Raw genomic sequence first — 71,922 nt, forward strand, 5'->3', positions numbered from 1 at the left:
AAACTACTGCAGTATAAATACTGGAGGCTGAGACAGGAGGGATCAGAAGACACTGTGGCCCCACCCGATGATACCCCGGACAGGGCCAAACAGGCAGGATATAACCCCACCCACTTTGCCAAAGCACAGCCCCCACACCACTAGAGGGATGTCTCCAACCACCAACTTACCGTCCTAAGACAAGGCCGAGTATAGCCCACAACGATCTCCGCCATGGCACAACCCAAGGGGGGGGCGCCAACCCAGACAGGAAGACCACGTCAGTGACTCAACCCACTCAAGTGACGCACCCCTCCCATGGACGGCATTGAAGAACACCAGTAGGCCAGTGACTCAGCCCCTGTAAAAGGGTTAGAGGCAGAGAATCCCAGTGGAAAGAGGGGAACCGGCAAGGCAGAGACAGCAAGGGCGGTTCGTTGCTCCAGCCTTTCCGTTCACCTTCACACTCCTGGGCCAGACTATACTTAATCATAGGACCTACTGAAGAGATAAGTCTTCAGTAAAGACTTAAAGGTTGAGACTGAGTCTGCGTCTCTCACATTGGTAGGCAGACCATTCCATAAAAATGGAGCTCTATAGGAGAAAGCCCTACCTCCAGCCGTTTGCTTAGAAATTCTAGGGACAATTAGGAGGCCTGCGTCTTGTGACCGTAGCGTACGTGTAGGTATGTAGGGCAGGACCAAATCGGAAAGATAAGTAGGAGCAAGCCCATGTAATGCTTTGTAGGTTAGCAGTAAAACCTTGAAATCAGCCCTTGCCTTAACAGGAAGCCAGTGTAGGGAGGCTAGCACTGGAGTAATATGATCAAATTTTTTGGTTCTAGTCAGGATTCTAGCAGCCGTATTTAGCACTAACTGAAGTTTATTTAGTGCTTTATCCGGGTAGCCAGAAAGTAGAGCATTGCAGTAGTCCAGCCTAGAAGTAACAAAAGCAAGGATTAATTTTTCTTCGTCATTTTTGGACAGAAAATTTCTGATTTTTGCAATGTTACGTAGATGGAAAAAAGCTGTCCTTGAAACAGTCTTGATATGTTCTTCAAAAGAGAGATCAGGGTCCAGAGTAACGCCGAGGTCCTTCACAGTTTTATTTGAGACGACTGTACAACCATCCAGATTAATTGTCAGATTCAACAGAAGATCTCTTTGTTTCTTGGGACCTAGAACAAGCATCTCTGTTTTGTCCGAGTTTAAAAGTAGAAAGTTTGCAGCCATCCACTTCTTTATGTCTGAAACACAGGCTTCTAGCGAGGACAATTTTGGGGCTTCACCATGTTTCATTGAAATGTACAGCTGTGTGTCGTCCGCATAGCAGTGAAATTTAACATTATGTTTTCGAATGACATCCCCAAGAGGTAAAATATATAGTGAAAACAATAGTGGTCCTAAAACGGAACCTTGAGGAACACCGAAATTTACAATTGATTTGTCAGAAGACAAACCATTCACAGAGACAAACTGATATCTTTCCGACAGATAAGATCTAAACCAGGCCAGAACTTGTCCATGTAGACCAATTTGGGTTTCCAATCTCTCCAAAAGAATGTGGTGATCGATGGTATCAAAAGCGGCACTAAGATCTAGGAGCACGAGGACAGATGCAGAGCCTCGGTCTGACGTCATTAAAAGGTCATTTACCACCTTCACAAGTGCAGTCTCAGAGCTATGATGGGGTCTAAAACCAGACTGAAGCGTTTCGTATACATTGTTTGTCTTCAGGAAGGCAGTGAGTTGCTGTGCAACAGCTTTTTCTAACATTTTTGAGAGGAATGGAAGATTCGATATAGGTCGATAGTTTTTTATAATTTCTGGATCAAGATTCGGCTTTTTCAAGAGAGGCTTTATTACTGCCACTTTTAGTGAGCTTGGTACACATCCGGTGGATAGAGAGCCGTTTATTATGTTCAACATAGGAGGGCCAAGCACAGGAAGCAGCTCTTTCAGTAGTTTAGTTGGAATAGGGTCCAGTATGCAGCTTGAGGGTTTGGAGGCCATGATTATTTTCATCATTGCGTCAAGAGATATAGTCCTAAAACACTTTAGTATCTCCCTTGATCCTAGGTCCTGGCAGAGTTGTGTAGACTCAGGACAATGGAGCTTTGGAGGAATACCCAGATTTAAAGAGGAGTCTGTAATTTGCTTTCTAATGATCATGATCTTTTCCTCAAAGAAGTTCATAAATGTATTACTGCTGAAGTGAAAGCCATCCTCCATTTGCGAAGGCTGCTTTTTAGTTAGCTTTGCAACAGTATCAAAAATAAATTTCGGATTGTTCTTATTTTCCTCAATTAAGTTGGAAAAATAGGATGATCGAGCAGCAGTGAGGGCTCTTCGATACTGCACGGTACTGTCCTTCCAAGCTAGTCGGAAGACCTCCAGTTTGGTGCGGCGCCATTTCCGTTCCAATTTTCTGGAAGCTTGCTTCAGAGCTCGTGTATTTTCTGTATACCAGGGAGCTAGTTTCTTATGACAGATGTTTTTAGTTTTTAGGGGTGCAACTGCATCTAGGGTATTGCGCAAGGTTAAATTGAGTTCCTCGGTTAGGTGGTTAACTGATTTTTGTCCTCTGACGTCCTTGGGTAGGCAGAGGCAGTCTGGAAGGGCATCAAGGAATCTTTGGGTTGTCTGAGAATTAATAGCACGACTTTTAATGCTCCTTGGTTGGGGTCTGAGCAGATTATTTGTTGCAATTGCAAACGTAATAAAATGGTGGTCCGATAGTCCAGGATTATGAGGAAAAACATTTAGATGCACACCATTTATTCCATGGGACAAAACTAGGTCCAGAGTATGACTGTGGCGGTGAGTAGGTCCAGAGACATGTTGGACAAAACCCACTGAGTCGATGATTGGAGTGGGTCTGTGGACTTTTCCATGTGAATGTTAAAGTCACCAAAAATTTGAATATTATCTGCTATGACTACAAGATCCGATAAGAATTCAGGGAACTCAGTGAGGAACACTGCATATGGCCCAGGAGGCCTGTAAACAGTAGCTATAAAAAGTGAGTGAGTAGGCTGCATAGATTTCATGACTAGAAGCTCAAAAGACGAAAACGTCATTGTTTTTTTTTTTGTAAATTGAAATTTGCTATCGTAAATGTTAGCAACACCTCCGCCTTTGCCGGATGCACGGGGGTATGGTCACTAGTGTAACCAGGGGGTGAGGCCTCATTTAACACAGTAAATTCATCAGGCTTAAGCCATGTTTCAGTCAGGCCAATCACATCAAGATTATTATCAGTGATTAGTTCATTGACTATAACTGCCTTGGAAGTGAGGGATCTAACATTAAGTAACCCAATTTTGAGATGTGAGGTATCACAATCTCTTTCAATAATGGCAGGAATGGAGGTCTTTATACTAGTGAGATTGCTAAAGCGAACACCGCCATTTTTAATTTTGCCCAACCTAGATCGAGGCACAGACACGGTCTCAATGGGGAAAGCTGAGCTGACTACGCTGACTGTGCTAGTGGCAGACTCCACTAAGCTGGCAGGCTGGCTAACAGCCTGCTGCCTGGCCTGCACCCTATTTCATTGTGGAGCTAGAGGAGTTAGAGCCCTGTCTATGTTCGTAGATAAGATGAGAGCACCCCTCCAGCTAGGATGGAGTGCGTCACTCCTCAACAGGCCAGGCTTGGTCCTGTTTGTGGGTGAGTCCCAGAAAGAGGGCCAATTATCTACAAATTCTATCTTTTGGGAGGGGCAGAAAACAGTTTTCAACCAGCGATTGAGTTGTGAGACTCTGCTGTAGAGCTCATCACTCCCCCTAATTGATGAAACCTGAGCTGGAATGTGAAGCTAACTGAAGCTGGTTAGCTTTAGAAAACCCTGAGTTGATTTAGCTTGCTTCGTAGTATACCACTCAGACGTTAAGAACCTAATCCTGATTTACAGTCACCTTTGACCCCACAATACACACCATATATGACATCCCCTTACGGTCAGTCCAGGAAAGGTCAGTCATGTCTGGTTCAGTTAAGCATGGTCCCGTTTGGCTGTAATACAGTGTGTCTGTTTCAATGTGTAGTATTAATGGGTAACAGTGTTGATTCATTTAACATTATAACGTCATAGGTCTGTGAAGAATGATTTCAAATGACTAACAAGTTTTACATACAACAGAGATGGTGTGATGGGGATCATATCTCAAACAGTGCCATCTAGGGGGAGAAAGAAGAAGTGTCATCACTGAGTTAATTAGCAGTGCCACTGTCAGAGAAGAAGGCACTTGTCACATGACCTGAAAAGTTTGTATTTTCCTCTAAAGCCTTGGAGAGTGTTGAGACTAGAAACCTCATTCTGTGACCTGTATCTTTCCTTCCAGACAGATGTAAAGTAGCTCGGCCCTCCATGTAGACCAGAGAGTAGCAGAGAGCACTGTGGAGAGAAACAGCAGGTTACCAATAGAATAGATCAGAGACCAGAGGAACTTTAATCCTGAAGCATGGAGAGCAGATCCCTAGGAGAGGTATCATCGTATCGTCCTCCAACAACCAATAGATGTGAGTCTATGAGCGTGTACTCAGAGTATTGTCCCCATCCTGCCTTTTTATTCTCATCTTATGACTAAATAGTTCTTTGTCCAAATTTTATGTTTTCTTTCAGTTTTCATGATTGTGGATGTTTTTCACATGGATCAGTAAGTTAGACTTTCGAGTGAAGCTTTCACCACACACATCACAGCTCGCCTGTGTGAGTCCGTATATGCGCCGTTAGGGTCCCCTTCTGGCTGAAGCTTTTCCCACAGTCTCCACAGCTAAATGATTTCTCTCATGTGTGAGTATGTATATGCTTCCTAAGTTTCCCCTTCAAATTGAAGCTTTTCCCGCAGTCAGCACAGTTAAATGTTTTTTCTCCTGTGTGAATCTGTATATGCGTGGCTAGGGCCCACTTGCGATTAAAGCTCTTCCCACAGTCGCCACCACAATAAAATTTCTCCCCTGTGTGAATCTTCATGTGCTTGGACAGCTCCACTTTGAGTTTGACAGTCTTGCCACAAACAGGGCAGGTGTTGGGTTTCCCACTGTGACAGAGGCGGATATGGGCCTTAAGTTTACAGGTGGAGTTGTAGCGTATTCTGCAGAAGCTGCATTCACTGAGTCTCTTCTTGTAGAGAGTCACATGCCTCTGCAGGTCAGCTTTCAGAGCAAACAATTCACCACAGTCATGGCAGCGGTGAGTTTTTCGAGACGTGGTGCTGGGTTTGAAACAGTGTTCCACCACTGATGGACTTGGATCCAATGGTGGGCTGGGATCCAATGGTGGGCTGAGATCCAATGGTGGGCTGAGATCCAATGGTGGGCTGCAGTCAAGTGCCACTGGGTCGCTACTTACGGCTGAGCTTTGGCTGGAGGGATTGTTCTGATTATCTGGAGGGTCACAGGGAATGTAGAGACCCTTAAGGTGGGTCACAGTAACAAAAGGTGTGAGATCCAGTTGTTTGGGGTCACTCTCTCTGTTCTGCACAGTCTGGGTTTGGGGTAGAGTCAAGGACTGAAGTGGGTCCTCCTGATCACATTCACTTTTCACACAGGAATGAGTAAATTTGATATCAGCCTCCAGCCCTTGAAGCTGCTCTTCCTCCTGACTGGTCCTGAGGTCCTCCTGTTCCTCTTTAATCTGTGGAAGCTCTGGGTTCTCCTGCCCCAGACTAGGGCTCCACTCCTGCTCACAGTGCTGCTGCTCACGGAGAACCTCCTCTTCAGAGACAGTGAAAGAGAGCTGCAGGGAGTCTGGAGGAAAGGAGAGAGGAACAGAGGTTCTCTATACAGCTTTTAGACATCAGGGTTGGGGTCAATTCAAAGTTAAAACTAGAATCCTTAGTTGCTACATAAAATGTTTTGATGGTCAGTCCTTGCAGCCATAGCTCGGTCTATTGACAGTGGTTTCATTTCTCCAGGCTCATCTTCACCTTTTTACCAAAACAGAGGCGGGGTAACCCTGCTTTATTATTGTTTCAATTAAGGACTCTAGCTTTAAGTAGATTCATGAAGTAAACAAAAATTCCAATTCAATAATTGAACAATTAGAATCTACAATCAATTACTTCTCAATAAACTGAAGATAATATGCTACTTATTTCAAAAGTTTATAATCTTTTAAATTTATGAATTCAAAATCACTTCCTGGTTTTTGTGACAATGTTTGTTTCCATGTACGGTATTAGCAAAGATGGTTTGGTATGAAGAGATGTAGAAACCGCTTCTCCAAAAGAAATCCCCGATCACGCCTGTAGGCGATGTCATGGCGACGTTAGCTAGCTAAGTGCAGAAACACGTCATCGGGTCTAACCAGGGCTACGTTCAGTACATTAAAACATAATAGACCGCTCAATTGAACAAAAACGTCACCATACTGAGCGACCAGTTGAAAAACGGGGATGGGTTGGGTTGTGGGTTCAAAATGTACCGCTGCCCTTTAAATACATCACTCATTGCTTCAAGCCACACCCTGGCACACCCACCGAACGGAAGTAAAGTATCTCAAAGCCAGTCAAGAACGTACAAGAAAGTTTTGGGAAAACCAGTCGTTTAGTATAAACCGTTCCGCAACGTAGCACATGAACTGAACGCACCCCAGGGGAGAACGACTGCACATTGAAGCCATGGAAGTTCAAGGCCAACCACGGTAGTGCAGGCATTGTTAGCAGAACAGGATCCCACATTAAAGTGAATAGAATAATGGCGATTTTCATGGTCAATCTTTGTGTAAATAAAAAATGTTTTTAAGACAATCATTGTACCAATAATTGCTTTTAATACACCAGATGTGTGTCCTTAAACCAATTATTATTAAATCGCACGCAAAAAAAAATTAAGTAGCCTGCAGTACCTATTTACTCAATGAGAGGCAGCACTAAGCTAGCCTGCAACGTCACTTCCTGGAGTAGCTTAAACTGCTCATGTTATGTCTCCATGAGACTAAATCTTAAACTACTTTTTTGGCTTCATATGCGCTGTTGAGTATTCACATAGGAATGAATGATGTTACGTGATCAATGGTTTTGTCCATTCATATATACAGTTGAAGTTGGAAGTTTACATACACCTTAGCCAAATACATTTAAACTCCGTTTTTCACAATGCCTGACATTTAATCCTAATAAAGATTCCCTGTCTTAGGTCAGTTAGGATCACCAGTTTATTTTAAGAATGTGAAATGTCAGAATAATAGTAGAGATAATTATTTATTTCAGCTTTTATTTCTTTCAACACATTCCCAGTGGGTCAGAAGTTTACAAACACTCAATTAGTATTTGGTAGCATTGCCTTTAGATGGTTTAACTTGGGTCAAACATTTCGGGTAGCCTTCCACAAGCTTCCCACAATAAGTTGGGTGAATTTTGGCCCATTCCTCCTGACAGAGCTGGTGTAACTGAGTCAGGTTTGTAGGCCTCCTTGCTCGCACAAGCTTTTTCAGTTCTACCCACAAATGTTCTATAGGATTAAGGTCAGGGCTTGGTGATGGCCACACCAATACCTTGACTTTGTTGTCCTTAAGCCATTTTGCCGCAACTTTGGAAGTATGCTTGAGGTCATTGTCCATTTGGAAGACCCATTTGCGACCAAGCTTTAATAAAACATATTGAAATGCAGATCGCTTAAAACCTAAACAGTTTATTTATTGCGTTATCTACCTAGCCATCACTACATCTACATACGAACCTATCCTACATAGTTGTATTTCCGGTGTGATCCGCAGCAGTCTCCGTAGCCGATCATTCTCCTCGTGGTACTCTGCTACCGTTTGCTCAACTGCACCCAAAATATCCACAGCAACCGCCGTTAAACGCTCATTTAAAAACACACGAAACGACTGTAGTTTAGACATGTTTCAGTCGACTGAGAGTTGAAGAAAGAACGATGGTGACAAACACACTTCGTTTTATTTCCGTATTTTATTTTTCTGTTTTTAGAAGCGGGTGGAGAGCCCATAAACACAACACAGCGCCACAATGTGGGTGGGGGGTTTTAATACAAGTTACAGACCAATTATAATGGAAATAGATAACTACGTTAGGAAAGTTTGAGTAATAGTGTTATTATTAGTGTATGCTTGGGACTAAACCAGAGAATGCCATTATCAAGAGCAATTATAAAGACATGCGATTGAAATGGGGCTGACAAAACACTGTAATCTACTTAACACAGAGTTTGCAGGTATAGAAAATGCACTTATCTGGAGTCGACTGAATATCATTGCTTGAGCAGCATTAGATCAAAATGGATGAGAAATACTCTTGGACAAATGGAAGGATATACACTGCTCAAAAAAATAAAGGGAACACTTAAACAACACAATGTAACTCCAAGTCAATCACACTTCTGTGAAATCAAACTGTCCACTTAGGAAGCAACACTGATTGACAATAAATTTCACATGCTGTTGTGCAAATGGAATAGACAACAGGTGGAAATTATAGGCAATTAGCAAGACACCCCCAATAAAGGAGTGGTTCTGCAGGCAGGGACCACAGACCACTTCTCAGTTCCTATGCTTCCTGGCTGATGTTTTGGTCACTTTTGAATGCTGGCGGTGCTTTCACTCTAGTGGTAGCATGAGACGGAGTCTACAACCCACACAAGTGGCTCAGGTAGTGCAGCTCATCCAGGATGGCACATCAATGCGAGCTGTGGCAAGAAGGTTTGCTGTGTCTGTCAGCGTAGTGTCCAGAGCATGGAGGCGCTACCAGGAGACAGGCCAGTACATCAGGAGACGTGGAGGAGGCCGTAGGAGGGCAACAACCCAGCAGCAGGACCGCTACCTCCGCCTTTGTGCAAGGAGGAGCAGGAGAAGCACTGCCAGAGCCCTGCAAAATGACCTCCAGCAGGCCACAAATGTGCATGTGTCTGCTCAAATGGTCAGAAACAGACTCCATGAGGGTGGTATGAGGGCCCGACATCCACAGGTGGGGGTTGGGCTTACAGCCCAACACCGTGCAGGACGTTTGGCATTTGCCAGAGAACACCAAGATTGGCAAATTCGCCACTGGCGCCCTGTGCTCTTCACAGATGAAAGCAGGTTCACATTGAGCACGTGACAGACGTGACAGAGTCTGGAGACGCCGTGGAGAACGTTCTGCTGCCTGCAACATCCTCCAGCATGACCGGTTTGGCGGTGGGTCAGTCATGGTGTGGGGTGGCATTTCTTTGGGGGGCCGCACAGCCCTCCATGTGCTCGCCAAAGGTAGCCTGACTGCCATTAGGTACCGAGATGAGATCCTCAGACCCCTTGTGAGACCATATGCTGGTGTGGTTGGCCCTGGGTTCCTCCTAATGCAAGACAATGCTAGACCTCATGTGGCTGGAGTGTGTCAGCAGTTCCTGCAAGAGGAAGGCATTGATGCTTTGGACTGGCCCGCCCGTTCCCCAGACTTGAATCCAATTGAGCACATCTGGGACATCATGTCTCGCTCCATCCACCAACGCCACGTTGCACCACAGACTGTCCAGGAGTTGGCGGATGCTTTAGTCCAGGTCTGGGAGGAGATCCCTCAGGAGACCATCCGCCACCTCATCAGGAGCATGCCCAGGTGTTGTAGGGAGGTCATACAGGCACAATACAATACATCAAAGTTGGATCAGCCTGTAGTGTGGTTTTCCACTTTAATTTTGAGTGTGACTCCAAATCCAGACCTCCATGGGTTGATAAATTGGATTTCCATTGATTATTTTGGTGTGATTTTGTTGCCAGCACATTCAACTATGTAAAGAAAAAAGTATTTAATAAGATTATTTCTTTCATTCAGATCTAGGATGTGTAAGTGTTCCCTTTATTTTTTTGAGCAGTATATTATAAAATTCCCCTACATTGTTTTACTCAAATAATGCAGGAAAATACACATTTTTCAACTACAAAAATAAAGTTTCCTGCTGGACAAGAATTGTTCCGACTTTCAAGAATCCCTGAGCTGTCCACCTTGATTTTGGCTAGCTTTATCACACATCTGTGCATTCCAAAAGGGATTTATTCACTTTACCTTCCAAAAGGAACCTGACTTTGCCCCCAAGACAGTCACACTCACGGACAGGACGGGCTAGCGTGCGAGAGAGAGAGAGAGAATACTGTTACCAGAACACTGACTTCCGTTTCACTCCACAGGATACTAGGAGATCTAGTAGAGAGAGAAACAGGAGAGTGTTGTGACTATCTCTCTATAATGTCCTGTTGTGCTGCTTTGTCCTGTTGTGCGAATGTCTGGCAACATATTGTCATCATTACTTCAGTGACATACAGAACATACTGTATGTCACTGATTTAGTTTACTAGGGTGACTGGGGAACAAATTGCATGCTTAAAGGTAACCTTTATAGATTAAACCAATGAAAAAGAAAGTTGAGTCATGTCTGATGGGTCTGGCTGAGAGTGAGAGACACACACACACACACACACACACACAGGGAAGGAAAGAGGGATGAAATATACAATAGACATTCTCACTTCTCATGTTGTTGTAGCCTACTGGAAGGATCCTTGTTAGTGTAATAGATCCACCTCATTGGCCAGCTAGCCGATTTCCTTTTGCTGTAGTAGGATGTCATGCAGACACCTCTTAATCAGAGGGACACTGAGGAGCAAACATGTGTTTAGTTTTATTTACTCAACATTCATTAGTCTAGAAGCCTGTATGTATAGAATGAAAGATGTCCTCCTTTTTAGGAACATTTAAGCAGATACCCAGTCTACACCTCTTTCTATTGTAGTAGACTAATGCATACAGTTAAAGTCCCACTCCTCCACATTGTGGTCAATCTGGATAACACACACCTGTTTAGTTTGACTCTCCTGGTGTTGTGAACCTAATCCTGATTTACAGTCACCTCTGGCCCCACAATACACAACATCTATAACATATTCCCTCATTCCCATGGACAGTCATGTCTGGTTCAGCTTAGCATGGTCCTGTTTGGCATTAATACAGTGTGTGTGTTTTAATGTGTTTAGTAATTGGTAAGAGTCAGGGGCATCATGCACCCATTATTTTAGAGGGGGCACGAAGTACGTGAGGTTCGAGGGGGCATGGTCCAGAGAATGAAGCATGTTTTTAACACCTGAAACTGCCTTTTCCTGCAAGCTAGAGTCATAATCATTACGGCAATATGTATATTTTTCTGCGTAGGTTATCTAAGCAGAACTCGTTGCCTGTTCAATGGTCATTGATTCTTTAAGAACTTGTAGGCCTTGGGAGTTTAGTACAACTGCTACATTGGTATATAGTATCTTATAAACCGAGTAGTTTGGGTCCTGGATAGTGATTGGCTGAAAGCTGTGGTGTATCAGACATTATAAACCGGGTGGTTCGAGTCCTGAATTCTGATTGGCTGAAAGCCATGGTATATCAGACCGTATACAATGGGTATGACAAAAAACGACTATTAACTGGTCTTATTACATTGGTAACCAGTTCATAATAGCAACAAGTCACCTTGGGAGTTTGTGGTATATGGCCAATCTACCACGGCTTAGGGCGGTATCCAGACACCGCGTTGCATCGTGCTTAAGAACAAATCTTATCCATGGTATATTGGCCATATAACTCATCCCCTCGGGCCTTATTGCTTAAATAACCTAATAATTAAAGCTATTTTAGTAATTTCTAAAGTCTAGCAACCTTGCCAGCCGCCATGCTAAACAAAAATATAAACGCAACATGCAACAATTTCAACGATTTTAGTTACAGTTCATATAAGGAATTCAATCAATTGAAATAAATTAATTAGGCCATATTCTATGGATTTCACATGACTGGGCATGGGTGCAGCCATGGGTGGGCCTTTGAGGGCATAGGCCAACCCCCTTGGCAGACAGGCCCACCCACTGGGGAGCCAGGCCCAGCCAATTAGTTTTTCCACCCAAAAGGGCTTTATTACAGACAGAAATACTCCTCAATACCCACCCACCCCAGACGATCCTGTAGGGGAAGAAGCCGGATGTGGAGGTCCTGGGCTGGCGTGGTTACACGTGGTCTGCGGTTGTGAGGCCGGTTGGACGTACTGCCAAATTCTCTAAACCGACATTGGAGGCAGCTTATGGTAGAGAAATTAACATGAAATTATTTGGCAACAGCTCTGGTGGACACTCCTGCAATCAGCATGCCAGTGGCACGCTCCCTCAAAACTTGAGACATCTGTGGCATTGTGTTGTGTGACAAAAATGCACATTTTAGAGTGGCCTTTTATTGTCCCCAGCACAAAGTGCACCTGTGTAATGATGATGCCATTTAATCAGCTTCTTGATGTGCCACACCTGTCAGATGGATGGATTATCTTGGCAAAGGAGAAATGCTCACTAACAGGGACTATGACTACTACAGGTTTAGATAACTAGCCGCTAGACTAATTTACCAGTCTAAAAAATGTTAGCTGACATGGGCTAAATGAGTGACTATCAGTGACGGAGATAACAACAGAAAAACTGTTGATGCTCAACCAAACTACAGAATGGCATCTTGTGTTTTGTACTATTCTAACTCGCCACTTGAGTTAACTTGAGACCCCGACAATTAAAACAAAAAATGGGGGGGGAGTTGAGGGCCTTCAAAAGGAGGGCCAATCCCTGCGCTAGACTATCTAGCATGTCTTTGCTCCGTGGTGCACCTTGGAAGGAACCACTTACTAGGGAGAATTGGAGGGTAGGGGGGGTACTCTTGATCCAGTCAGTGTTCCCCCGTCGCAAAATACCGCTGACACATCTTCTCTATCAATACAGTGAGGGAAAAAAGTATTTGATCCCCTGCTAATTTTGTACATTTGCCCACTGACAAAGAAATGATCAGTCTATAATTTTAATGGTAGATTTATATGAACAGTGAGAGACAGAATAACAGAAAAAAATACAGAAAAACACATGTCAAAAATGTTATAATTTGATTTGCATTTTAATGAGGGAAATAAGTATTTGACCCCCTCTCTATCAGAAAGATTTCTGGCTCCCAGGTGTCTTTTATACAGGTAACGAGCTGAGATTAGGAGCACACTCTTAAAGGGAGTGCTCCTAATCTCAGTTTGTTACCTGTATAAATGACACCTGTCCACAGAAGCAATCAATCAATCAGATTCCAAACTCTCCACCATGGCCAAGACCAAAGAGCTCTCCAAGGATGTCAGGGACAAGATTGTAGACCTACACAAGGCTGGAATGGGCTACAAGACCATCGCCAAGCAGCTTGGTGAGAAGGTGACAACAGTTGGTGCGATTATTCGCAAACGGAAGAAACACAAAAGAACTGTCAATCTCCCTCGGCCTGGGGCTCCATGCAAGATCTCACCTCGTGGAGTTGCAATGATCATGAGAACGGTGAGGAATCAGCCCAGAGCTACACGGGAGGATCTTGTCAATGATCTCAAGGCAGCTTGAGATCATTTATTCTGTCTCTAACTGTTCAAATAAACCTACCATTAAAATTATAGACTGATCATTTTTGTCAGTGGGCAAACGTACAAAATCAGCAGGGGATCAAATACTTTTTTCCCTCACTGTAATTATGATAAAACGTGGGTTAATAAATTAAGTTCAGTAATTAATGGAACAATGGTAAATGAAATAACACTGGTAAATGTAATACATGTTCTATTTGTAATAACTTAACGTTTTTATGTGTTAAACCTGGTTAATGTAATAACTTGCCAGTAAACGTAATAACTTTTTCCAATGAATTTACTAAGTTATTACATTAACCAGTGAATAACACATTTTTTTTAATGAATAATGTAATAACAAAATCAATGCTTTATGCAGTACTGCCCTCAATTTAATGCACATACCACCACCCACTGTCAATCACAACACCAACTCACTGATACACAAATACTCACACAGTTAACACTTTACTTGATTATTATTAACCAATCTTATTATGTTTTCCGGTGGTTATTATGTTATCAGATCAGAAGCAACTTTTTAAATGAATAACAACTTCCCTGTAAACAATAATGAGTCGTTTGGACCTCCCGGGACGTCACAAAATGGTTGCCTAAAGTAGTCAGGATGTTCTGTCATGGTCCCCTTGAGGTGTTTGTCTAGTTCCCGGTTGGTCCCGAAGACGTTTTTATGACTTTCTTGGGATGCTGTGCCATGGTCCCTGAAGGTTCTTGGAACGTTGGGTCATGATCTCCTGGAGGTTTTTGTCTAGTTCCTGGGAACGTCACCTGATGTTCAGAAAGAACCCCCGCCCCCCCAAAAAATGTTTTTTACCAGGGCACGCGCACACTCGTTTCATTACATATCACCCCTTGTTACTGTTGCTAAGACCATCAAGGCTCTGATTGGGTGAACCACTGATCCAGTCACAGCTCTTTGTCTTTTGGCAATGCTAGGGCCAGCAACCCACACACACACAGTGCTTTTAACATAGTGTTTTACACCCACATATTTGAGAAAGTTCTCTTGGGCGGCTTCCACCCTGAACCTTAGAGGCTGCAGCCCTACATACATAGACTTGAATTCACAGGCCACTTTAATAATGGAACACTAGTCACTTTAATAATGTTGACATTTTTGCTTTACTCATATGTATATACTGTACTCTATTCTACTGTATTTTAGTCTATGCCACTCCAATATTGCTCATCCTAATATTTATATATTCCTAAATTCCATTGTTTTACTTTTAAGTTTGTGTATTATTGTGAATTGTTAGATATTACTGCACTGTTGGAGTAAGAAACACAAGCATTTCGCTACACTCGCAACAACATCTGCTAAACACGTGTATGTGACCAATACAATTGTATTTTATTTGGGACCATGTATTCTGTTAAGGTTAGTGATACAGAGTTTAGCAAAAATGGTGTAAAAAAATAAAATAGTAATCAGTGACAATTTAATTACATTTGACATGTGTCGTGTCTTTGGCTATGCCGGATTAAGTGATATGACATGCTAACTTATAAAATGATTTCTCTGTAATTAATATTACCTGATTAAGCTAATCATGTAAATGTAATTAACTAGAAAGTCGGGGCACCACGGAGGAACGTTTATAGAGCCGTTATCTTCCGAATAAACTCTTAAAATACTTTGTAATATTTTACATCGATAACAGTCAATATTAACCCTTGTCTTATTTTCAGTCTCATAATGAAAGTTGTAAATTCTTGGCTATCTTCACGAACCCTGGCTAACAAGTTGAATCAGCAATACAAAATTGGGTTTAATTATTTATTTACTAAATACCTAACTAATCACACAGAATTACAAATACACAGAATACAATGATGTCATACAGAATTCACCCCTGGTGAACGGAACCTGTATGAAAGCTGGTTACACAAAGGAAAGGGGGTTGGGCTTGAATGAAAGAGTGGGAAGATTTAGGAACAGAGAAACCGCAGCTATGCTATCGTAAATACATTATCTTATGCATTCTAAATTACCGCCCATTTGGAAAAGGAAAATGCAATAAATATTTACTCTGAGCTGCGCTTCGGTAGATTGGTCGTAGATGCTGGCCGGGTTGGCCAACAGATCTCCCTGTTTTCGGAAGAATGTCAATGGTGGTCGATTGGATACGTGGTGGTATCTTCGTCCGTCTGTTAGACTGGATCCGTCGTCCGTCCTTTCCTAGCCCACGTAAGCAGCGGCCGCTGCTAACTCAACGGCAAGGAAGTAGCACTTCTGTAGTGAATAAGCTCAAAGTTCATACCAGTTCATACCATAGCTCACGCCGAGGTTGGCTTAGTTGACATGTGTGTCCTTCTAACGTAGAGGCTGCAGACCCCACGTACTGGAACCCCTGGTTATCTTTTCGTCAAAGGATTATATAGTGGAGAGGGGGAGGGAGGTGTTTCATCGTTTATAACCCCTGTCTCTTCACAGGGTTGGGCCACTGATCAAGCAGGGCACTTTCCTTATGAAAACCCAAATCTCTCATTCGGAAGCTAAAATTACATTTCATCTCCTAACAAACATTTTCAATATCAAACATTTCAATTGCATAACAATTCCATGTGACTCTGATAACTAGAGGGCGTATACTTTCTCAGATACAGTTTAAGTCGTCCTGTCATCAGTCATAATGCCTCAGATGACAACCGAACTGACATACATACTCATTACGTTCCCAAGCATATTTCCAACTGGTTTTATTAACAAAATATGTGGTACCTTTCCACATTTGTTTGATGTTCCCAGACTCTCTATATTTAATAACACAGGATATTCAAGTCCTTCAGTAGATTCAGAGAGGGGAAGGGAGAAAGGTATTTATAGGGGGGGGGGGGGGTCATAAACCTTACCCACAGGCCAACGGCCATGACAAATGATCACTTAGTACAGACTTTTCAATATGACCCCACCTGGGATTTGAACTCACAACCTCTGGATTTGGGGTATGCTGATCTTTCTGCTGCGCCACAAAATCTATAGAATTTCAGACGTCCTCTACACATACCTATAATACATCTCTGCACTTAACAAAATAGTGCCATCTGCACTGCTAATTTAGTCATCAGTTGATATGACTTTTCTCTCATTGACTCCATTTACTTATTCCAGCTATTTGTGTCTATGAGCGTGTACTCAGAATATTGTCAACATACTGACTTTTTAATTCTCATCTTGTGACTAAATAGATCTTTGTCCTAATTTTCTTTCTTCTTTCAGTTTTCATCCTGTTTTCCTCCTTTGTGGAATTCTTTCACATGCGTCAGTAAACTAGACTTTTGAGTGAAGTTTTTCCCACAGTCACACTTAAATAATTTCTCCCTTGTGTGAATCCTCATGTGCTTGGACAGATCTCCTTTGAGTTGGAAGGTCTTGCCACAAACAGGGCAGGTGCAGGGTTTCCCACTGTGACAGAGAAGGATATGGGCCGTCAGTGTACAGGTGGAGTCGTAGCGTATTCTGCAGAAGCGACATTCACTGAGTCTCTTCTTGTAGAGAGTCACATGCCTCTGCAGGTCAGCTTTCAGAGCAAACATTTCACCACAGTCACTGCAGTGGTGAGTTTTTGTAGACGTGGTGCTGGGTTTGGAACAGTGTTCACCTATTGATGGGTTTGGATTCAATGATGAGCTGGGATCAAATGGCGGGTTGCTGTTAAGTCCTACTGGGTCGCTGATTACGGCTGAGCTTTGGCTGGAGGCACCGTTGTGGTTATCTGGAGGGTCACAGGGAATGTGGAGACCCTTTAGGTGGGTCACAGTAACAAAAGGTGTGAGATCCACTTGTTTAGGGTCACACTCTCTGTTCTCCACAGTCTGGGTTTGGGGAGAAGTGAAGGGCTGAAGTGGGTCCTCCTGATCACATTCACTTTTCACACAGGAAGGAGTAAATTTGAAATCAGCCTCCAGACCTTGAAGCTGCTCTTCCTCCTGACTGGTCCTGAGTTCCTCCTGTTCCTCTTTAATCTGTGGAAGCTCTGGGTTCTCCTGCCCCAGACTGGGGCTCCACTCCTGCTCACAGTGCTGCTGCTCAGGGAGAACCTCCTCTTCAGAGACAGTGAGAGAGAGCTGCAGGGAATCTGGAGGAAAGGAGAGAAGAGCAGAGGTTATCTATACAGTCGTCACTAGCTGGCACAGCCAGTCATAAACCCCCGCCTATTTCTAAAATGAATATTTTAGAAATCGATATTTAATTATTTTAAAATCGATATTTGTCAGAAAAATGTATTCCAGTGTCAAAATGGTTGGTACATTTTGGTCATAAAATATCTTCCAAAACGGAGTTGTGAGATTTGAGGGTTGGGTTTAGATTTCCACAATAGCCTTTGAGTCGTGCTGGGGACAACTGTAGCATTTTAGCTAACCCTTCGCCTAACCTTAACCCAATTCTCTTAACCTTTGTTGTTAGTTCTCCTAACCCCCAATGTAAATTCTCCCCATAATTCTCCTTTGTTGGTATGATGCATATTCGTACTATTTAGGCATTTAAAGTCCGTGACTAACCACTGCGCAACAGAGTTTTGAAATACGTTTTTTTTCAAATCAATTATCTGAACTAGGGATGCACGATATATCGGTAAGCATATCGGAATCAGACGATATTAGCTAAAAATGCCAACATCGGCATTGACCCGATGTCTAGTTTAACGCCTATGTGCAAAACCAACGTCAAAGCTGACACGCATACCTGCAGCTGAAGTCGGAAGTTTACATACACTTAGGTTGGAGTCATTAAAAACTCGTTTTTCAACCACTCCACAAATTTCTTGTTAACAAACTATAGTTTTGGCAAGTCGGTTAGGACATCTACTTTGTGCATGACACAAGTAATTTTTCCAACTATTGTTTACAGACAGATTATTTCACTTATAATTCAGTGTATCACAATTCCAGTGGGTCAGAAGTTTACATACACTATGTTGACTGTGCCTTTAAACAGCTTGGAAAATTCCAGAAAATGATGCCATGGCTTTAGAAGCTTCTGATAGGCTAATTGACATCATTTGAGTCAATTGGAGGTTGTTGTAGACCTCCACAAGTCTGGTTCATCCTTGGGAGCAATTTCCAAATGCCTGAAGGAACCACGTTCATCTGTACAAACAATAGTATGCAAGTATAAACACCATGGGACCACGTAGCCGTCATACCGCTCAGGAAGGAGACGCGTTCTGGAATTGTGAAAAACTGAGTTGAAATGTATTTGGCTAAGGTGTATGTAAACTTCTGACTTCAACTGTACATGTAGGCAGTATAAAAGAGGAGGGGGGGGGGCAATGCAAATAGTCTGGGTAGCCATTTAATCAGATGTTCAGGTCTCATATGGCTTGGGGGTAGAAGCTGTTTAGAAGGCTTGGCACTCCGGTACCGCTAGCCGTGCGTCATAGTGGCGAGCGGTTTGCTGATATCAACGTTGTGAACAGAGTGCCCAGGTGGCGGTGGGGTTATGGTATGGGCATAAGCTACAGACAAACACAATTTGAACAACGGCAATTTGAATGCACAGAGACACTGTGACGAAATCCTGAGGCCCTTTGTCATGCCACTCATCTGCTGCTATCACCTCCTGTTTCAGCATGACAATGCACAGCCATGTTGCATGGATCTGTACATAATTCCTGGAAGCTGAAAATGTCCCAGTTCTTCCACGGCCTGCATACTCACCAGACGTCACACATTGAGCATGTTTGGGATGTTCAGGAGCGACATGTAGGACAGTTCCAGTTCCGGCCAATATCCAGAAACTTCGCACAGCCATTGAAGAGGAGTGGGACAACATTCAACACGCCACAATCAACAGCCTGATCAACTCTATGTGAAGGAGATGTCCCACTGCATGAGACAAATGGTGGTCACACCAGATAGTGACTGGTTTTCTGATCAACCACGCTACCGTTTTTTAAGCTATCTGTGACCAATATATGCATATCTATATTCCCAGTGATGTGAAATCCATAGATTAGGGACTAATGATTTTATTTAAATGTCTCTATATGAACTGTAACCCAGAAAAATCTTTGAAATTGTTGCATGTTGCGTTTATATTTTTGTTCAGTGTAACTATCACTACATCTACATACGAACCTATCCTACATAGTTGTATCTCCGGTGTGATCCTCAGTAGTCTCCGTAGCCGATCATTCTCCTCCTGATAGTCCACTACCGTTTGCTCAACTGCACCCAAAATCTCCGCAGCAACCGCCGTTAAACGCTCATTTAAAAACACACGAAACGACTGTAGTTTAGACATGTTTCAGTCGACTGAGAGTTGAGTATTACGCTAGTATAGCTTCGTCCTCGATGAAAAAGTTGTGGTCACAAACAAACCAAACCCTCCAGTTTTACTTCCGTTTTGTTCTGTTTTTATCAGCGGATAATGAGTCCAGAAACAAATCACAGCGTCCCCATGGTGATGGGGTTTTACTACACGCTACAGACCAATGATACTGGGAATAGATACTGAAGCTCAGGGATTCTTGAAAGACGGGACAAACTGCCTTTTTCACACAAATATTTTTCTTAATATTAAACAACATATGAAATATACATTTTGATGGCCCAAATAACCTCATAATTCTTAAATTTCTTTCTGAAAATGCAACTAACTGGATTTATGTGAACTTCATTAGACACCATAAAAGGCATTTTCATTTTTACATTGTCCAACAAGTGTTTACAGGTCTTGATTATTTCATTCTAACATTAAATTATTCAAATATGTAATACAAATCTCCAAACGTTTTGTTTTATTTTATAGCGCTATATCAGGAATGGGCAACTGGTGACCCGACCTTTTGAAGGCCCTCTGATCAATTTTTGTAAAAAGTATATACATTTAAAAAAAAGTCAGTTGGGGTCTCCACTTATTGTTGAGAGTTAGACTATCTAATGTAATGTAGTAAAATACACAAGGTGCAATATTGAAATTTGGTTGTGCATCAGCAGTTTCTCTCTTATGTCAGCCACTGACAGTCACTCAATTAGCCATGTCAGCAAAATATTTTTAGACAAGGAAATGAGTTTAGCAGCCAGCTATCTAAACTTAGTAATCATGGTCCAATAACCGGATGGCGGGACCTTTTTGATTTGGTCTCACTCAGATAATATATTAAAAACTGCAAACATTTCCCTTCACCCTATGGCAAAATGTGTAGAATTGCAGCAAACTTTCTCTCCGGCTCTTGGCAAAATGTGTAGAATTGCACAAAATTAACTCTAAAACTTCATGATGAGTGCATATTTTTTGTGGTCCCCACCCTCATCAAAGTTGCCCATCCCTGCACTATATAATGCTCTAGGGCTAATTTAGTTCGCATTTTAGCATATCTTTATAGTTTGAGAACATAAAACAACATTTATAAAGTTAAAAATTATCCCTTAGATCACTGGAGGCTGCTGAGGGGAGGACAGCTCATAATAATACATATATTTTTAATTTAACCTTTATTTAACTAGGCAAGTCAGTTAAGAACAAATTCTCAAGTCAGTTCTTATTTACAATGACGGCCTACCCCGACCAAACCTGGATGATGCTGGGTCAATTGTGTGCTGTCTTATGGGACTCCCAATCATGGTCGGATGATGTGATGCACCAGGTACTACAGTGATGACTCTTGCACTGAGGTGTTGTGCCTTATGCCGCTGTGCCACTTGGGAGCCCAACATAAATAATGTCTACAATGGAGTCAACAGAATGGCATCAAACACAAAGATGTGTTTCCATGTGGTTGATACCACTCCATTGACTCCATTCCAGACATTATTATGAGCCATCCTCCCCTCAGCAGCCTCCACTGCCTTAGATCTAGCACAGCAAATACATCAATAGTTTAAGCATTTGTTTCAGAACAGTGATTCAAATATATTTTCTCAATATTGACCAACAAAAAAATCTATCTCCAGGGGGTTAGCCAGCAGTGACGGAGTTGACAACAAATACTAAAGACAGACTTATTTGTGCCACAAAAAATAAGTCCATACAAATATTTGTAAAACACAGAAAATTCTTCATTTGAAAATCAAGACTAAAAACAGATCTTTCAGCACTCTGACAGAGTAGACGTCAGACAAAATCTGATGTTTTACAGAGTTGACAAAAATGTTATGTTACTTCCTTCAAGTGGTATGCAAAGTAGCAATTTTCTTTTTCCTCAGCTGCTTCAACATGTTTGAACCAAATATAATATTCTATCAGGGAGACGGAGTTGATAGTTTATGGTTGTGACCATGGTGATTTCAATATTGTTTGGTTAAATCTATTAAAAGTTTATAACATAAGACACTGGTCTTGTTGCACTACATGTAATGAGGAGATGAAGAAGGGGTCCTTGCTCATTCCTGATTAATTTATTAATTTTAGACAAATCTGAATGAGTTGACCAAATCTCCGGACACAATTTTCTAGGAATCACAGTTTTGAGAGAATTATTATTTAAAGTCAGACACGGTTATTGCAAGGATCTACATATTATACTTTTTCAGTTAATATTCATTATTGCTCGTTTTTAGAATTTTAAACCCTGAGGGTTTGAAATTGGGATCCTTTGCTCCGGACAAGGGCAAAGAGCAGACATGGAAATTAATATGAAAAATATTATAAAATTCCCCTACATTGTTTTTCTCAAATAATGCAAGAAAATACATATTTTTCAACTACAAAAATAAAGTTTCCTGCTGGACAAGAATTGTTCCGACTTTCAAGAACCCCTGAGCTGTCCACCTTGATTTTGGCTAGCTTTATCACACATCTGTGCATTCCAAAAGGGATTTATTCACTTTACCTTCCAAAAGGAACCCGACTTTGCCCCCAAGGCAGTCACTCATGCACAGGACAGGACGGGCTAGCGTGCAAGTGAGAAGAGAGAGAATACTGTTACCAGAACACTGACTTCCGTTTCACTCCACAGGATACTAGGAGATCTAGTAGAGAGAGAAACAGGAGAGTGTTGTGACTATCTCTCTATAATGTCCTGTTGTGCTGCTTTGTCCTGTTGTGCGAATGTCTGACAACATATTGTCATCATTACTTTACCCACAACTTCACAAGTCAGTCACTAGACGGCAGCACTACACTGTGTTCCACTCAGACTGCAAGTACATAAGTCATGGAAACAGAGCTTAACACTTGAGTCCAACTGTTGATACTCAAACAGTTAGTGTCATGAGGGAAAATGTACTTACTACAACTGTGACATGTGGTTGTCTCACCTAGCCATTTTAAGATGAATGCACTAATTGTTGCTCTGAATCTCTTGAGGAAACAATCCCGATAACGCGATTGGTTGGACAACAACCACTGAGATAGCACGGCGCAATATTCAAAACAAAATAATCTCAAAATTAAAATTCAAGTATTATACAGCATTTTAAAGATACTCTACTCGTTAATCCAATCGCATTGTCCGATTTCAAAAAGGCTTTACGGTGAAAGAAAAACATTAGAATATTTTAGCATAGGACCTCAGCAAAAGCCATTTTCCAAGCACGATAGCCATCACAAGACCAGATATACAGCTAAAATTAAGCACTAACCTTTGACAATCTTCATCAGATGACACTCCTAGGACATCATGTTAGACAATACATGCATTTTCTGTTCGATTAAGTTTATATTTATATCCAAAAACCCAATTTTTACATTGGCGCATGACGTTCAGAAAATGTTTTCTCCCCATAACCTCCGGTGAATAGGCACATTTAATTTACGGAAGAACTCATAAACGTTGAAAAAATGTATAACAATTATTTAAAGAATTAGAGATAATCTACTCCTTTATGCAACCACTTTGTCAGATTTCAAAATAACGTTACGGAAAAAGCACATTGTTCAATATTCTGAGTACAGAACTTAGCCTTCAATGCTAAGCTATACAGTTAGCCTACAACCACGGCGTCGACAAATCTCTAACAATATGTTCAAAATATTTACTTACCTTTGCTGATCTTTGGCAGAATGCACTCGGATGGGCACCCACTTCCACAAGAACACTTTACAATGCCATGTGGCGTGGATGCAAATCCATAGACGAAATGTTCAAAGTTCCATTACCGTTTGTAGAAACACGTCAAACGATGTTTACAATCAAACGTAAAATTGCGATAATTTTACAACCGGCAATAGCTATTCATCCCAGAAGAAAAATATAAAAACGATGACGTCACGTCCACGCGCATCATAAGACACCTCTCCTCAGACTGGCCAATGATTGACTGAGCCAAAATGATCTGCCCGGTAACAGCTGACGGTTGAAACCAGTTCATGAAGATTGTTGACAGCCAATGGAAGAGTTAGGAGGTGTAACGTAAATCCTATGTCACTGTAGTTTTCCAAGGGATTCAAAACAAAAACTACATTTCTAAATTCTCCCACTTCCTGATTCAAATGTTCTGTTTTTTTGCCTGCCATATGAGTTCTGTTATACTCACAGACACCATTCAAACAGTTTTAGAAACTTCAGAGTGTTTTCTATTCAACTCTAGTAATAATATGCATATTCTATTTTCTGGGCCAGAGTAGTAACCTGTTTAAATTGGGTACGTTTTTCATCCGCCGTGAAAATACTGCCCCCTAGCCCCTAGAGGATAAGAGTGTCTAGTAAATGACAAAAATGTAAATACGCAGCTGGCTGGACATGTGCGCACAAACACAGTCCGTCCCCATGCATGTAGTTCTAGGCCTGTAACCTACTGCTATTCTAGCCAGTGGTCCTGTGGTAACCAAACACTCTCTGCTGAGGATCAGAGAGAGAACATACTGTATGTCACTGATTTAGTTCACTTGGGAGACTGGGGAACAAATGGCATGCTTAAAGGTAACCTTTATAGATTAAACCAATGAAAAAGAAAGTTGAGTCATGTCTGGTGGGTCTGGCTGAGAGTGAGAGACACACACAGGGAAGGAAAGAGGGATGAAATATACAATAGACATTCTCACTTCTCATGTTGTTGTAGGCTACTGGAAGGATCCTTGTTAGTGTAATAGATCCACCTCATTGGCCAGCTAGCTGATTTCCTTTTGCTGTAGTAGGATGTCATGCAGACACCTCTTAATCAGAGGGACACTGAGGAGCAAACATGTGTTTAGTTTTATTTACTCAACATTCATTAGTCTAGAAGCCTGTATGTATAGAATGAAAGATGTCCTCCTTTTGGGAACATTTAAGCAGATAACCAGTCTACACCTCTTTCTATTGTAGTAATGTATACTCCTCCACATTGGGATAAATCTGAATAACACACATTTGTACTTTGACACTCCTGGTGTTGACAACCAAATCATTTTACAGTCACCTTTGACCCCACAGTACACACCATTTATTCTATGACATCCCCTTATGGTCAGTCCTGTCCAGGTCAGTCATGTCTGGTTCAGTTTAGCATGGTCCTGTTTAGCTATAATACAGTGTGTGTGTAGTTTAGTAATGGGTAACATGTCCAACAGTACCATCTAGTGGGGAGAAAGGAGAAGTGTCAGCACTGAGTTCATTAGAAGTGCCACAGTCAGACTTGTGACATGACCTGAAAAGGCAGTATTTTCCTCTAAAAAGCCTCAGACAGTGTTGAGAGACTGAATACACGCTCATAGACTCACATCCGGTGGTTGGTGAAGGACGATACGATGATACCTCTCCTAGGGATCTGCTCTCCATGCTTCAGGATTAAAGTTCCTCTGATCTATTCTATTGGTAACCTGCTGTTTCTCTCCACAGTGCTCTCTGCTACTCTCTGGTCTAGTTACTTTACATCTGTCTGGAGGGAGAAATAGATGTTACAGAATCAGTTTATGGTCCCTTAGGTTCCCCTTCTGACTTAAGCTTTCCCCAGTCATGATTTCTCTCCTGTGTGAGTCAGCATATGTAAAGACAAGGTCTGTTTATAACTGAAATCTTTCCCACAGTCACCACAGCTAAATGGTTTCTCTCCTGTATGAGTCCGTATATGCATCTTTAGGGTCCCCTTCCGAGTGAAGCTTTTCCCACAGTCACCACAGCTAAATGGTTTCTCTCCTGTGTGAGTAAGAATATGCAAGGTTAGGGTCCCCTTTTGACTAAAACTCTTCCCGCAGTCACCACAGCTAAATGGTTTCTCTCCTGTATGAGTCACCATGTGCATTGTTAAGTGTTGCTTGCGATGGAAGCTTTTCCCACAGTCACCACACTTCCCACTGTGACAGAGAAGGATATGGGCCGTCAGTGTACAGGTGGAGTCGTAGCGTATTCTGCAGAAGCGACATTCACTGAGTCTCTTCTTGTAGAAAGGCACATGCTTCTGCAGGTCAGCTTTCAGAGCAAACATTTCACCACAGTCACTGCAGTGGTGAGTTTTTCTAGACGTGGTGCTGGGTTTGGAACAGTGTTCACCTATTGATAGGTTTGGATTCAATGACGGGCTGGGATTCAATGACGGGCTGGGATTCAATGACGGGCTGGGATCCAATGACGGGCTGGGATCCAATGATGGGCTGCTGTCAAGTCCTACTGGGTCACTGCTTACGGCTGAGCTGTGGCTAGAGGCATTGTTTTGATCATATAGAGGGTGACATGAAATGTAGAGACCCTTAAGGTGGGTCACAGTAACAAAAGGTGTGAGATCCACTTGTTTAGGGTCATGCACTCTGTTCTCCACAGTCTGGGTTTGGGGAAGAGTCAAGGACTGAAGTAGGTCCTCTTGATCACATTCACTTTTCACACAGGAAGGAGTGAATTTGAAATCAGCCTCCAGACCTTGAAGCTGCTCTTCCTCCTGACTGGTCCTGAGTTCCTCCTGTTCCTCTTTAATCTGTGGAAGCTCTGGGTTCTCCTGCCCCAGACTGGGGCTCCACTCCTGCTCACAGTGCTGCTGCTCAGGGAGAACCTCCTCTTCAGAGACAGTGAGAGAGAGCTGCAGGGAGTCTGGAGGAAAGGAGAGAGGAGCAGAGGTTATCTATACAGTCGTCACTAGCTGGCACAGCCACAGTCATAAACCCCGCCTATTTCTAAAATGCATCTTCTTAAAGCAGAACTGAACTCAAGAACCAAATCTCTCTCATTGAAAACAGCATTTGTGACATCGATATGTCAGAAAAATATATTCCAGTGTCAAAATGGTTGGTACATTTTGGTCATAAAGTATCTTCCAAAACAGAGTTGTGAGATTTGAGGGTTGGGTTTAGATTTCCACAATAGCCTTTGAGTCGTGCTGGAGACAACTGTAGTATCTTAGCTAACCCTTCGCCTAACCTTAACCAAATCAAATGTATTTATATAGCCCTTCGTACATCAGCTGATATCTCAAAGTGCTGTACAGAAACCCAGCCTAAAACCACAAACAGCAAGCAATGCATGTGAAAGAAGCACGGTGGCTAGGAAAAACTCCCTAGAGTTTTCTCTTAACCTTTGTTGTTAGTTCTCCTAACCCCCAATGTAAATTTTCCCCATAATTCTCCTTTGTTGGTATGATGCAACAAGCAAACTGGTCTCAGAGAAAGACGTATAATACTATAGCTCCTCAAATACAGATAAGTTAGCTCAACTAATTAGAATGCTATTGTACGACCAGGTAAGACGTATGATACTATAGCTTCTCTAATTCATATGATATTGTATGAAGGCTATGGCATTCATAATGTAACCAAATGTAATACATCATACTAAATATAGGGAACGGATTTACATACCAAATGACACCAGTGCTTCGAGGCTCGTGTAACATTTTCAAAGCAGTCTGATCCTTTACAAAAGTACAGCTGATGCTTGTATAAAATGTAAATTACCCCGTAATCAATGATGTCCGAAGCTTTGTTTGATCACATGCTTTTTAGAAACGTGTGTTGCAAAATGTGAGATTACACCGTATTTATAATTTTTATTTTTTTAAGTTACAACAATTGAGCAGTAGCTCAGCAGGTAGGGTTGGGAACCATGGAACACTAACGATAAGACAGGGTCGAATCACGGCAAAAGCACAATATTTTGATTTATTTGATGTGAAACCACACTATCTGCACATTGTGGTTCTAATAATTCATTTCATTTAGTAGGATATATGATAAGCTTTTGTCACACTCACATCCTGCTACATAATGGCATGGATTCACAATTTTAGAAAAAAATAGCATTTTGAGGCAATAAAGGGAAGTGGAATGTAAGATGCCTACCTCATATTCGAGGTTCTCTATAGAGACTTTAGACAGTCGTCACTAGCTGGCACAGCCACAGTCATAAACCCGCCTATTTCTAACATGCATCTTAAAGCAGAACTGAACTCAAGAACCAATTTCTCTCGTTGAAAACAGCATGTGACATTGACATAAGTCAGAAACATTTATTCCTGTGCCATAATGGTAGGTAATTTTGGTCATAAAGTATCTTCCAAAACTGAGTTGTGAGATTTGAGTACAAGAGTTCGTCGTGATTTAGAGGGTTGGGGTTTTGATTTCGACAATTCCCTTTGAATTGTGTCGGGGACAACTGTAGCATTTTAGCTAAACCTTCCCCTAACTTTAACCGAATTAATTCCTAACCTGCTACGTAAATTCTCCTAACCTTTGTCGTTAGTTCTCCTAACCACCAATGTCAATTCTCTGCATAATTCTCCTGTTGTTATGATGCAACAAGCAACCTGGTCTCAGAGAATAATAATACTATAGAGCTCCTCAAATACGAATGATAAGCTAGGTCATCCAATTCATGTGCTATTGACCGACCAGGTAAGACGTATGATACAATAGCTTCTCTAATTCATATGATATTGTACGAAGGCTATGACATTCATAACTTAACCTAATGTAATATATCATACTAAATGTTGGGAACGGATTATATACCAAATCTTACAAATTGTTCTGAGACCAAGTTGCACAACACCGGTGCTTCGAGGCTTGCGTAACATTTTCAAAGCAGAGAGCTACTCTTCTGGTGACAAAATTTGACTGTAGGCTGTCAGCAAATATCATTTAGTCTATTCATCTATGGCAAATATACTTACATGTTTCCCCTTTCATCTGTATCTGGTATTAGCTAGTTACTGGCTATGTAGGTCTTCAGCTAGTATGGAACAAAAGGGGGGAAAAGTGTCTTTCAAAACTCAGACGTAGTTGTCAAGTCAACTCATCCGACAGTGCTGCTGTGAACTCCAACAAAACAGGAGATGTACAAAAAAAATAAGGATATCATTGATGCAAATTCAATGTTGTTTGAGTTGCATTGTGCATCACCAAATCTGCTTGAGATTTTTGTTACTGCAACAATGCATCCAAGTTGCTTGACATAGGCGTTTCAAAGAGCTGTCAGTCAAGACGAGCTCATGAATATAAGCTCCCTGCCAACAGCCTGTCTTTTCAAACTTCCTGGTTGTTAGCCATGACAGAAAAAGTACATTTTCATAATGACAGTTCAGGACCTTTAAACAAACCAACCACACTTCCCCCTGGCCAGCTGGCTCATGACATCAGATCATGAAAATAAACTCAGCAAAAAAAGAAATGTCCCTTTTTCAGGACCCTGTCTTTCAAAGATAATTCGTAAAAATCATAATATCTTCACAGATCTTCATTGTAAAGGGTTTAAACACTGTTTCCCATGCTTGTTCAATGAACCATAAACAATTAATGAACATGCACCTGTGGAACAGTCATTAAGACACTAGCAGCTTAAAGACAGTAGGCAATTAAGGTCACAGTTATGAAAACTTAGGACACTAAAGAGGCCTTTCTACTGACTCTGAAAAACACCAAAAGAAAGATGCCCAGGGTCCCTGCTCATCCGTGTGAACGTGCCTTAGGCATGCTGCAAGGAGGCATGAGGACTGCAGATGTGGCCAGGACAATAAATTACAATGTCCGTACTGTCAGACGTCTAAGACAGCGCTACAGGGAGACAGGACAGACAGCTGATCATCCTCGCAGTGGCAGACCACGTGTAACAACACCTGCACAGGATCGGTACATCTGAACATCACACCTACAGGACAGGTACAGGATGGCAACAACAACTCCTCGAGCTACACCAGGAACGCACAGTCCCTCCATCAGTGCTCAGACTGTTCGCAATAGGCTGAGAGAGGCTGAACTGAGGGCTTGTAGGTCTGTTGTAAGGGAGGTCCTCACCAGACATCACCGTCAACAACGTCGCCTATGGGCACAAACCCACCGTCGCTGGACCAGACAGGACTGGCAATAAGTGCTCTTCACTGACGAGTCGCAGTTTTGTCTCACCAGGGGTGATGGTCGGATTCAAGTTTATCGTCGAAGGAATGACCGTTACACCGAGGCCTGTACTCTGGAGCGGGATTGATTTGGAGGGTCCGTCATGGTCTGGGGCGGTGTGTCACAGCATCATTGGACTGAGCTTGTTGTCATTGCAGGCAATCTCAATGCTGTGCGTTACAGGGAAGACATCCTCCTCCCTCATGTGGTACCCTTCCTGCAGGCTCATCCTGACATGACCCTCCAGCATGACAATGCCACCAGCCATACTGCTCGTTCTGTGTGTGATTTCCTGCAAGACAGGAATGTCAGTGTTCTGCCATGGCCAACGAAGAGCCCGGATCTACCCCAAGAAATGTCCAGGAACTTGCAGCTGCCTTGGTGTAAGAGTGGGGTAACATCTCACAGCAAGAACTGGCAAATCTGGTACAGTCCATGAGGAGGAGATGCACCGCAGTACTTAATGCAGCTGGTGGCCACACCAGATACTGACTGTTACTTTTGATTTTGCCCCCCCCCCCCCCTTTTTGTTCAGGGACACATTATTCAATTTCTGTTAGTCACATGTCTGTGGAACTTGTTAAGTTTCTGTCTCAGTTGTTGAATCTTGTTATGTTCATACAAATATTTACACGTTAAGTTTGCTGAAAATAAACGCAGTTGAGAGTGAGAGGACGTTTCTTTTTTTTGCTGAGTTTGTCTGTTTTTAGTATTTGTTGTCAACTCCGTCACTGCTGGCTAACCCCCTTAAGATAGATTTTTTTTTGGTCAGTATTGCGAAAAATATATTTTAATCACTGTTCTGAAACAAATGCTTAAACTATTGATGTATTTGGTGTGCTAGATCTAAGGCAGTGGAGGCTGCTGAGGGGAGGATGACTCATAATAATGTCTGGAATGGAGTCAATGGAGTGGTATCAACCACATGGAAACACATCTTTGTGTTTGATGCCATTCTGTTGACTCCATTGTAGCCATTATTATGAGCCGTCCTCCCCTCAGCAGCCTCCACTGATAGAGAGAAACAGGAGAGGGCACAATTGAATACTGAGGGGGCACTGTTGTGACTAAATCGTTGGTTGAAAACTGTTTTCTGACCCTCCCAAAAGATAGAATTTGTAGATAATTGGCCCTCTTTCTGGGACTCACCCACAAACAGGACCAAGCCTGGCCTGCTGAGGAGTGACGGACTCCATCCTAGCTGGAGGGGTGCTCTCATCTCATCTATGAACATAGACAGGGCTCTAAATCCTCTAGTTCCTCAATGAGCTAGGGTACAGGCCAGGCAGCAGGCTGTTAGCCAGCCTGCCAGCTTAGTGGAGTCTGCCACTTGCACAGTCAGTGTATTCAGCTCAGCTATCCCCATTGAGACCGTGTCTGTTCCTCGATCTAGGTTGGGCAAAACTTAACATGGCGGTGTTCGCTTTAGCAATCTTACTGGAATAAAGACCTCCTCCATTCCTGTCATTATTGAAAGAGATTGTGATATCTCACATCTCAAAATAGGGCTACTTAATGTTAGATCCCAAGCTACATACTGGACCCTATTCCAACTACTGAAAGAGCTGCTTCCTGTGCTTGGCCCTCCTATGTTGAACATAATAAATGCCTCCCTATGCACCGGATGTGTACCAAACTCACTAAAAGTGGCAGTAATAAAGCCTCTCTTGAAAAAGCCAAACCTTGACCCAGAACCTCCCGAATATCCCATTCCTCCCATTCCCTTCCTGGCCAGTTCCCCTCTCTCCACTGGGATTCTCTGCCTCTAACCCTATTACGGGGGCTGAGTCATTGGCTTACTGGTGCTCTTCCATGCCGTCACTAGAAGGGGTGCGTCACTTGAGTGGGTTGAGTCACTGACGTGATCTTCCGGTCCGGGTTGTCGCCCCGCTCGGGTTTGTGCTGTGGGGGAGATCTATGTGGGCTATACTCGGCCTTGTCTCAGGGTAGTAAGTTGGTGGTTTGAAGATATCCCTCTAGTGGTGTGGGGGCTGTGCTTTGGCAAAGTGGGTGGGATTATATCCTGCCTGGTTGGCACTGTCCGGGGGTACTGTCGGACGGGGCTACAGCGTCTCCCGAACCCCCGTCTCAGCCTCCAGTATTTATGCTGCAATAGTTTATGTGGCAGGGGGCTAGGATCAGTCTGTTATATCTGGAGTATTTATCCTGTCTTATCCGGTGTCCTGTGTAAATTTAAGTATGCTCCCTCTAACTCTTTTCTCTCGGAGGACCTGAGCCCTAGGACCATGCCTCAGAACTACCTAGCCTGATGACTCCTTGCTGTCCCCAGTCCACCTGGTCGTGCTGCTGCTCCAGTTTCAACTGTTCTGCCTGTGGCTATGGAAACCCTGACCTGTTCACTGGACGTGCTACCTTGTCCCGGACCTGCTGTTTTCGACTCTCTCTCTCTACCGCACCTGCTATCTCCAACTCTGAATGCTCGGCTATGAGCACTGAGATTATTATTTTTTTTTGACCCCGCTGGTCATCAATGAACATCTGTGGCCATGTACTGTTATAATCTCCACCCGGCACAGCCAGAAGAGGACTGGCCACCCCTCATAGCCTGGTTCCTCTCTAGGTTTCTTCCTAGGTTCCAGCCTTTCTAGGGAGTTCTTCCTAGCCACCGTGCTTCTACATCTGCATTGCTTGCTGTTGGGGGGTTTTAAGCTGGGTTTCTGTATAGCACTTTGAGACAACGGCTGATGTAAGAAGGGCTTCATGAATGAATTTGATTATCCCTCTCTGATGTCCTGTTGTGCGAATGTCTGGCAACATATTGTCATCATTATTTTACCCACAACTTCACGCCAGTAACTAGAAGGAAGCACTTCACTGTGTTCCACTCAGACTGAGAGTACATAATTCATGGGAACAGGGCTTTACACTGTTGAGTCCAACTGTTGACACTCAAACAGTTAGTACATTTTTACTCATGACACTATGTGGTTGTCTCACCTAGCCATCTTAAAATGAATGCACTAATTGTTACTCTGCACAAGAGTGTCTAGGAAATTACTAAAATGTAAATACACAGCTGGCTGGACACGTATGCACAAACACACAGTCAGTACCCATGCATGTATACCTACAGTATGCCCATCCTGATAGTTATAGGCCTGTAACCTACTGCTCTTCTAGCCAGTGGTCCTGTGGTAACCAAACACTCTCTCCTGAGGATCAGAGAGAGAACATACTGTATGTCACTGAATTAGTTCACTTGGGAGACTGGGGAACAAATGGCATGCTTAAAGGTAACCTTTATAGATTAAACCAATGAAAAAGAAAGTTGAGTCATGTCTGGTCGGTCTGGCTGAGAGTGAGAGACACACACACACACACACACAGGGAAGGAAAGAGGGATGAAATATACAATAGACATTCTCACTTCTCATGTTGTTGTAGGCTACTGGAAGGATCCTTGTTAGTGTAATAGATCCACCTCATTGGCCAGCTAGCTGATTTCCTTTTGCTGTAGTAGGATGTCATGCAGACACCTCTTAATCAGAGGGACACTGAGGAGCAAACATGTGTTTAGTTTTATTTACTCAACATTCATTAGTCTAGAAGCCTGTATGTATAGAATGAAAGATGTCCTCCTTTTGGGAACATTTAAGCAGATACCCAGTCTACACCTCTTTCTATTGTAGTAGACTAATGCATACAGTTAAAGTCCCACTCCTCCACATTGTGGTCAATCTGGATAACACACACCTGTTTACTTTGACTCTCCTGGTGTTGTGAACCTAATCCTGATTTAGTCACCTCTGACCCCACAGTACACAACATCTATAACATATTCCCTCATTCCCATGGTCAGTCATGTCTGGTTCAGCTTAGCATGGTCCTGTTTGGCTGTAATAACATGTGTTTAGTAATGGTTTATGATTTATAGCAATGATTTATTTTACAATATGCCCTCATAGGTCTCTGGAAAATAAGATGAAATGACTAACAGGTTTGATATACAGGGATACTGCAGTCACATCTTAAACAGTGCCATCTAGTGGGGAGACATCTTAAACAGTGCCATCTAGTGGGGAGACATCTTAAACAGTGCCATCTAGTGGGGAGACATCTTAAACAGTGCCATCTAGTGGGGAGACATCTTAAACAGTGCCATCTAGTGGGGAGACATCTTAAACAGTGCCATCTAGTGGGGAGACATCTTAAACAGTGCCATCTAGTGGGGAGACATCTTAAACAGTGCCATCTAGTGGGGAGACATCTTAAACAGTGCCATCTAGTGGGGAGACATCTTAAACAGTGCCATCTAGTGGGGAGACATCTTAAACAGTGCCATCTAGTGGGGAGACATCTTAAACAGTGCCATCTAGTGGGGAGACATCTTTAGTGGTAGGAAAGCAGAAGTGTCACCACTGAGTTCATAATACAGTGGGATCTAAAATTATTATAAAATTATCTTTGATAAAGATTAGCAATAATGACTGTACAAAATAAATCATTCAAATACTTTGCTATAAGGTATTATTTTATACTAATACAATTTTCCCCCAAAAGGTATTCTTATTTGCAATAAAACGGACTCAAAAATGACAATACATTATTTACCATTCATTTCTATTGGGCACAAAATAATCTGAAACCAAAACAAACGTTTGTAGAGTTCGTAGAGTCACAGGATTGATGTAGTATTTTGTCTACTTTATTTATTAGAATATTCAGGGGTGTTAATGTTTACCATTACTCTTCTAAGAGAAAAAAAGGTATTATTTTTCTGAACATTTGTATTCATATAAAATAATATACTTTCCCAATTTTTTTAAGCACACAAAATAGCTCAGCATTTGAATTATTTATTTTATACAGTCATTATTGCTCATATTTATCAAGGACGTCAATCATATCAGACTCCATTGTATATGCCATTTAGCAGAAGCTTTTATCCAAAGGGCATACATTTAACAAACGTGTTAGCAGTGCCACTGTTAGAGGATGGCAGTTGTCACATGACCTGAAAAGTTTGTATTTTCCTCTAAAGCCTTGGAAAGTGTTGAGACTAGAACCCTCATTCTGTGACCTCCATCTCTCCTTCCAGACAGATGTAAAGTAGCTCGGCCCTCCATGTAGACCAGAGAGTAGCAGAGAGCACTGTGGAGAGAAACAGCAGGTTACCAATAGAATAGATCAGAGGAACTTTAATCCTGAAGCATGGAGAGCAGATCCCTAGGAGAGGTATCATCGTATCGTCCTTCACCAACCACCGGATGTGAGTCTATGACCGTGTATTGTCCACATCCTGCCTTTTTATTCTAATTTTGTGACTAAATAGTTCTTCTTTAAGATTTCATACTGTTTTCCTCCTTTGTGGATGTTTTTAACATGCGTCAGTAAGTTAGACTTGTGATTGAAGCTTTTCCCACAGTCACCACAGCTAAATGGTTTATCTTCTGTGTGAGTCAGTTCATGCTTCTTTAGGTTCCCCTTCAAATTGAAGCTTTTCCCACAGTCACCACAGATAAAAAGTTTCTCTCCTGTGTGAGTCCGTATATGCCTACTTAGGTCCCCCTTCTGATAGAAGCTTTTCCCACAGTCTCCACAGATAAATTGTTTCTCTACAGTGTGAGTCAGTCTATGCTTCCGTAGGGTCCCCTTCTGACTGAATCTTTTCCCGCAGTCAGCACAGTTAAATGCTTTCTCCCCTGTGTGAATAGGAATATGATCAGTAAGGTTCCCCTTGCGATTGAAGCCCTTCCCACAGTAACCACAACTAAATGTTTTCTCCCCAGTGTGAATCCTCATGTGCTTGGACAGATCTGCGTTGAGTTTGAAGGTCTTGCTACAAACAGGGCTGGTGCAGGGTTTCCTACCGCGACAGAGTTGGGAATGGGCCTTCAGTTTACAGCTGGAGTTGTAGCGTTTGTTGCAGAAGCGGCATTCACTGGGTCTCTGCATGGCAAGAGTCACATGCCTCTTCAGGTCAGCTTTCAGAGCAAACATTTCACCACAGTCACTGCAGTGGTGAGTTTTTGTAGACGTGGTGCTGGGTTTGGAACAGTGTTCACCTATTGATGGGTTTGGATTCAATGATGAGCTGGGATCCAATGGCGGGTTGCTGTTAAGTCCTACTGGGTCGCTGATTACGGCTGAGCTTTGGCGGGAGGCACCGTTGTGGTTATCTGGAGGGTCACAGGGAATGTGGAGACCCTTTAGGTGGGTCACAGTAACAAAAGGTGTGAGATCCACTTGTTTAGGGTCACACTCTCTGTTCTCCACAGTCTGGGTTTGGGGAGAAGTGAAGGGCTGAAGTGGGTCCTCCTGATCACATTCACTTTTCACACAGGAAGGAGTAAATTTGAACTCAATGATATCAGCCTCCAGCCCTTGAAGCTGCTCTTCCTCCTGACTGGTCCTGAGTTCCTCCTGTTCCTCTTTAATCTGTGGAAGCTCTGGGTTCTCCTGCCCCAGACTGGGGCTCCACTCCTGCTCACAGTGCTGCTGCTCAGGGAGAACCTCCTCTTCAGAGACAGTGAGAGAGAGCTGCAGGGAATCTGGAGGAAAGGAGAGAGGAGCAGAGGTTCTCTATACAGCTTTTAGACATCAGGGTTGGGGTCCATTAGAAGTTAAAGCTAGAATCCTTAGTTGCTACATAACTGTTTTGAGTTATAAATGATTGTTGAAGAATAGAATGTATAAATGCCTCCTGAGCTCAGTTCAACTGTCGTCCCCCATCACAACGCAAAATATTATCTTGTTTTACTCCAATGTTTGTAAACAATGTAAAAATAGCCACAAAACATGGTTAAAACTATAATGTTGACATCATGGATGGTCATCTTGCATCCATTAATCAGTCTATGAATTTGAGAGTGGTTACATTTCTCCAGGCTCATTCCTCACCTTTTACCAAAAATAGAGGCAGGGTGACCACACTTTATTATTCTTTCAATGAAGGCCTCTGGGGAAGTAGATTCAAGTTAACAAAAATTCCAATTGAAAAATTGATCAACTAGAATCTACTTTCAATTACTTATCAATAAACGTTAGATAATAAGCTAGTTATTACTCATGTAAAACATAATACAAGTTCATATATAATGAGAATATGTTTTAGCACTGGTATTAGAAAAAGATGGTTAGGTAGGAAGATATGTATTAACTGATTCTCCAATAGAAATCCCAGATCACGCCTGTAGGGCAATGTCATGACGACGTTAGCTAGCTAATCTAATTCGCAGAAAATTCTGGTTCAAGCGAAATGAACAGACCCCTGGTGAGAACGTCAACGTTCGTCTCCCGCCAAACTGCGCATGTGCAAGCGGTCAACTCTTAGGCACCCCCTCAGTCGTTTTTGACGAACATAAAAACGTGTCAATTTGGCACTTTCATAAGGTTGTAGTAATGACATGTTCACCTACTTAAAACATTTGTTTGAATCTGGGTTGTGTCTTTAGAAATCGAGAAAATGAACAACTAAGGAGTGATAGTTCACTTTTCTCATTGACTTCTCAAACCCCGGTCTGGTCTGCCGAGTCTTGCTTCGCAAACGTTCCCGGAAGTCTGACGATGTTGAGCCTCGGGGTTTAGAAACTGTGGTAACAGTTAATAAAGCATATTGAAATGGTGATCACTGACCGCCTAAAAAGTTTATTTATGAAGCAGAACTGCTAGCAAATCAGTAGATCTACATACGAACCTATTCTGCATCGTTTTATATCCGGTGTGACCCGCAGTAGTCTCCGTAGCCGATCATTCTCCTCCTGGTACTCCACTACCGTTTGCTCAACTGTCCCGAAAATCTCCACAGCTGCCGCTGTTAAACGCTCGTTTAAGAACATACGAAACAACTGTAGTTTAGACATGTTTCAGGGACTGAGAGTTGGGTATTCTGCTAGTATGTATACGTTCACGAGGCAAGAACAAAACAAACCCGCTCGAAGTTTTACTTCCGGGTTGTCTTTTCCTGTTTTTGTCAGCGGGTGGCGAGCCCATAAAAACACCACAGCATCACCATGTGGATGGGTTTTTTACTACACGCTACAGACCAACGATAATGGAGGCTGGTGGGAGGAGCTACAGGAGGACGGATGGAACGGTATCAAACACATCCATTCCGTTTATTCCATTCCAGCCATTACAATCACCCTGTCCTCCTATAGCTCCTCCCACCAGCTTCCACTGATGGAAATATATAACACATGTGGGGAAACAGGAAATGGTTATATTAAGTCATAAAGTAATCTAGGATGATAATTTCTTGCATGAACTAAATTAACAGACCTGCAATGGCTTGGAAGTGATGGACTAGCATGCACTAAACCAGAGACTGCAGTTATCAAGAGCAATTATAAAGAAATAATGTTATTGAAATTAGGCTGAAAAAAACACTATTTTCTGGAAAACATCCATTTGATCATTACATCATCACTTGAATCAAATCAAACTTTACTTACAAAGAATGTAAAAATAAATATAAAATAATAATGTACCTGAAACCTGACTGGTGGTATTAAGAATAGCTATGACTTCCATGGAGGGTCCAGGTTTTTGTTTTTTGCTTTCAAATAAGCTCTATACAACCAGGTTTGGGGAGTTCCTTACTAATTAGTGACCTTAATGCATCGCTCAAGTACAAGTGAGGAGCGGCCCTCCATGGAATGAGTTTGGCATGTTCCATAGAAGGATATGGTGTTTGTGTCTGTGTAACAACAAGCTCTCACAGTTGCAGTTCAGAATTAGACGTTCATCCATGTGTCTCAAATGTCAAATGTAGAAGTGTTTAAGGTTAAGTTTAGGCATTAACTCTGAATTCTTAAGGTTCGGCATTATGTCTGAATGGTTAAGGTAAGGGTTAAGGTTTGGGATAGTTTTGTTTTAAGTCTATCAAAATTCAAAAGGCACTCGCACATCTGAGCAATCGTATTCCAGGTGCATGGCAACAGTTGAAACAGGATGAAGGAAAAAGGAAACCGCACACTGCTCTTGATAGTATCACTGATATTTAATAAGCTTACGTATCGGCCTCACGGCCTTCGTCAGAGCTTTTGTGAATTTTCTGAAAACAGCACCTCTATGTAGACCTAGCCCCACCCACATCCGTTCCACACATGGAAAGGGGTTGGAGGCAAAGGAAATAGAAGGTCTACATAGAGGTGCTGTTTTCAGAAAATTCACAAAAGCTCTGACGAAGGCCGTGAGGCCGATACGTAAGCTTATTAAATATCAGTGATACTATCAAGAGCAGTGTGCGGTTTCCTTTTTCCTTCATACTGTTTTAAGTCTATCAAAAACAACATTCTATCGCTGTATCCGAACATGCAACAGCAATAGCGGCGTCATGCAGAGGCCAAATTGAGCTGACTTCTGCACAGGCACAGCCACTGCAGAGGTCAGATTGACCATGCAGAGCCTTTTACCCTAAGCACTCTGTTACCTTGTGCCAGATATTATGCATTTCAATGGGAACGTCCACAACGGATTGAAAACGCAACGCCCCCTTGTGGTTGGAGGCTCCGTTGCGAGACAGACAGCGCATTCTTTGAAATTCTCAAAACTTTGCGTTTGCGTCGTCTTCAGTCCAGCTAGAGTCCGTTTGACGAACAGGAAGTTACCAAACCACAGAAGAAGATGGCTTTACGGGATAGCTAGCAACTTGTAAACAATTACCCATTCCTATAAGTGAGTACTATTTGAATAGTAATGTTAAGTAATACACATTGGCTGTTAATTATGTATTATGCCTTTTGCCTCCTGTTCATGTGATGGTAATTGTTTTTGATGATAATTATTAGGTGGAGATCGCTAGCTACAATGGTATCTTCAACCTAGCTAGCTAGCTCCTCTGCAGTGCATGACTTGTTATAAAGTCAGAGAAACAAGTTGAGGAAAAAGTAACTCAAACATATGTTTTATTTATCACCTGAAACAATATATTGATCCCGTCTTGAAAATGTCATATTTTGCAGTCTCCCAAAATAAATGTGATCTATGACTAGAGACAGGCTCTGCCCCATCATTTTAATTTTATTAACAACAAATCAATACAAAAAAGTACATGGGGGAACACAAGTGTGTGTATATATAAAGAATATCCAAAGGACATTTGGGCTAGGGGCGGGGCTAGGGGCGGGGCTAGGGGGTACAACAACCCCACTTTTTCAATTTTCGTGTGAAATGACATAGCCAAACCTAACTGCCTGTAGCTCAGGCCCTGAAGCAAGGATATGCATATTATTGGTACCATTTCAAAGGAAACACTTTGAAGTTTGTGGAATTGTGAAAGGAATGTAGGAGAATATAACACAATAGATCTGGTAAAAGATAATACAAAGAAAAAAAAAAAACATTCTTTTGTATTTTTTTGTACCATCTTTGAAATGCAAGGGAAAGGCCATAATGTATTATTCCAGCCCAGGTGCAATATACATTTTGGTCACTAGATGGCAGCAGTGTATTTTATTTATTTTTTATTTTACTAGGCAAGTCGGTTAAGAACAAATTCTTATTTTCAATGACGGCCTAGGAACAGTGTTCAGGGGCAGAACGACAGATTTTGGTTACTAGTCCAACACTAACCGTACCTGTATGTGCAAAGGTTTAGACTGATCCAATGAACCATTGCATTTCTGTTCAAAATGTTGTATCAAGACTGCCCAAATGTGCCTCATTTGTTTATTAATAACTTATGTTCAAAATTGTGCACTCTCCTCAAATAATAGCATGGTATTCTTTCACTGTAATAGCTACTGTAAAAATTGGACAGTGCAGTTAGATTAACAGGAATTGAAGCTTTCTGCCAATATCAGATATGTCTATGTCCTGGGAAATTTTCATGTTACTTACAACCTCATGCTAATCGCATTAGCCTACGTTAGCTCAACCGTCCCATGGAAGGGACACCGATCCCAAAGAAGTTTTTAAGGGACATACACACAGTTGTAATTCTAACAGCTTTTTTGTTGGGAGAATATTGAATTGTCTTAAAATATAGTTCAATTTATTTTTGTAAGGTAAGAAAATGTGGTGTTTTGTTTGTAAATTTACATTTGTGAATATGAAATTTGCCCAAAAGAATTATGAAATTAATTACATAAAATTGTTTCAAATTATTTCTATCGTAGGTAAAGAATCCAAGCAGTACATCTCTCCATAATAGTGTTAAATGTTCATAAATGTGTTTAATTATAAATCTACTGATTTCTTGTCACAGATTCCTTACATGAATACAATGCCAAAAAAGATGCAACACCGTTTCTGGGTGGTCATTACAAAAGGTACAATTTGTATTTTTCTTCAACTAATTCATGTAGTGGTTGGCAGTGTCATGACGTTGGCCTGTGGGTAAGGTTTATGACCCCCCCATAAAAACCTTTCTCCCTTCCTTCTCTCTCTGACTCTACTGAAGGACTCTTGAATAGCCTTTGTTAAACATAGAGAGTCTGGGAACATCAAACAAGTGGGGGGAAAGGTACCATATTTCGGTAATAGAACCAGTTGAAAATATGGGTTGGTACTTAATGTATATGATGCCTGATCGGTGGTCATCTGAGACATTATGACTGATGACAGGACGACATAAACTGTATCTGGGAAAGTCTACACATTCTAGTAATCAGATTCACATGGAATTGTTGTGCAAATTAAATGTTTGAATATGAAACTATTTGTGATAAGATTAAATGTAATTTTATCATCCAAATGAGAGAATTGGGTTTTCATAAGGTTAGAGCCCTGCTCAATCAGTGGCCCGCCCCTGTGAAGAGACATGGGTTATAAACTATGAAACATACCCTTCTCTCCCTCCACTATATAAGCCCTTGACGACAATGTAACCACGTGTTCCGAGGACGATATGACGACGGTCCATACGTTAAAAAGGACTAACATGTCAACTACAGAACTAAGCCAACCTCAGCGTGAGCTTTGGTTGTAAATGGTATGAACTTTGAACTCTTATTCACTAAAGAAGTGAGACCTCCTAGCCGTTGAGTTAGCAACAGCAGCTGTAAACGTGGGCTAGGAAAGGACGGACGACGTATCCAGTCTAACACACAACGAAGATACTACAACATATCCAATTTACCACCAGAGACATTCTTTCGAGGACAGGAAGATCTCTGTTGGCCAACACGGCCAGCATCTACGACCAGCCTACCGAAGCGCAGCTCAAAGTAAATATTTATTGCATTTTCCTTTTCCAAATGGGCGGTAATTTAGAATGCATAAGATACTGTATTTACGAAAGCTTAGCATCTCCCTTTGTTCCTCAGTCTTCCCGCTCTTTCATTCAAGCCCAACCCCCTCTCTTTGTGTAACAAACCATTATACAGGTTCCGTCCACCAGGGACGTTTTCTGTATGACATAATTTGCATTCTGTGTGATTAGTTAGGTATTTAGGAAATAAATAATTAAACCCAATTTTGTATTGCTGATTCAAGTTGTTAGCCAGGGTTCGTGAAGATAACCAAGAATTTACAACTTTCAGATGAGACTGAAATAAGGTGACGATTAATATTGACTGCTATTGATGTAAAATATTACCAGGTCTTTAAGAGTTTATTTGGAAGATAACAGCTCTATAAACACTTTCGTGGTGCCTCGACTTCCTAGTTAATTACATTTACATGATTAGCTCAATCAGGTAATATTAATTACAGAGGAAGGATTTTATAGAATAGCATGTCATATCAGTTAATCCAGCATAGCCAAAGACACGACAGCAGGATAATATTATGAATAATTTTTCAATAAACTTCCTTAATTTTGTTAAAAAATAGGTACAGTTGAAGTCGGAAGTTTACATACACCTTAGCCAAATACATTTAAACTCCGTTTTTCACAATTCCTGACATTTAATCCTAGTAAAAATTCCCTGTCTTGGGTCAGTTAGGATCACCACTTTATTTTAAGAATGTGAAATGTCAGAATAATAGTAGAGAGTGATTTATTTCAGCTTTTATTTCTTTCATCACATTCCCAGTGGGTCAGAAGTTTACATACACTCAATTAGTATTTGGTAGCGTTGCCTTTAGATGGTTTAACTTGGTTCAAATGTTTCAGGTAGCCTTCCACAAGCTTCCCACAATAAGTTGAGTGAATTTTGGCCCATTCCTCCTGACAGAGCTGGTGTAACTGAGGCAGGTTTGTAGGCCTCCTGGCTCGCACGTGCTTTTTCAGTTCTGCCCACAAATGTTCTATAGAGTTGAGGTCAGGGCTTTGTGATGGCCACACCAATACCTTGACTTTGTTGTCCTTAAGCCATTTTGCCTCAACTTTGGAAGTATGCTTGGGGTCATTGTCCATTTGGAAGACCCATTTGTGACCAAGCTATAACTTCCTGACTGATGTCTTGAGATGTTGCTTGAATATATCCACATAATTCTATTCCTCATGATGCCATGTATTTTGTGAAGTGCACCAGTCCCTCCTGCAGCAAAGCACCCCCACAACATGATGCTGCCACCCCCGTGCTTCACGGTTGGGATGGTGTTCTTCGGCTTCCCCCTTTTTCCTCCAAACCTAACAATGGTCATTATGGTCAAACAGTTCTATTTTTGTTTAATCAGACCAGAGGACATTTCTCTAAAAAGTACGATCTTTGTCCCCATGTGCAGTTTCAAACCGTAGTCTGGTACCTTTATACAATATGTCCTGATTATTCCATAATTTCTATCCACAGAGATATTATATATGCTCATAAATGAAGGACCATGACAAGAAAACCTGCCGATGAAAAGCAGAGTTTCACTGGAACTTTGTCAATATTATACTTGCAAACCAACATGAAGTTAAGGCCACTGAAAGCAGAGAAGACATGATGAGGAATAAAGTTCCACATACAAGTGGGTCTTCTTAGGAACTGTTTTATCCAATTGATCTTAAAATTATTATTTAAAGTAGTACAGTCCAGAGAATTCCAGCCCACCATACTCAGAAGTGTTCATTACAACAGTTTTCCTAATGTAATGGGTACGGTTTCTAAACAGAAAGTTGAACAGCTTCTGGTCTCTCTCTTATTATTTTATTTCATATAGATTATTTTACCATCAAGATATAAAGATAGAGCGACATATGTTAGCCTAGAGATACCCTCAGCCTTGGTTATTATATATCTGGCTTTTTTATTGCGGTTTTGGAGCAGTGGCTTCTTCCTTGCTGAGCAGCCTTTCAGGTTATGTCGATATAGGATTCATTTTACTGTGGATATAGATACTTTTGTACCCGTTTCCTCCAGCATCTTCACAAGGTCCTTTGCTATTGTTCTGGGATTGATTTGCACTTTTCGCACCAAAGTATGTTCATCTCTAGGAGACAGAACGCATCTCCTTCCTGAGCGGTATGACAGCTGCATGGTCCCGTGATGTTTATACTTGCGTACTATTGTTTGTGTAGATGAACCTGGTACCTTCAGGCATTTGGAAATTGCTCCCAAGGATGAACCAGACTTGTGGAGGTCTACGATTTGTTTTCTGAGGTCTTACTGATTTCTTTTAATTTTCCCACGGTGTCAAGCGAAGAGGCACTGAGTTTGAAGGTAGGCCTTCAAATACATCCACAGGTACACCTCCAATTGACTCAAATTATGTCAATTAGCCTATCAGAAGCTTCTAAAGCCATGACATCATTTTCGGGAATTTTCCAAGCTGTTTAAAGGCACAGTCAACTTAGTGTATGTAAACTTCTGACCCACTGGAATTGTGATACAGTCTGTAAACAATTGTTGGAAAAATGTATTGTGTCATGCACAAAGTAGATGTCCTAACCAACTTGCCAAAAGTATAGTTTGTTAACAAGAAATTTGTGGAGTAGTTGAAAAATGAGTTTTAATGACTCCAACCTAAGTGTATGTAAACTTCCGACTTCATCTGTATGTGTGTGGCAACATCCAAACTTTTTTCCAGATAATCAGTAAAACCGTTCCAATAAGGCATGACATAAAGTATAGATACAACATCCAGCTGAAACAAGGCTCATATACTGTAGCTACTGTAGCAATCTTTCCTACTGATGAGTCAACAGGGTTAATCGTAGGTATGTTCTGAGGGTCAGGCCATGACATGTTCCTGAATAATAAAGCAACACCTGAGGGAATGGCATCTAAAACAATTGCAAAATCTTTAGGGGTCACAGGGATCTTGTAAAGTGATAAGAATTTCTTATAATGAAGTAGAAAACCCTCTGCATTTACCAGTTGGCTCACCAATAGGATATTATTTTGGAACCAATATTCTAAAAACAGAAGTATTTTTTTATACAATATGTCCTGATTATTCCATAATTTCTATCCACAGAGATATTATATATGCTCATAAATGAAGGACCATGACAAGAAAACCTGCCGATGAAAAGCAGAGTTTCACTGGAACTTTGTCAATATTATACTTGCAAACCAACATGAAGTTAAGGCCACTGAAAGCAGAGAAGACATGATGAGGAATAAAGTTCCACATACAAGTGGGTCTTCTTAGGAACTGTTTTATCCAATTGATCTTAAAATTATTATTTAAAGTAGTACAGTCCAGAGAATTCCAGCCCACCATACTCAGAAGTGTTCATTACAACAGTTTTCCTAATGTAATGGGTACGGTTTCTAAACAGAAAGTTGAACAGCTTCTGGTCTCTCTCTTATTATTTTATTTCATATAGATTATTTTACCATCAAGATATAAAGATAGAGCGACATATGTTAGCCTAGAGATACCCTCAGCCTTGGTTATTAGGACTCTTCCTTTTAAACATGGGACACGATCGTTCAAAACATCTTGTAACTCTTCTGCAGTAAAATCTTATACACCCAAGTACTTCTCTGCAGCTGTCACCACAACATCTATCCTCTGCGATGTACGTTACATTCCTGTAGTACAATTGACAACCATGGCCACGAATGCCAAATAAAACAACCTTATTGAAGCACATTATTCCTATCACGCTCTATTGCTTTGGTTTTTGATGTTGTTACGGCTCTGTGTTACACAAAGTTTAATATTCCATTGAGGTATGTGTGTAAAGCTATTTTGTAGGCAAACTGAATGCAAACTGAATGCGCACAACAGTAAACCGATAATCTCATAGATAACCTCACCTGAATACCATACTCTCTTCACTGCCTCAGCATACAACACCTTCTGCACTACTCTGATCCTGGCAACCTCAACCTGCTTTTCTCTCACCGGACACCTCTGATCTCCAGCACCATGGGTATCCCTACAGTTTACACACACAACTTTTTCCACCGATACTACACATTCCTACACATCTTCAGCTTCAGTTGATCCTCCTCAACACTTAATGCCACTCCAGTTATCACTCCTTGCAATGGCGCCCTGCTCTGGAGAGGAAAGAAAGTCACAGTTCTTATCCCTAGTCAGGTGGTGCGGCGTAATGCTCCCTCTGGACGGCAGAAACGCAAAGATTCTACATGATTCAACCTTGAGTTTTACCAACCCTGCATTCTCCAACCTCTTCTCCACCCAGCCTGACACAAAATATGGATCTGACAGAAGATCCATATCCACATTCTCTCCAAAAATCTCACTTCCACTGGACCAGAATCATCTTTGTCATCATCAGGACGAGGCTCAAACTTGGAGGTCTTCACCACACTTTCCACCGCAGTTAATTCATCCTCACTCTTGTCACGTTCAATTTCCTTCTCTAGCTCTTCCGAAAGTTCTGTGTGATCCACCACTGAAAACATGTCCACCACTGAAAACAGAAGAGGTTGGGGAATGTGGGGTTGATGAAAGTGACTCGAAGTGGAACCACCCTTTGATAAGCAGTGTCCACTTTGTCAAAGCCAGGGTCGTAAAATATTTATCTTGTCCATTACCACCGGCCTCTCCAGAGTGCTGATGGAGAGATGCATCTCTGAAGCTCCACCAACGTTCTGTTAAAAAATGATTCTAACATAAATAATATAGTAGATTTAGGATATGGTAGAAAGAGTATGTGGCCTTTTCTGTAGCCTACAGGCTGGAGATAAAATGTATGACAATGTAATGAGACGGACATTTTTTACATCATGCAGGTTTCTCCAATCAAATAGCCTAACCTAAATGGAAACCAATCAGCTGTCAAATGAGCTGTCATGTTAACAAACAACATATCCTAAAAACAGGACCGGTCAAAGTAAAATGGACAATATGGAATAGACAATCACAGCTGTTGTCCAGGAGTTTCATCCCATTGTCATGATCAGTGGTTTCAAGTTTGTATCTGTACATTTTTGACAAGCTATCTGTGTCTGTACATTTTTTTCATAGCGAAAAATAAAATACTTCTGCATTTCCCGCTGTGTAAACACCTTGCAAAATGGCTGGTGATAACTCCTGATCAAGTTGGGTAGTTGATATTCAGAGCTTAAATAGCCATATTGATTAGTCAAAGGAATCAGGACTAATAAAACCAATGCAATGGCCTGACATTAGTGACGTTACTCGATCTGATATCTTGAAGTAGTTGTTTCCTTTGCTCTGCGAGGGCTGTGGGTTTTGTGGAGGTAAAGATGCTTCGTGGGAGGCAGTTGTTGATGTGTTTAGAGGGTCCCTGGTTCGAGCCCAGGTTGGGGTGAAGGACAGAAGCAACACTGATACCAGGGGCGGAAATCCCGGGGGGGACGGGGGGGACACGACCCCCCCATCCTGGGAAAAATATGATTTGTCCCCCCCAATATATCACTGAAACATAACTATGTAATTTAAATAATATTAATAATACGCAATGAAAGCAATTGTGCTGATTATAGACACTTAATAGCGCGTTTTTAAGTTTCAAAAGATCGCGACCCCCCCCACCCTTTGCCTCACAATGGTTTGATCCACTGCCAGTTCCTTAGTTGGCAAGGTAACAGAGGGGTCGTCTCTACTGTCAGGGTTATCATCCACAGAGGTGTAAAGAGGAGCTAAGACAGAACAAGGACAACACGATGATGACATGAGTCACAACAGAAAACTGCGTAGTAGTGGGAGGACTGCAAGGGCAACCAAACCACATCATTATATAATTACATTCTTGCATGGATATTTTAGTTTGTTTAAAGGTAGTGTTAGCAGCGGCGCAGCAGTCTAAGGCACTGTATCTCAGTGCTTGAGGTGTCACTACAGACACCCTGGTTCGAATCCAGGCGGTATCACAACCGGCCGGGTTTGGGAGTCCCATAAGGCGGAGCACAATTGGCCCAGCGTCGTCCGGGTTTGGCCAGTGTTGGCCGTCATTGTAAATAGTAATTTTCTCTTGACTGACTTGCCTAGTTCATTAAAGGTTCAATAAAAATTATTATTAGAATATTTTTTTTCAAGTCTCCTTGCACTCTGAGTGGAACAGTGAAGTGCTGCTGTCTAGTGGCAGACGTGTGAATTTGGAATCAGGTCTCAGAAAGAGAGAAGAGAAAGAGTGAGAGGGAGAGACAGAGAAGTGTCGTCACCACTTGGGTCATTTGTTCAGTTGTAAAGTATTGATGACAATATGTTGCCAGACAGTCACACAACAGGACAGTCACAACAGAGCCCCTTCAGCATTCAGTTGTGCCCTCTGTCTCTCTCTTTCTCTTTCTCTTTCTCTCACTCTCTCTCTGTGTCTCTCGCTCTCTCTCCAAATGTATCCTGTCCTAACCTGTGTGTGTGTGTGTGACTATTTTTATTTTATTTTATTTTTTTAATTTTATTTAACCAGGTAGGCCAGTTGAGAACAAGTTCTCATTTACAACTGCGACCTGGCCAAGGTAAAGCAAAGCAGTGTAACAAAAACAACAACACAGAGTTACACATGGGATAAACAAACGTACAGTCAATAACACAATAGAAAAATCTGTATACAGTGTGTGCAAATGAAGTAAGGTGGTAAGGCAATTAATAGGCCAATAGTGGCGAAGTAATTACAATTTAGCAATTTACACTGGAGTGATATATGTGCAGATGAGGATGTGCAAGTAGAGATACTGGTGTGCAAAAGAGCAGAAAAACCAAAACAAATATGGGGATGAGGTAGGTAGTTGGTTGGATGAGCTATTTACAGATGGGCTGTGTACAGCTGCAGCGATCGGTTAGCTGCTCAGATAGCTGATGTTTAAAGTTAGTGAGGGAGATATAAGTCTCCAACTTCAGTGATTTTTGCAATTCGTTCCAGTCATTGGCAGCAGAGAACTGGAAGGAAAGGTGGCCAAAAGAGGTGTTGGCTTTGTGGATGACCAGTGAAATATACCTGCTGGAGCACGTGCTACGGGTAGGTGTTTGCTATGGTGAGGGCATAGAAAATGGTTTGTTTTGTAAAGTTAAGACGTCATTCAATTAGTTTACTTGGGTGACCAAGGAACAAATGGCATTCGATTAAGGGAAAACAATGGCATGAGTCATGCCATACACACACACACCTTTGTTTTACTATCCTTGTGGGGACCAAACAATTGATTCCCATTCAAAATCCTATTTCCCTTTAACCTTACCCTAACATTAACCCCTAACTCAAAAAACCTAACCCTTTACCCTAATTGTAACCCTAAACCTAACCCCTTTTTTTGTGGGGACCAGCAAAATGTCCCCACTTGTCTGAATTTTCCTTGTTTTTCTGTCCTTGTGAGGACTTCTGGTCCCAACAGGGAAGCTAAAAACCAAACGCACACACACACAGCACTTTCTAATGATAACCTGTTTGGATGAGTCTGTTGTACGCTTTTCAATTATCATGTTCCAATGGCAATTTAGGTCATTACTGATTTTAATGTCTTCATTTTGTCTTGGCTAATGAATGTGAAGAGCGACTGACGCAATATGAGCTTATATTAGCTCATTTTGCAACCTGTCATTGCTTTGCATTGAGATCATAGCTCAGACCCAAATTAGACTGACACAGGAAGTGCCTGAGTGTTTAAGAAACAGTGTGTGCCAGTGTCATCCTGTCCCCCATTCCCCATCTTTCTGCTCCCCATCGGTCCTCAAACAGCCCCTTCCCCCTGTCCCATCCGATCCCCCCTCCGCCTCTCCGCTACCCAACCCCTAGCGCGTCGTCCCTCGTTCCCTTCCATCATGTTTCTATGGGTCCTGTCTTCTTTGCTCCCTGCGTCACTTGGGAAACATATGTTAAAGTAAAAGCCTGGCAGCCTGAGCCAATGACTCCCGACTGAAGTACGAGAAGTCGCCTTTGATCAGTGGAGCCGCCAGTCAGTAGGCAGCCGGACCGTGGCTGAGCGTCATACCCACTGCTTTATTCTCCTTCTGCATGGCACACACTGGAGCCCCAGGCGTGTCTAGGAGACGTCTGACGCAGACACAGCGCTGCCAGAGTGGAGCTAGCTCCTAGGAAGGATATGGATTAATTTGTTTCAGCAGCATGACGGTTTTCAGTGTAAGGGTGTGTAATGTTACCATCAGTGCTCTCACAGAGTTTGAGTCACTCCCAGCTGCATGCATAGCCTCTGCACGTTGTCGTGTCTTTGGCATCATTAAAATGGAAGACTTGTTTATCAAATAACTCTCTGTAATTATTATTACGCGATTAAATTGATTAATCGTGTAACTGTAATTAACTAGAAGGTCGGGGCACCAAGGAAAATATTCAGATTACAAAGTTATAATTTTCCTAATATAACTTTCAGATATTATAATATCTGATCGATTTGTCTCCATTAATGATGTGTTATTTACCTCACGTCAATCTCATTCCAAACGTCGTAAATTGTTGGTTATCTGCACGAACCCAGTCTTCACTATGAGTCATCCATACATCAATTGTCTTAAAATCATTTATTTACTAAACTAAATAATTCACAGAAATGCAAAAACAGATATGGTGACAAGGAAATGATAGGAGAATGTGCCCTAGTGGGCTAAACCGGCATGGCGGCTTGTTACACAAAGAAAGGGGGGTTGGGCTTGAATGAAAGAGCGGGAAGACTGAGGAACACAGAAACAGCTCTGCTATCGTAAATACAGAATCTTATGCATTCTAAATTACCGCCCATTTGGAAAAGGAAAATGCAATAAATATTTACTCTGAGCTGCGCTCCGGTAGGTTGGTCGTAGATGCTGGCCGTGTTGGCCAACAGAGATCTTCCTGTCCTCGGAAGAATGTCACTGGTGGTAAAATGGATACGTTGTAGTATCTTCGTTGTGTGTTAGATTAGATCTGTCGTCCGTCCTTTCCTAGCCCACGTCTACAGCGGCCGCTGCTAACTCAACGGCTAGGAAGTATCACTTCTGTAGTGAATAAGGGTTCAAAGTTCATACCATTCACAACCAAGGCTCACGCTGAGGTTGGCTTAGTTCTGTACTTGACATGTGTGTCCTTTTAATGCAGAGGCTGCAGACCTCACGTACCCGGAACAGACTGATTATGTTTTTGTCACTGACTTATATAGTGGCGAGGGGAGAAGGGTGTGTTTCATCGTTTATAACCCCTGTCTCTTCACAGGGGCGGGCCACTGATTGAGAAGGGCTCTTTCCTTATGAAAACCCAATTCTCTCATTTGGAAGCTAAAATTACATTTAAACTCCTAACAAACAGTTTCAATATCAAACATTTAAATTGCACAACAATTCCATGTGAATCTGATAACTAGAATGTGTAGACTTTCCCAGGTACAGTTTATGTCGTCCTGTCATCAGTCATAATGTCTCAGATGACAACCAAACTGACATCCATACTCATTAAGTACCTGGTATATTTCCAACTGGTTCTATTACCGAAATATGGTTCCTTTCCCCCCACTTGTTTGATGTTCCCAGACTCTCTATGTTTAAAAAAGGCTATTCAAAAGTCCTTCAGTAGAGTCAGAGAGAGAAGGGAAGGGAGAAAGGTATTTATGGGGGGTCATAAACCTTACCCACAGGCCAACGTCATGACAACGTGAAAGCTTCGAGCTTAAATGCATTGATCATGAAATTGTGTCATTACGAACTTCTCCGCAATGCTAAATTCCATTCTGTTGGACTCCAGCGATACGTCTTGTAGCACTGTAACCTTTTCAGCGTGCGCAAGCCCTGGCTAGACGGAGAAGTTTCACTCGAGTCCAACAGAATGGAACATAACATTGCAATTAAAGTTTGGAATGACACAATGTCATGTGTACAACATAAAGGCCTGCATCACTATAAGTATGTGGGTGTTTTTGGAGCCTTTGTTCATGTTTTATCTGTGCCCCTCCAACTGCAGAACAAGCATGAGGAAGTCTATCGCTGTTTCGATACGTTTCTCAAAACCAAGTGAAAAAGTGTCTGGACAATACTATAACATGCTATCCAAAATACAGATTTGGTTCAAAAAAGTGAACTTGTCCTTTAATCCTTTTTTTGCCTCTGCCAGGTGGTGTTCAATCTGATCCACAGAAGCCAACGCGTTAGTACGTCTGATTCAACTGTTTAACTAATCATAGTCTTCAATCAACATTTCATTAGTTAGATTGAGTTTGTTGCAGCATCGGCTGGAGTAAAAGCCTGCATCCATGACACTTTGCAGATACCTTTGGCCAGTGGTTCCCAGCTCCAGTCCTCCAGTACCCCCAACAGTACATATTTTTGTTGTAGCCCTGGACAAACACACCTCATTCAACTCATTGAGAGCTTGATGATTAGTTGACAAGTTGAATCAGGTTGTCCAGGGTTACAATAAAAATATATAATAAAAAGTATATATATGTCATATATGACCTCAAGCATGCCAGGAACTCCATTTCAACCGCAGTGGTCTTCTTGGTACGTCAAACCCAGTAAACCTCATGCTCACTCACTCACTCACTCACGCACGCACGCACGCACGCACGCACGCACACACACACACACACACACACACACACACACACACACACACACACACACACACAATCAATCACAATAGAATGTTGAATTCTGAGTTCTGCTTTTGTCCCTATTGGTTTACTTCAAAGAAGATTTCATGTCTAGTTGGTCTTATAAATGGAAGAAAAAAAACATTAGAAATTCCATCGATTTCTCTTCTAAGTACAGAACTTCAATCATATACGTACTCTAAACATAAAGGTGATATGGTCATGGAGGTATTTATGACATTCTACTCCAGTGGCTCTGCCCCCCAAACTCTGAGAGCAAATTCAAGTTTTCATTTTCAAGATAAGTTACATACAGGTGTAGGATTTCATTTGAGCCAGCTTTCTAAAGCAGGAAAATAATCCTGCAGCAACAGGAAATGTGGATTATAATTAATGGTAGTTTTTGCAGGGGTTGATACATTTTTCGTAAGAGAAAATCAAGGCTGAAATTTCTAAGTGGAAATTATGAACTTCAGAAGCCTTCTTAAACCTCAAATACACTACAATTCCTGCAACAGGGTGATCAGATTAAGATTTTACATCTGTACTATATTTCTCTGTGTCATGAAATATATACTGTACATAGAAGACATTAAGAGATTGTTGTTGGTGGAAGTTATTGTTGGACTTGTCAGGAGGAGTAAAGAGCCACAGTCCCAGTCTCTTGTCTCGGTCTTATCATCATGTCTATTGATGATGATGATGATGTCCCATTTCCTTGATTGACACGGTAGCTTGTGAAAGTCACGCCTCTTGTCTTGTCTTAACATCTCAGCATCCGTTCTCAGGTACGATCCTGCATTTGAGGATCTTCAGGTAGTTCTGGACCTTGTTGGAGTCCCGTCTGAAGCAGTAGAGTAGGTCGTGGTCGCTCATGGCCTGGGATTCTCTGCTGGTGTCTGACGAGGGGTCCAAGGCCTCAGGGGAGGACAGGCCACTCAGGGAGTTACTGATCATCCCCAGGTGCTGCATCTGAGAGAGAGGGACACAGACAGTGGATTGTCAGAGACAAGGAATTTTACTTTCTGTACATATTGCATTATGAGGTGTGTCTGTGTGTGTGTGTGTGTGTGTGTGTGTGTGCCTTCTCTCGTGAGCTATCACATGCCAACCCAGTAGCAGAGTGAGGATTGTCTAGTGACATCCTGGTTGGCATCTGCATTCGTCACTGACTCAGTGATGGTGTCAACATCAGTCTACACAATGTCACTATGGATCAAGCTGCTATAGGACTCTTTTCACTGTAGTATGCTCAAGGCTAATTCTGTCTTATTTGCTTTTATTTGCTTTCTCTCTCCCCCACTATCTATATCTTTCTTTAATTCTCTCTCTCACACTCACTCACTGTCACTATAGTATGTATGCTCAAGGCTAACTCTGCCTTATTTGTATTCTCTCCTTCACACTCACTCACTTTTACTATTGTATGCTCAAGGCTAAATCTGTCTTATTTGTCTTATTTGTATCCTCTCTCTCTCTCTCTGTCTCTCTCTCTGTTTCTCTGTTTTTCTCCCCCCATCTCTGTGATTCATTCAGTGACATACACACTTCGTCATCTGTGAGACATTTCACATTATAACTCTTACATAAAGCCATAGGTAATTTTCAATTTAATCATCCAAACAACAAATAGTAATGATGGATTTAAGTGATGATTATTTTCTAGAATTGAGCTGCAGTCAGTAGAAATGTTCATTGTATAATTATGAGCTCATAAAGAGATTAATATTACTTAATTGGTGGGTAATATAATAATACATTAGTTATCAGATACACTATATATACAAAAGTATATGGGCACTCCTTCAAATTAGTGGATTCGGCTATTTCAGCCACACCGTTGCTGACAGGTGTATAAAGTCAAGCACACCGCCATGCAATCTCCATAGACAAACATTGGCAGTAGAATGGCCTTACTGGCGAGCTCAGTGACTTTCAACGTGGCACTGTCACAGGATGCCACCTTTCCAACATGTCAGTTGGTCAAATTTCTGCCCTGCTAGAGCTGCTGCGGTCAACTGTAAGTGCTATTATTGTGAAGTGGGAACATCTCTGAGCAACAATGGCTCAGCCGCAAAGTGATAGACCACACAAGCTCACAGAAATGGGCCGCTGAGTTCTGAAGCACGTAACGTGTAAAAGTAATCTGTCTTCGGTTGCAACACTCAGTATCGAGTTCAAAACTGCCTCTGGAAGCAACGTCAGCGCAAGAACTGTTCTTTGGGAGCTTCATGAACGCTACCTGCCCGAATATATAGTGCCTACTGTGAAGTTTGGTGGAGGAGGAATAATGGCCTGGGGCTGTTTTTCTTGATTCGGGCTCCTTAGTTCCATTTAAGGGAAATCTTAAAAGTGAGGTCCATACAGAAATGGTTTGTCGAGATCGGTGTGGAAGAACTTGACTGGCCTGCACAGAACCCTGACCTAAACGCCATCGAACACCCTTGGGATGAATTGGAATGCTGACTGCGAGCCAGGCCTAATCGCCCAACATCAGTGCCCGACATCACTAGTGCTCTTGTGGCTGAATGGAAGTAAGTCCCCGCAGCAACGTTCCAACATCTAGTGGAAAACCTTCCCAGAAGAGTGGAGGCTGTTATTGCAGCAAAGGGGGGAACCAACTCCATATAAATGCCCATGATTTTGGAATGAGATGTTGGACGAGCAGGTGTCCACATACTAATGGTCATGTATTGTAATAGATACACACACACACACACACACACACACACACACAGACACACACACACACACACAGACACACACACACACACACACACACACACACACACACACACACACACACACACACACACACACACACACACACACACACACACAGCCCCCCCAACCCTTCTCCCCCCACACACCCATCTTCCAATCAGCCACCTTCTTCCCCCGTCTTCCTCTTACCCTATCAGCCACCTTCTCCCCCCATCTTCCTCTTACCCTATCAGCCACCTTCTCCCCCGTCTTCCTCTTACCCTATCAGCCACGTTCTCCCCCATCTTCCTCTTACCCTATCAGCCACGTTCTCCCCCATCTTCCTCTTACCCTATCAGCCACCTTCTCGACTCCCTTGCGTAGCTCATCTCCAGTGCTTTGTTGGAGCTGAAGTTGTTGAAGTCATCCTGGTGAACCATGTTCTGGTGGAACTGCCACAGAGGATCCTTCCATGCTACCAACAGCTTCAGAATCACCTCTGTTAACTCTTCTCTCTGAGGAGAGAGAGGGGGATTTCCTTGAGCATATTAGAGAACGATAATGGGACTTACGAATTCAGAGTGCAGGTCACTGGAGATGCTATGCATCCTGGAACTGTGCTGGATGACCCCGTCAAAGTGGTCTGCCAGGGAAAGGAAGTGGAACCCCGCCTGAACGTGGGCACAGATAGGCGCTGTGTTTGCCCTACCCCTGTCCCTGCAGCTACACACACACCAACACCATGAGCAGAGCCCACACTGGAAGAGAGAGAGAGAGAGAGAGAGAGAGAGAGAGAGAGAGAGAGAGAGAGAGAGAGAGAGAGAAGACAAGTCATGGAAGAACTAACACTGGCCTATGTATATCTAATGTAACAAGATGACATGTACGTAGGTTCATGACTCCATACCATTCAAACCGTATAGCCTAGAAACTAGCACATACTGTGTAACAATGTCATATATGACATCAAGCATACCATCTACTCTATTTAAACCACTGTGGTCGTCTTGGTACGTCAAACCCAGTAAACCTCATGCGCACACACACACACACACACACACACACACACACACACACACACACACACACACACACACACACACACACACACACACACATACAATAGATTCTGAGTTCTGATTTTAGCACGATTTATTTATTTTAAAGAACATTTCATGTCTAGTTGGTCTTAGGAATAAAAAATAAACAACATATTTGTTAATTTCCATCAATTTCTTTCTGAGTTACAGCCCTTCTCCCTCTTGAAAATGTACATTTAAAACATTAAATGGATTCATTATATGAAACATGCATGTACTCTAAACCTAAAGGTAATATGGTCATGGCAGTATTTATGACATTCTACTCCAGTGGCTCTGCCCCCCAAACTCTGAGAGAAAATTCAAGTTTTCATCATCAAGATAAGTTACATACAGGTGTAGGATTTCATTTGAGCCAGTCTTCTACAGCAGGAAAATAATCCTGCAGCAACAGGAAATGTGGATTATAATTAATGATAATTTTTGTAGGGGTTGACACATTTTTCGTAAGGGAAAATCAAGTATGAAATTTCAAAGTGGAAATTATGAACTTCAGAAGCCTTTTTGAAACCTCAAATACACTACATGTTTAAAATTGGCTCTCAAAATTCTCCTTCAACAGGGTGATCAGATTAAGATTTTACATCTGTACTATATTTCTCTGTGTCATGAAATATATACAGTACATAGAAGACATTAAGACATTGTCGCTGGTGGAAGTCATTGTTGGACTTGTCAGGAGGAGGAAAGTGCCACAGTCCCAGTCTCTTGTCTCGGTCTTATCATCATGTCTATTGATGATGATGATGATGTCCCATTTCCTTGATTGACACGGTAGCTTGTGAAAGTCACGCCTCTTGTCTTGTCTTAACATCTCAGCATCCGTTCTCAGGTACGATCCTGCATTTGAGGATCTTCAGGTAGTTCTGGACCTTGTTGGAGTCCCGTCTGAAGCAGTAGAGTAGGTCGTGGTCGCTCATGGCCTGGGATTCTCCGCTGGTGTCTGACGAGGGGTCCAAGGCCTCAGGGGAGGACAGGCCACTCAGGGAGTTACTGATCATCCCCAGGTGCTGCATCTGAGAGAGAGGGACACAGACAGTGGATTGTCAGAGACAAGGAATTTTACTTTCTGTACATATTGCATTATGAGGTGTGTCTGTGTGTGTGTGTGTGTGCCTTCTCTCGTGAGCTATCACATGCCAACCCAGTAGCAGAGTGAGGATTGTCTAGTGACATCCTGGTTGGCATCTGCATTCGTCACTGACTCAGTGATGGTGTCAACATCAGTCTACACAATGTCACTATGGATCAAGCTGCTATAGGACTCTTTTCACTGTAGTATGCTCAAGGCTAATTCTGTCTTATTTGCTTTTATTTGCTTTCTCTCTCCCCCACTATCTATATCTTTCTTTAATTCTCTCTCTCACACTCACTCACTGTCACTATAGTATGTATGCTCAAGGCTAACTCTGCCTTATTTGTATTCTCTCCTTCACACTCACTCACTTTTACTATTGTATGCTCAAGGCTAAATCTGTCTTATTTGTCTTATTTGTATCCTCTCTCTCTCTCTCTGTCTGTCTCTCTGTTTCTCTGTCTTTCTCCCCCCATCTCTGTGATTCATTCAGTGACATACACACTTCGTCATCTGTGAGACATTTCACATTATAACTCTTACATAAAGCCATAGGTAATTTTCAATTTAATCATCCAAACAACAAATAGTAATGATGGATTTAAGTGATGATTATTTTCTAGAATTGAGCTGCAGTCAGTAGAAATGTTCATTGTATAATTATGAGCTCATAAAGAGATTAATATTACTTAATTGGTGGGTAATATAATAATACATTAGTTATCAGATACACTATATATACAAAAGTATATGGGCACTCCTTCAAATTAGTGGATTCGGCTATTTCAGCCACACCGTTGCTGACAGGTGTATAAAGTCAAGCACACCGCCATGCAATCTCCATAGACAAACATTGGCAGTAGAATGGCCTTACTGGCGAGCTCAGTGACTTTCAACGTGGCACTGTCACAGGATGCCACCTTTCCAACATGTCAGTTGGTCAAATTTCTGCCCTGCTAGAGCTGCTGCGGTCAACTGTAAGTGCTGTTATTGTGAAGTGGGAACATCTCTGAGCAACAATGGCTCAGCCGCAAAGTGATAGACCACACAAGCTCACAGAAATGGGCCGCTGAGTTCTGAAGCACGTAACGTGTAAAAGTAATCTGTCTTCGGTTGCAACACTCAGTATCGAGTTCAAAACTGCCTCTGGAAGCAACGTCAGCGCAAGAACTGTTCTTTGGGAGCTTCATGAACGCTACCTGCCCGAATATATAGTGCCTACTGTGAAGTTTGGTGGAGGAGGAATAATGGCCTGGGGCTGTTTTTCTTGATTCGGGCTCCTTAGTTCCATTTAAGGGAAATCTTAAAAGTGAGGTCCATACAGAAATGGTTTGTCGAGATCGGTGTGGAAGAACTTGACTGGCCTGCACAGAACCCTGACCTAAACGCCATCGAACACCCTTGGGATGAATTGGAATGCTGACTGCGAGCCAGGCCTAATCGCCCAACATCAGTGCCCGACATCACTAGTGCTCTTGTGGCTGAATGGAAGTAAGTCCCCGCAGCAACGTTCCAACATCTAGTGGAAAACCTTCCCAGAAGAGTGGAGGCTGTTATTGCAGCAAAGGGGGGAACCAACTCCATATAAATGCCCATGATTTTGGAATGAGATGTTGGACGAGCAGGTGTCCACATACTAATGGTCATGTATTGTAATAGATACACACACACACACACACACACACACACACACACACACACACACACACACACACACACACACACACACACACACACACACACACACACACACACACACACACACACACACACACACACACACACACACACAGCCCCCCAACCCTTCTCCCCCACACACCCATCTTCCAATCAGCCACCTTCTTCCCCCGTCTTCCTCTTACCCTATCAGCCACCTTCTCCCCCATCTTCCTCTTACCCTATCAGCCACCTTCTCCCCCCGTCTTCCTCTTACCCTATCAGCCACGTTCTCCCCCATCTTCCTCTTACCCTATCAGCCACGTTCTCCCCCATCTTCCTCTTACCCTATCAGCCACCTTCTCGACTCCCTTGCGTAGCTCATCTCCAGTGCTTTGTTGGAGCTGAAGTTGTTGAAGTCATCCTGGTGAACCATGTTCTGGTGGAACTGCCACAGAGGATCCTTCCATGCTACCAACAGCTTCAGAATCACCTCTGTTAACTCTTCTCTCTGAGGAGAGAGAGGGGGATTTCCTTGAGCATATTAGAGAACGATAATGGGACTTACGAATTCAGAGTGCAGGTCACTGGAGATGCTATGCATCCTGGAACTGTGCTGGATGACCCCGTCAAAGTGGTCTGCCAGGGAAAGGAAGTGGAACCCCGCCTGAACGTGGGCACAGATAGGCGCTGTGTTTGCCCTACCCCTGTCCCTGCAGCTACACACACACCAACACCATGAGCAGAGCCCACACTGGAAGAGAGAGAGAGAGAGAGAGAGAGAGAGAGAGAGAGAGAGAGAAAGACAAGTCATGGAAGAACTAACACTGGCCTATGTATATCTAATGTAACAAGATGACATGTACGTAGGTTCATGACTCCATACCATTCAAACCGTATAGCCTAGAAACTAGCACATACTGTGTAACAATGTCATATATGACATCAAGCATACCATCTACTCTATTTAAACCACTGTGGTCGTCTTGGTACGTCAAACCCAGTAAACCTCATGCGCATACACACACACACACACACACACACACACACACACACACACACACACACACACACACACACACACACACACACACACACACACACACACACACACACACACACACACACACACACAATAGAGTTCTGAGTTCTGATTTTAGCACGATTTATTTATTTTAAAGAACATTTCATGTCTAGTTGGTCTTAGGAATAAAAAATAAACAACATATTTGTTAATTTCCATCAATTTCTTTCTGAGTTACAGCCCTTCTCCCTCTTGAAAATGTACATTTAAAACATTAAATGGATTCATTATATGAAACATGCATGTACTCTAAACCTAAAGGTAATATGGTCATGGCAGTATTTATGATATTCTACTCCAGTGGCTCTGCCCCCCAAACTCTGAGAGAAAATTCAAGTTTTCATCATCAAGATAAGTTACATACAGGTGTAGGATTTCATTTGAGCCAGTCTTCTACAGCAGGAAAATAATCCTGCAGCAACAGGAAATGTGGATTATAATTAATGATAATTTTTGTAGGGGTTGACACATTTTTCGTAAGGGAAAATCAAGTATGAAATTTCAAAGTGGAAATTATGAACTTCAGAAGCCTTTTTGAAACCTCAAATACACTACATGTTTAAAATTGGCTGCATTGCAGGAAAATTCTCCTTCAACAGGGTGATCAGATTAAGATCTTACATCTGTACTATATTTCTCTGTGTCATGAAATACATACAGTACATAGAAGACATTAAGAGATTGTCGCTGGTGGAAGTCATTGTTGGACTTGTCAGGAGGAGTAAAGTGCCACAGTCCCAGTCTCTTGTCTCGGTCTTATCATCATGTCTATTGATGATGATGATGATGTCCCATTTCCTTGATTGACACGGTAGCTTGTGAAAGTCACGCCTCTTGTCTTGTCTTAACATCTCAGCATCCGTTCTCAGGTACGATCCTGCATTTGAGGATCTTCAGGTAGTTCTGGACCTTGTTGGAGTCCCGTCTGAAGCAGTAGAGTAGGTCGTGGTCGCTCATGGCCTGGGATTCTCCGCTGGTGTCTGACGAGGGGTCCAAGGCCTCAGGGGAGGACAGGCCACTCAGGGAGTTACTGATCATCCCCAGGTGCTGCATCTGAGAGAGAGGGACACAGACAGTGGATTGTCAGAGACAAGGAATTTTACTTTCTGTACATATTGCATTATGAGGTGTGTCTGTGTGTGTGTGTGTGTGCCTTCTCTCGTGAGCTATCACATGCCAACCCAGTAGCAGAGTGAGGATTGTCTAGTGACATCCTGGTTGGCATCTGCATTCGTCACTGACTCAGTGATGGTGTCAACATCAGTCTACACAATGTCACTATGGATCAAGCTGCTATAGGACTCTTTTCACTGTAGTATGCTCAAGGCTAACTCTGTCTTATTTGCTTTAATTTGCTTTCTCTCTCCCCCACTATCTATATCTTTCTTTAATTCTCTCTCTCACACTCACTCACTGTCACTATAGTATGTATGCTCAAGGCTAACTCTGCCTTATTTGTATCCTCTCTCTCTCTCTCTGTCTCTGTCTCTCTCTCTGTCTCTCTGTTTTTCTCCCCCCATCTCTGTGATTCATTTAGTGACATACACACTTCGTCATCTGTGAGACATTTCACATTATAACTCTTCCATAAAGCCATAGGTAATATTCAACGTAATCATCAAACAACAAATAGTAATGATGGATTTAAGTGATGATTATTTTCTAGAATTGAGCTGCAGTCAATAGAAATGTTTATGTAGAAGGATCTGCCCCTTTTTTCAATTTTAGCCTAAAATGACATACTGCCGGTAGCTCAGGCCCTGAAGCAAGGACATTCATATTCTTGATACCATTTGAAAGGAAACACTTTGAAGTTTGTGGAAATGTGAAATGAATGTAGGATAATATAACACATTAGATCTGGTAAAAGATAATACTAAGACAAAAACATGCGTTTTTTTGTATTTATTTCTACCATCATCTTTGAAATGCAAGAGAAATGCCATAATGAATTTTTCCAGTCCAGGCGCTATTTACATGTTGCCCACTAGATGGCAGCAGTGTTTATGCAAAGTTTTAGAGTAATCCAATGAACCATTGCCTGTATCAAGACTGCCCAAATGTGCTTAATTGGTTTATTAATAACTTTTCAAGTTCATAACTGTGCACTCTCCTCAAACAATAGGATGGTATTATTTCACTGTAATAACTACTGTAAATTGGACAGAGCAGTTAGATTAACAGGAATTTAAGCTTTCTGCCAATATCAGATATGTCTATGTCCTGCGAAATGTTCTTGATACTTACAACGTCATGATAATCGCATTAGCCTATGCTAGCTCAACCGTCCCAAACCCTATCAGCCACCTTCTCCCCATCTTCCTCTTACCCTATCAGCCACCTTATCCCCCCATCTTCCTCTTACCCTATCAGCCACCTTCTCCCCCATCTTCCTCTTACCCTATCAGCCACCTTCTCCCCCATCTTCCTCTTACCCTATCAGCCACCATCTCCCCCCATCTTCCTCTTACCCTATCAGCCACCTTCTCCCTCCATCTTTCTCTTACCCTATCAGCCACCATCTCCCCCCATCTTCCTCTTACCCTATCAGCCACCATCTCCCCCCATCTTCCTCTTACCCTATCAGCCACCTTCTCCCTCCATCTTTCTCTTACCCTATCAGCCACCTTCTCCCTCCATCTTTCTCTTACCCTATCAGCCACCTTCTCCCCCATCTTCCTCTTACCCTATCAGCCACCTTCTCCTGCTGTCTTCCTCTTACCCTATCAGCCACCTTCTCCCCCCGTCTTCCTCTTACCCTATCAGCCACATTCTCCCCCCCCGTCTTCCTCTTACCCTATCAGCCACAATCTCCCCCCGTCTTCCTCTTACCCTATCAGCCACCTTCTCCCCCCGTCTTCCTCTTACCCTATCAGCCACCTTCTCCCCCCGTCTTCCTATTACCCTATCAGCCACCTTCTCCTGCTGTCTTCCTCTCACCCTATCAGCCACCTTCTCCCCCGTCTTCCTCTCACCCTATCAGCCACGTTCTCCCCCATCTTCCTCTTACCCTATCAGCCACCTTCTCGACTCCCTTGCGGAGCTCGTGCACCATGTAGCTCATCTCCAGTGCTTTGTTGGAGCTGAAGTTGTTGAAGTCATCCTGGTGAACCATGTTCTGGTGGAACTGCCACAGAGGATCCTTCCATGCTACCAACAGCTTCAGAATCACCTCTGTTAACTCTTCTCTCTGAGGAGAGAGAGAGAGAGTAGAATTGTATGTTCTTGTTGAGTTGGTTATTGAGTGTTGAAAGAGAGAAGACAGACACAAGCAAAGACATAGAAGCAGTCTACATCTGGAGACAGACATGGGTACTACAGGAAGCAGAGAGGGGTAATACGATCAGGGAACAGACACTGTTATTACAGGAAGCAGAGAGGGGTAGTACCATCAGGGAACAGACAAGGTTATTACAGGAAGCAGAGAGGGGTAGTACCATCAGGGAACAGACAAGGTTATTACAGGAACAGAGAGTAGTACCATCAGGGAACAGACAAGGTTATTACAGGAAGCAGAGAGGGGTAGTACCATCAGGGAACAGACAAGGTTATTACAGGAAGCAGAGAGGGGTAGTACTATGGTAAACAATAGTTGATTAAACAGAGTTGTAAGACTCACAGCCAGTCTCTGCGCGTTCTCTTTGCCATTAGGGGTTAGTATGGTGGCTGTATGGCAGTGGCGGTTTATCCTGCCAATATGATTTCTGCTTGGCAGAACATATTGCTCCTGAAGGAGGGAAGAAGAAAGGAGCGAAAGAGGAATTGAGTTGACAGGGAAAACGTAGGTAGAAAGTAAAAGGTCAGAGAGTCAAAGGAGCTGCATCTCTGAAGAGCAAAGCCTTCGAAAGCAAAGAAACAAAAAGCTTGTAGAACCTTTAAAGGGATAGTTCACCCAAATGATAAAATTACAATAGACTGCTGTCTTACCTTGGCAATAGACTGCTGTCTTATATTGGCAATAGACTGCTGTCTTACCTTGACAATAGACCGCTGTCTTACCTTGTGTCACGTCCTGACCAGCAGAGGGAGCAATTGTAGTAGTTTTGGTCAGGACGTGGCAGAGATTGTTATGTTACATGTGAGTTGGGTGTTGGACTCCCAATTGAAGGCAGGTGTGTTGAGTTGCCTTTGATTGGGAGTCCTATATAGTAGTGTGTGTTTTTCCTTGTGGTTGTGGGTAATTGTTTCTGTTTAGTGTGTTTCACCTGACAGGACTGTTTGGATGTCAGTTTTCTTGTTTTGTAAATTGTATAGTGTTCGTTCTTTATTAAATGATGATGAACACTAACTCTGCTGCATTTTGGTCCACTTCCTCAGACAGCCCTTACACCTTGACAATAGACTGCTGTCTTACCTTGGCAATAGACTGCTGTCTTACCTTGGCAATAGACTGCTTACAGGGTAAGGAAACCAATATGTTATTTTGGCATTTGGGTGAACTATCACTTTAAACATGCAATTTCCTATTACTAAATTGAAACCAGTAAAAAAAGGGTGCTGGAAGAAATGGCAGAGGTTTTACGGAGCCCAACCAATTGTGTTATTATGTGTTTTCTCGCGTTATTTGTAACTTATTTTGTACATAATGTTTCTGCAACCGTATCTTACGGCAGAAAAGAGCTTCTGGATATCAGGACAGCGATCACTCACCTCGGATTAGACAAAGATTTTTTCTTCAACAAGCAAGACGCACAGGACATTCTCCAAACATCCGATAGGGCCGACATCCCCGTTATTTGCAAGAGGAAGAAACGCAGGTACAGGGGACACCGAGCGGGATGCCTCGTGGGGACCCGCAGAAGGCGAGTGGGAAAGCTGCCGTTACCGTCAATATTACTCGCCAACGTGCAATCATTGGACAATAATTTAGACGACGTACGATCACGAATATCCTACCAACTGGACATCAAAAACTGTAATGTCCTATGTTTCACAGAATCGTGGCTGAATGACGACATGGATATTCAGCTAGCGGGATACACGCTGCACTGGCAAGATAGAACAGCACACTCCGGTAAGACGGGGGGTGGGGGGCGGTCTGTGCATATTTGTAAACAACAGCTGGTGCACGAAATCTGAGGAAGTCTCTAGATTTTGCTCACCTGAAGTAGAGTATATTGTGATAAATTGCAGGCCACACTACTTGCCTAGAGAGTATTCAGATATTCTTTTCGTGGCTGTTTATTTACCACCACAGACAGATGCTGGCACTAAGACCGCACTCAGTCAGCTGTATAAGGAAATAAGAAAACAGGAAACCACTCACCCAGAGGCGGCGCGCCTAGTGGCCGGAGACTTTAATGCAGGGAAACTTAAATCAGTTCTACCAAATCTCTATCAACATGTTAAATGTGCAACCAGAGGGAAAAAAATTCTAGATCACCTGTACTCCACACACAGAGACGCGTACAAAGCTCTCCCTCGCCCTCCATTTGGTAAATCCGACCACAACTCTATCCTCCTGATTCCTGCTTACAAGCAAAAATTAAAGCAGGAAGCACCAGTGACTTGGTCTATAAAAAAGTGGTCAGATGAAGCAGAAGCTAAGCTACAGGACTGTTTTGCTAGCACAGACTGGAACATGTTCTGGGATTCTTCCGATGGAATTGAGGAGTACACAACATCAGTCACTGGCTTTATCAATAAGTGCATCGAGGACGTCGTCCCCACAGTGACTGTACGTACATACCCCAACCAGAAGCCATGGATTACAGGCAACATTCACACAGAGCTAAAGGGCAGAGCTGCCGCTTTCAAGGTGCAGGACTCTAACCCGGAAGCTTACAAGAAATCCTACTATGCCCTGCGATGAACCATCAAACAGGCAAAGCGTCAATACAGGGCTAAGATTGAATCATGCTACACTGACTCCGATGCTCGTCTTATGTGGCAGGGCTTGCAAACTATTACAGATTACAAAGGGAAGCACAGCCGCGAGCTGCCCAGTGACACAAGCCTACCAGGCGAGCTAAATGCCTGCTATGCTCGTTTCGAGGTAAGCAACATTGAGGTATGCATGAGAGCATTAGCTGCTCCGGACGACTGTGTGATCATGCTCTCCGTAGCTGACTTGAGTAAGACCTTTAAACAGGTCAACATACACAAGGCTGCGGGGCCAGACGGATTACCAGGACGTGTGCTCTGGGCATGTGCTGACCAACTGGCAGGTGTCTTCACTGACATTTTCAACATGTCCCTGATAGTGGGTTCTGTCGTTAGTGACAGAGACATACAGAGAGAGAGAGAAAGAGACTAGGACTGTGTCATTAGTGACAGACATAAAGAGAGAGAGAGAAAGAGACTAGGACTGTGTCATTAGTGACAGACATACAGAGAGAGAGAGAAAGAGACTAGGACTGTGTCATTAGTGACAGAGACATACAGAGAGAGAGAGAAAGAGACTAGGACTGTGTCATTAGTGACAGAGACATACAGAGAGAGAGAGAGAAAGAGACTAGGACTGTGTCATTAGTGACAGAGACATACAGAGAGAGAGAGAGGACTAGGACTGTGTCATTAGTGACAGAGACATACAGAGAGAGAGAGAGAAAGAGACTAGGACTGTGTCATTAGTGACAGAGACATACAGAGAGAGAGAGAGAAGAGACTAGGACTGTGTCATTAGTGACAGAGACATACAGAGAGAGAGAGAAAGAGACTAGGACTGTGTCATTAGTGACAGAGACATACAGAGAGAGAGAGAAAGAGACTAGGACTGTGTCATTAGTGACAGAGACATACAGAGAGAGAGAGAGAAAGAGACTAGGACTGTGTCATTACTGACAGAGACATACAAGAGAGAGAGAGAAAGAGACTAGGACTGTGTCATTAGTGACAGAGACATACAGAGAGAGAGAGAAAGAGACTAGGACTGTGTCATTAGTGACAGAGACATACAGAGAGAGAGAGAGAAAGAGACTAGGACTGTGTCATTAGTGACAGAGACATACAGAGAGAGAGAGAGAAAGAGACTAGGACTGTGTCATTAGTGACAGAGACATACAGAGAGAGAGAGAAAGAGACTAGGACTGTGTCATTAGTGACAGAGACATACAGAGAGAGAGAGAAAGAGACTAGGACTGTGTCATTAGTGACAGAGACATACAGAGAGAGAGAGAAAGAGACTAGGACTGTGTCATTAGTGACAGAGACATACAGAGAGAGAGAGAGAAAGAGACTAGGACTGTGTCATTAGTGACAGAGACATACAGAGAGAGAGAGAAAGAGACTAGGACTGTGTCATTAGTGACAGAGACATACAGAGAGAGAGAGAAAGAGACTAGGACTGTGTCATTAGTGACAGAGACATACAGAGAGAGAGAGAGAAGAGACTAGGACTGTGTCATTAGTGACAGAGACATACAGAGAGAGAGAGAGAGAGACTAGGACTGTGTCATTAGTGACAGAGACATACAGAGAGAGAGAGAGAAAGAGACTAGGACTGTGTCATTAGTGACAGAGATACAGAGAGAGAGAGAAAGAGACTAGGACTGTGTCATTAGTGACAGAGACATACAGAGAGAGAGAGAAAGAGACTAGGACTGTGTCATTAGTGACAGAGACATACAGAGAGAGAGAGAAAGAGACTAGGACTGTGTCATTAGTGACAGAGACATACAGAGAGAGAGAGAGAGACTAGGACTGTGTCATTAGTGACAGAGACATACAGAGAGAGAGAGAAAGAGACTAGGACTGTGTCATTAGTGACAGAGACATACAGAGAGAGAGAGAGAGACTAGGACTGTGTCATTAGTGACAGAGACATACAGAGAGAGAGAGAAAGAGACTAGGACTGTGTCATTAGTGACAGAGACATACAGAGAGAGAGAGAGAAAGAGACTAGGACTGTGTCATTAGTGACAGAGACATACAGAGAGAGAGAGAAAGAGACTAGGACTGTGTCATTAGTGACAGAGATACAGAGAGAGAGAGAAAGAGACTAGGACTGTGTCATTAGTGACAGAGACATACAGAGAGAGAGAGAAAGAGACTAGGACTGTGTCATTAGTGACAGAGACATACAGAGAGAGAGAGAAAGAGACTAGGACTGTGTCATTAGTGACAGAGACATACAGAGAGAGAGAGAGACTAGGACTGTGTCATTAGTGACAGAGACATACAGAGAGAGAGAGAGAAAGAGACTAGGACTGTGTCATTAGTGACAGACATACAGAGAGAGAGAGAAAGAGACTAGGACTGTGTCATTAGTGACAGACATACAGAGAGAGAGAGAGAAGAGACTAGGACTGTGTCATTAGTGACAGAGACATACAGAGAGAGAGAGAGAAAGAGACTAGGACTGTGTCATTAGTGACAGAGACTACAGAGAGAGAGAGAGAGGACTAGGACTGTGTCATTAGTGACAGAGACATACAGAGAGAGAGAGAGAGAGACTAGGACTGTGTCATTAGTGACAGAGACATACAGAGAGAGAGAGAAAGAGACTAGGACTGTGTCATTAGTGACAGAGACATACAGAGAGAGAGAGAAAGAGACTAGGACTGTGTCATTAGTGACAGAGACATACAGAGAGAGAGAGAGAAAGAGACTAGGACTGTGTCATTAGTGACAGAGACATACAGAGAGAGAGAGAGACTAGGACTGTGTCATTAGTGACAGAGACATACAGAGAGAGAGAGAAAGAGACTAGGACTGTGTCATTAGTGACAGAGACATACAGAGAGGGAGAGAAAGAGACTAGGACTGTGTCATTAGTGACAGAGACATACAGAGAGGGATAGGGAGAGAACGAGAGAAAGAAAGAGGTAACCTTGAGCATACTAGAGAAAGGTAAGGGGACTTACGAATTCAGAGTGCAGGTCACTGGAGATGCTGTGCATCCTGGCACTGTGCTGGATGACCCGGTCAAAGAGGTCTGCCAGGGAGAGGAAGTGGCACCCCGCTTGGCCGTGGACACAGATAGGCGCCGCGCTCGCCCTGCCACTGCCACACAGCTCCACACACACCAACACCAGGAGCAGAGCCCACACTGAAAGAGAGAGGGAGAGAGGGAGAAGGATGAGGATGATGAGAAGAGGAGAGGAGAGAGATAGAGGGACTAGAGAAATAGAGAGGAGGTTGAAGGTGTTGAGAGAGAGGATGGCAATAGAGGGAGAGGACAGGATCCTCTCACCAGCCAGGAGCAGCACTGGCAGAGAGAGAGTGAGAAGAGGAATAGAGAGAGGTGAGGATGGGATCCTGTCTCACCAGCCAGGAGCAGCACTGGCAGAGAGAGAGTGAGAAGAGGAACAGAGAGAGGTGAGGATGGGATCCGGTCTCACCAGCCAGCCAGTCAGGAGCAGCTGGCAGAGAGAGAGTGAGAAGAGGAACAGAGAGAGGTGAGGATGGGATCCTGTCTCACCAGCCAGCCAGTCAGGAGCAGCTGGCAGAGAGAGAGTGAGAAGAGGAACAGAGAGAGGTGAGGATGGGATCCTGTCTCACAAGGCAGATGCAGCACTCAAACTGGTGGAAAGATAGAGGGAGAAGGGATGAGGACAGGAGGTAGAGGGGGACAATGAGAAGAGCAATGAGAAGGAGGAAAGGGCAGGATAGAGGGAGAGCTTTGGATCCTGTCTCACCAGCCTATAGAAGAGGATGAAGAGAGACAACACTGACAGAGGGATAGAAGGAGAAGAGGATGAAGAGACACAACACTGACACTGGATAGTGACTGACAGGTTGAGGGAGGAAGAGGAAAAGAGAAAGGGAAGAAGAGGTGGTAAACAGAGGAGAGGATCTAGTTCCACCGGCAGAGGCATGCATATATAGCTCCTCAGTCCCTGGTCCCTGGTCCCTGCTCCCTGCTCCCTGCTCCTCAGTCCCTGGTCCCTGGTCCCTGCTCCCTGCTCCTCAGTCCCTGGTCCCTGCTCCCTGCTCCCTGGTCCCTGCTCCCTGGTCCCTGCTCCCTGCTCCTCAGTCCCTGGTCCCTGGTCCCTGCTCCCTGCTCCCTGCTCCCTGCTCCTCAGTCCCTGGTCCCTGGTCCCTGCTACCTGCTCCCTGGTCCCTGCTCCCTGGTCCCTGGTCCCTGGTCCCTGGTCCCTGCTCCCTGCTCCTCAGTCCCTGGTCCCTGGTCCCTGGTCCCTGCTCCCTGCTCCTCAGTCCCTGGTCCCTGGTCCCTGCTCCCTGCTCCTCAGTCCCTGGTCCCTGCTACCTGCTCCCTGCTCCCTGCTCCCTGGTCCCTGGTCCCTGGTCCCTGTTCCCTGTTCCCTGCTCCCTGATCCCTGATCCCTGATCCCTGCTCTATACATGCACTGCCCTGGCTTGTTCTTAGAGGTAGCTACCTTGTTTGATGTTGTTCCTGGACATTCTGTGTTGCTTGGTGGTAGTTTTGAAGCTGGAGGATGTACAGTGACACTCAGCTATTTAAAGGGACCAGGAGTATTAAGGAAAGGGTCTCTCTCTCTGTCATCATGTGATGACCACACTCATTTAGGAGGGGAGGAGAGAGAGACAGAGGTTTGCATGAGTTTTCATTCGCCCTCAATTTTCTCTCTCTTTTTTTTCATCTGATCATGATGGAAGTCGGCTTTACAGCCCAAAGCGGTCGGGACAAATCAGGACAGATACAGGGGAAAATGCTCATTCAGCTCACCCCCCAGCCCCTTCACCAGTCTCACTGTCATTCATTAGGCTAGTTCAGTGCATAGGCTATGCTCAGAAAAAAGGTGCTATCTAGAACCTTAAAGGGTTCTATGGCTGTCCCCATAGGAGAACCCTTTGAAGAACCCTTTCTGGTTCCAGGTAGAACACTTTTGGGTTCCATGTAGAAAACCTTTCTACAGAGGGTTCTACATGGAACCCAAAAGGGTTCTACCTGGAACCAAAGAGGGCTCTCCTATGGGTACAGTCAAAGAACCCTTTTGGAACCCTTTTTCTAAGAGTGTACAGTAGTATGGTACTGCCATTCACACTGACCAGCTCCCATGTTTTTCACATGCTGATGACTTCATCCACGTGTTAAACTCATTCCACGGAGGTCTGAGTGGCTGCAGGTTCTCACTCCTCCCTTGTAATTGATTGATAAATTAAGGTCACTAATAAGTAAGGAACTCCCCTCAGCTGGTAGTCTATGTTTTAACTGAAACCAAAACCCTGCAGACACAGCCCTCCGTGGAATGATTTTGACATCCCTGATTTAAATGATCAATGTATTGATCAGTAAGTGAAAGCAAACCTTGTTGTTGATTGTTTTCAGTATAATCTCTGTCCTTGTTCTGTAGTGTTCTGTAGTGTACTGTAGTGTACTGTAGTGTTCTGTAGTGTACTGTAGTGTACTGTAGTGTTCTGTAGTGTGCTGTAGTGTACTGTAGTGTACTGTAGTGTTCTGTAGTGTACTGTAGTGTACTGTAGTGTTCTGTAGTGTACTGTAGTGTACTGTAGTGTTCTGTAGTGTTCTGTAGTGTACTGTAGTGTACTGTAGTGTTCTGTAGTGTACTGTAGTGTACTGTAGTGTACTGTAGTGTTCTGTAGTGTACTGTAGTGTACTGTAGTGTTCTGTAGTGTACTGTAGTGTACTGTAGTGTTCTGTAGTGTACTGTAGTGTACTGTAGTGTTCTGTAGTGTACTGTAGTGTACCGTAGTGTTCTGTAGTGTTCTGTAGTGTACTGTAGTGTACTGTAGTGTTCTGTAGTGTTCTGTAGTGTACTGTAGTGTACCGTAGTGTACCGTACTGTTCTGTAGTGTACTGTAGTGTACTGTAGTGTTCTGTAGTGTTCTGTAGTGTACTGTAGTGTTCTGTAGTGTTCTGTAGTGTACTGTAGTGTTCTGTAGTGTACTGTAGTGTTCTGTAGTGTACCATAGTGTTCTGTACTGTTCTGTAGTGTTCTGTACTGTTCTGTAGTGTTCTGTAGTGTTCTGTAGTGTACTGTAGTGTTCTGTAGTGTACTGTAGTGTTCTGTAGTGTACTGTACTGTAGTGTTCTGTAGTGTACTGTTCTGTAGTGTACTGTAGTGTTCTGTAGTGTTCTGTAGTGTACTGTAGTGTTCTGTAGTGTACGGTAGTGTTCTG

At 42.8% G+C, this 71,922-nt stretch overlaps 3 protein-coding genes and 2 pseudogenes across 17 annotated transcripts; all 5 read right to left on the minus strand.

Annotated features, from left to right (window-relative positions):
• Window positions 1–3,829: 3,829 nt before the first annotated feature.
• LOC123743790 (zinc finger protein 250) lies at window positions 3,830–12,743 on the minus strand. Of its 7 annotated transcripts, none has more exons than XR_006770689.1 (5): window positions 7,665–8,227; window positions 4,677–5,732; window positions 4,294–4,377; window positions 4,118–4,160; window positions 3,830–3,995 (listed from the first exon to the last, which is right to left on the minus strand). XR_006770689.1 is itself a non-coding variant. In XM_045722359.1 (5 exons), exons 3-5 carry the CDS (start codon window positions 10,445–10,447, stop codon window positions 4,771–4,773), a joined length of 1,026 nt encoding a protein of 341 aa, XP_045578315.1. In that variant the 5' UTR covers window positions 10,448–10,567; window positions 11,897–12,026; window positions 12,616–12,743; the 3' UTR covers window positions 3,830–4,770. The 7 variants fall into 7 exon arrangements, 4 of the variants coding, with proteins under 4 accessions (XP_045578315.1, XP_045578316.1, XP_045578314.1 ...); XM_045722359.1 differs by lacking the exon at window positions 7,665–8,227 and adding exons at window positions 9,980–10,036; window positions 10,441–10,567; window positions 11,897–12,026; window positions 12,616–12,743 and having other exon boundaries at window positions 3,830–5,732; XR_006770688.1 differs by having other exon boundaries at window positions 3,830–4,160.
• A 3,431-nt stretch (window positions 12,744–16,174) lies between these two features.
• Window positions 16,175–37,495, minus strand: LOC106609753 (zinc finger protein 41). 8 transcript variants are annotated; one of them, XR_006770685.1, is made up of 6 exons: window positions 37,220–37,495; window positions 34,877–36,074; window positions 33,277–34,674; window positions 32,951–33,077; window positions 32,655–32,735; window positions 24,445–26,269 (listed from the first exon to the last, which is right to left on the minus strand). XR_006770685.1 is itself a non-coding variant. In XM_045722355.1 (4 exons), exons 3-4 carry the CDS (start codon window positions 32,955–32,957, stop codon window positions 25,203–25,205), a joined length of 1,074 nt encoding a protein of 357 aa, XP_045578311.1. In that variant the 5' UTR covers window positions 32,958–33,077; window positions 33,374–36,074; window positions 37,220–37,494; the 3' UTR covers window positions 24,445–25,202. The 8 variants fall into 8 exon arrangements, 5 of the variants coding, with proteins under 5 accessions (XP_014064221.1, XP_045578312.1, XP_014064220.1 ...); XR_006770684.1 differs by having other exon boundaries at window positions 32,951–34,674; XR_006770686.1 differs by lacking the exon at window positions 32,655–32,735 and having other exon boundaries at window positions 32,951–34,674.
• Window positions 37,496–53,069: 15,574 nt separating this feature from the next.
• Window positions 53,070–56,765, minus strand: LOC123743832 (prolactin-like; annotated as a pseudogene).
• A 151-nt stretch (window positions 56,766–56,916) lies between these two features.
• On the minus strand, window positions 56,917–59,846 carry LOC106593854 (prolactin-like; annotated as a pseudogene).
• A 151-nt stretch (window positions 59,847–59,997) lies between these two features.
• Window positions 59,998–70,232, minus strand: LOC106593855 (prolactin). 2 transcript variants are annotated; one of them, XM_045722563.1, is made up of 5 exons: window positions 70,197–70,228; window positions 68,721–68,905; window positions 63,536–63,643; window positions 62,927–63,106; window positions 59,998–60,969 (listed from the first exon to the last, which is right to left on the minus strand). In XM_045722563.1, the coding sequence occupies exons 1-5, from the start codon at window positions 70,219–70,221 to the stop codon at window positions 60,769–60,771; spliced, it is 699 nt and encodes a 232-aa protein (XP_045578519.1). In that variant the 5' UTR covers window positions 70,222–70,228; the 3' UTR covers window positions 59,998–60,768. The 2 variants fall into 2 exon arrangements, with proteins under 2 accessions (XP_045578519.1, XP_045578518.1); XM_045722562.1 differs by lacking the exon at window positions 63,536–63,643 and having other exon boundaries at window positions 70,197–70,232.
• Window positions 70,233–71,922: the final 1,690 nt, after the last annotated feature.

Source organism: Salmo salar, chromosome ssa07 (assembly GCF_905237065.1).
Source record: "Salmo salar chromosome ssa07, Ssal_v3.1, whole genome shotgun sequence".
Classification (NCBI taxonomy): Eukaryota; Metazoa; Chordata; class Actinopteri; order Salmoniformes; family Salmonidae; genus Salmo; species Salmo salar.

What these genes read in the sequence shown, in the direction of transcription:
- LOC123743790 (XM_045722357.1), bottom strand. Translation starts at nt 7,830, where the DNA reads ATGTCTAAACTACAGTCGTTTCGTGTGTTTTTAAATGAGCGTTTAACG. An exon ending in AATACAACTATGTAGGATAG is followed by an intron (nt 5,733 to 7,664) that starts GTTCGTATGTAG and finishes CCTTTCCTCCAG; the next exon opens with ACTCCCTGCAGCTCTCTTTC.
- LOC106593855 (XM_045722563.1), bottom strand. Translation starts at nt 70,221, where the DNA reads ATGTCCAGGAACAACATCAAACAAG. An exon ending in GTGACCTGCACTCTGAATTC is followed by an intron (nt 63,644 to 68,720) that starts GTAAGTCCCCTT and finishes TCCCTCCTTCAG; the next exon opens with GAGCAATATGTTCTGCCAAG. An exon ending in TCGAGAAGGTGGCTGATAGG is followed by an intron (nt 60,970 to 62,926) that starts GTAAGAGGAAGA and finishes CCTCTCTCTCAG; the next exon opens with ATGCAGCACCTGGGGATGAT.